At 45.6% G+C, this 61,474-nt stretch overlaps 6 protein-coding genes across 6 annotated transcripts; 1 reads left to right on the forward strand and 5 right to left on the reverse strand.

Moving 5' to 3' along the window:
* Nucleotides 1-29,989: 29,989 nt before the first annotated feature.
* On the reverse strand, nt 29,990-31,497 carry LOC121596810. The gene is made up of 2 exons (XM_041922076.1): nt 30,339-31,497; nt 29,990-30,262 (listed from the first exon to the last, which is right to left on the reverse strand). Exons 1-2 carry the CDS (start codon nt 31,414-31,416, stop codon nt 30,069-30,071), a joined length of 1,272 nt encoding a protein of 423 aa, XP_041778010.1. The 5' UTR covers nt 31,417-31,497; the 3' UTR covers nt 29,990-30,068.
* A 493-nt stretch (nt 31,498-31,990) lies between these two features.
* Nucleotides 31,991-33,909, reverse strand: LOC121596809. Its single transcript, XM_041922075.1, has 2 exons — nt 32,465-33,909; nt 31,991-32,405 (listed from the first exon to the last, which is right to left on the reverse strand). Exons 1-2 carry the CDS (start codon nt 33,576-33,578, stop codon nt 32,212-32,214), a joined length of 1,308 nt encoding a protein of 435 aa, XP_041778009.1. The 5' UTR covers nt 33,579-33,909; the 3' UTR covers nt 31,991-32,211.
* Nucleotides 33,910-34,652: 743 nt separating this feature from the next.
* On the reverse strand, nt 34,653-48,753 carry LOC121597669 (CCR4-NOT transcription complex subunit 1). The gene is made up of 12 exons (XM_041923624.1): nt 48,203-48,753; nt 46,117-46,323; nt 45,684-45,864; nt 40,882-45,557; nt 40,682-40,792; nt 38,939-39,568; nt 38,516-38,866; nt 37,878-38,435; nt 36,784-37,025; nt 36,486-36,696; nt 35,485-35,633; nt 34,653-35,401 (listed from the first exon to the last, which is right to left on the reverse strand). Exons 1-12 carry the CDS (start codon nt 48,302-48,304, stop codon nt 35,308-35,310), a joined length of 7,512 nt encoding a protein of 2,503 aa, XP_041779558.1. The 5' UTR covers nt 48,305-48,753; the 3' UTR covers nt 34,653-35,307.
* Nucleotides 48,754-49,802: 1,049 nt separating this feature from the next.
* Nucleotides 49,803-52,304, reverse strand: LOC121597671 (exocyst complex component 3). Its single transcript, XM_041923626.1, has 2 exons — nt 51,204-52,304; nt 49,803-51,132 (listed from the first exon to the last, which is right to left on the reverse strand). Exons 1-2 carry the CDS (start codon nt 52,173-52,175, stop codon nt 49,891-49,893), a joined length of 2,214 nt encoding a protein of 737 aa, XP_041779560.1. The 5' UTR covers nt 52,176-52,304; the 3' UTR covers nt 49,803-49,890.
* A 1,862-nt stretch (nt 52,305-54,166) lies between these two features.
* Nucleotides 54,167-56,226, forward strand: LOC121597672 (glia maturation factor gamma). Its single transcript, XM_041923628.1, has 3 exons — nt 54,167-54,475; nt 54,580-54,673; nt 54,842-56,226. Exons 1-3 carry the CDS (start codon nt 54,473-54,475, stop codon nt 55,159-55,161), a joined length of 417 nt encoding a protein of 138 aa, XP_041779562.1. The 5' UTR covers nt 54,167-54,472; the 3' UTR covers nt 55,162-56,226.
* LOC121597670 (probable ATP-dependent DNA helicase HFM1) lies at nt 55,934-59,895 on the reverse strand. Its single transcript, XM_041923625.1, has 2 exons — nt 59,849-59,895; nt 55,934-59,755 (listed from the first exon to the last, which is right to left on the reverse strand). Exon 2 carries the CDS (start codon nt 59,732-59,734, stop codon nt 56,357-56,359), a length of 3,378 nt encoding a protein of 1,125 aa, XP_041779559.1. The 5' UTR covers nt 59,735-59,755; nt 59,849-59,895; the 3' UTR covers nt 55,934-56,356.
* Between the last annotated feature and the right edge of the window lie 1,579 nt (nt 59,896-61,474).

Below are 61,474 nucleotides of genomic sequence, written 5' to 3' on the forward strand. Positions count from 1 at the left end.
ACAGACGAAGCGCAGTCGAACGAAAACAGTCAAATTTAGTCGTTTGATGATAGTCGTTTCATCAGAGATATGGCGAACTCCTTTGTCCTCTAGGGCGAATTTTAATGTTGGCCACCGTTCATAGGTTGCAAATGTGAGTGCAAAATAATTAAAAAAAGAGTAGTAAGAAAGATAAAAGAAATAATATTAAAAGCAATAATCTAATCTAAAAATTATAAAAAAGTTAACATTTTGGACAATTGCAATAAATATTAAAAATAGAAGAAAAACTTTTAAATGTGAAGATGTTATAGTAAATGTAAAAAACATGAAAAAAAAAAACAGACCACGTAAAAAAATGCTTAAATGTTAAAAAAGCAACAAAATAGAAAAAAGTAACAAATAAACATGTAACTGTGAAGGTGCAAAAAGAAATGTAAAAAAAAACAAAACAAATATTAAATGCATACGAAAAAACAAGGTAAAATATGTAAAAGAGTTACAAAACATCAGAAAATCCCAACACATACAAAACCTTACGTACACCCAAAAAGCGAGTGAAAGCGTTTGAGAGAGAGAGAGAAAAAAATGAAATAAAAAAGTGGGAGCAATTTTCGCAGAAAAAGAGGGCACCGAGAAAGATGATTAGGAAATAAAAATGAGACAACGATATATTGTAGTAGGGCGGAAAAAGAAGGGCAGCTATGATGTGTGTGGAGCGTGAATGGCTCCAACAGTTAGGAGGAGAAAAAGGGCACAAAAAACAAGCAAGATGGTGGTTGTGTTAGAGGAAGATTGCAACCCTCTCCTACGGGCACTTTGCCCTACTTTGCTTGCCTCTCATCTTTCCCTTCTCCAAAGGGAGGATGGACCTCACTTTTCACCCTACCTCTCTGTCCCTTCCCCCCCAAGCATTATCACACTCTTCACGCGCATCGCGTCCCCCGTTTGTGCTTTGTGGGGGCTGATTAGATCGTACGTGTGCGATGGGCGGGCGGATGAGCAAGAAAGCTGCTGCTGTTGGTGTGTTAGTTGCTATCTCTTTAGATGGCCGTTTTCTCTTTTCCAGTGTGTGTGTGTGTGTGTGTGTGTTGTTTACTGAGAGGTTTCAAACATTTTCAAACTCCAAAAGGACCACCACTTCGTTACTCTCACATCATCCGTCCTCTATCCCATCTAAAAACCCTCTTCTTGGTCATGCAAAGCGAGAAGCGACGTGTGCAAGAAAAACGGTCGATGTGTATCTCTATCACACTGGCCTACTTCTCTCCAGTGCGGGGAACAGTAGTCACACTAATACACCAACCACTGACACTCACACACACACACGCCCATGGCATTACTACAGGTTCTATGTCTATGTGTGTTTCTTTGTGGGTGTGCTTTGCTTGCTTAAGCGAGGTGGATGGAGTTTGAAAGTTTGTTGCGAGAATTAGAGGGGTATACACAACGATCGAACGAACGAACGAACGCGCTCCTCCGCCATTGCAAAGCTTTCTGCTGTTGTGTCGCCCTCCCCAAGGTGACTAGAGAACGGTGAGCTGTGGGGAGAAAATGTATTAAAACACAGCAAAAACAGCAGCAGCAGCTGCAGTACAGGCAAGAAAAAGGGTGACAAACGCAACGGGAAGGGAAGTGGAACAAAAGTGAGGGGTTTGTAGAAAAGATTGAGAAAAAACAGCCATCGTTTTTGATGGCCTACGATGGCTTAGATTGGTATCGTCGTGATACGTTGAGTAAAAGCTTCGTTATATAACGAAGCTTTAAAACAGCCCTTGTATAGTAACAGTAGTAGGCATTGGAATGGGCACAGAAGTTTCTCTTGGGAGTAGCGGGATGTTGTTTAAGTATGTTTTGGTTTAAATATAATAAAAGAAAGCGTTGGTTATAGGATATTTAAAAAAATTAAATTCATCTTCGACACTTTTTATGAGTTATATTAACGACAACGGTTTAACAAAAGTAATATAAATCCACACTGCCAATGATCGAAAAACTTCCCCACAAGAAGTAAGACACAGGAATATGGCACAGGACAGAGATAGCGCAGCAAAAAACGGCATTAGATGTGCAGGGGAGGAAGCCCTCCATTACCAGGTGGGGTCAAAAGGGGAGGGGGTCAAAAGGGGGATACTGATTCAATCATGCGCATTGAGGTCGACTCCAAACCCTTCCCACTTTCCCTAACTTCCCCCTGTCATTAGTTGGGGGATCTTTTTTACTTCTCCCTCTTCAAAAGACTCTGGGATATCTAACGTGGTGCTAGCTTGTTTTTCTCTCTTTCTCTCTCTCCCCCCCCCTCTCTCTCTCTCTCTCTCTCTCTCTATCTCTCTCTCTCTCTATCTATCTCTCTCTCTTGTTCTACTCTTTGTCTAACACGTCGTTTCGCTAACTAACGTTACTTTGCTAAAGTCCTTTTTGTTCGTTTTTTTGTATGTGCTAAGGGATTGGTATTATATCAGTGCCTTCACCTGTGTCCGCAGGAGCAGCAGCCAGCCTACCCATGCTTACTGTCGTTTTCTTTTGTTTTATTTAGCAAGTTCTCTTTTTCCTGTCTCTTTTTATACCACAGAGGGGAAGTTAAGCGGATCATATCGTTTTGGGTCAAACGAGTAACAAAGCCAGAAGTAGGAGTTGTAAAATAAAAATTGTCTAATGCATCCGTATGGCCCTTTTGTACGTGTGAAAGTAACACTTTCGAGATAAATGACAAGTTTACCATTGAAAACCTTTCCCAAACCATGTAACGTGTACATTGCTTGGCGTGGAAGAGCCGCACGTATGATTGATGACTGCTAGGGATGATGATGTGTTGAAAAATAGTCAATTTTGCAGTGCGGAAAGATATATTTTTAATAAACCTTTTGAGCACAACATCTTGAGCAGTTAACGAAGCACGTCACAATGAGGCAACACATGATCTAACAGACCATGGGAAGAAAGTTTGAATGTGACAGTCTGTAGGAATTAAGGACCTTATATATAACAGGGAAAATAAGGCATCAAAAATACATTATGTAAGGTAGTAAAAGGAAGATATTTCAGCAAAGGTTTATAGTCGGCACAAGCATGAAGCATGTGCTTTCTTTTCTTTAACCTATTTTGAAAAGCGACAAAAATGCATTACGGCAAATAAAGTTGTGCTATATATTAAGCTTAAATTTTACAATAATTCATTTGTATAAATACTATGAGATCATCTCAATTCATTCTTCAACGACTTCAAAATAACAGGCCAAAAATAAGGTTCCAAATAGACTCTTATCATATTATCATCATATGCGAATTATTTTTTTTATGTTTTTTAATAAACAAAATAGTTCCAACAAACAAATTTGCTTGTTTACTACTGGCTACTACAAAAGGAGCTGCTGTGACCGGTTGTTGTGATGAGGCAAGAAGGAAAAGCATATTGGCACAGAGAGCAATGCGGAAATAGAATGACATTCGAGAGTGATGGAATGTTTTAAATTTATCGCTTGGAATGTTTGTACTTTTTCGGGTACGAGAAGCACGTACACACAAGACAACAACCACCGTGGATGAAGAAGATTTAACGTAGAATGAAATGTGCGCTTATATCACACAGCTTTCGCGTAGGATAAAATGAACCATTGCAAGCTTAGGAGAAAATGAAAAATTCCTCTTCTAACGACCTGTGGTAAGGGCTTTATTTGTGTCATCTGGAATTTGTCCTTAAATTATGCATTTTTTTCAGTATTTTATAGTTGCTAATCATTATACTGGGAATTCCTACTGCAAGGAACACTAACTTCTGAAGACGAAGAAATACAAAAAATAAAGCACATAATTTGAATATGATAAAGTATTTTATATATTTGTTTTCGATGAAAATGATTATTTAGCAACTGTATTGTTTACATTGGACAAACAAATTGTTGCAAATTACCGCTGGAAATCATATCTATTGATCTTCTTCTTCTTTGGCTCAACAACCGATGCCGGTCAAGGCCTACCAACGCACTTGTGGGGTTGGCTTTCAGTGACTTATTGATTTCCCCCCATAGCAGGATAGTCAGTCCTACGTATGGCGGCACGGTCTATTTGGGGCTTGAACCCATGACGGGCATGTTATTAAGTCGTACGAGTTGACGACTGTACCATGAGACCGGCTCTATTGATATTCATCCTATTTTAGCAGAGATTATGGGTATGCATGCACTGTGCTATATTCATACGAGTAGAATAAAAGCTTTGAATGGAATTAGATATTCCTCATAATTTCACATTGATTTGAACTATACAGGCTTCAAAATCTGACATTGAATAAGGCAAGACCCTAAAAAAGTATTCACTTTGTTCGAATTAAATAACGTTCGTGCTGTTATCTGAACATCAAAAGCTCTAAATCTGCACTATATTAATCCCTTTTCTGATGATCTAATCGTAATGCTTCGCATAATGACGCTAAACAAAGAGACTGAAAGAGAGATTCAATTACATACCGCCCGTAGTAACGTAGGAACGTAGTGGCTATTTAGTATGCATTAACATTCGCACTAGCTGTTGGTATCTACCGCTGGTGCAAAGTGCCAAGTAGTAGTAGTAGTAGTAGTGGTAGTCCACACCTGCCAATTCCTAGCATTACCCTTTACCCTTTTAAGGTTGTGTGCGTTGCTTTGCTTCATTAGTGCTAAAAACAAAGCCACCGATAGAAACAGGAGGGTAGAAGCAGCAGTAGTAGTTTAGCAGTTATTTTTTTCCTCTGTTCATCACGCTCAAGGTGAAGCACACGAGTTAGTGCCGCTCACTGCGGACCCGTTTTGCAGTGGTGTTTACATATTATTTTTAAATTGCACGTCGGGTGCGTCGCCAGTGTATCTCCCGGCTGCCCTGCACCAACATCGATCGGTTAGCGATGATGATGATGATGATGGCGAAGGAGGAGATGCAGGTAGTGTGTATAGCCTCTTGATGCCCGATGGATCAAGCTATCCATTTTAACCTTTTAACATCACCGTGGGATTTACGTACGATTCAGCAACGGAGCTAATGCCAGCAACCTGATGATCGCATGGCCGAGGCGATGGACGAGGCCAGCAGCGCGCCTTTGATTTACGATTGTCATTGCAACGATGCACGACGAAGCCAGCGCCCAGAGATGCATACGGAGGTATTGCAAACAAGTGAAGTACCCTGGTTTGGTGTGCCCCCTTTGCTTCCTCTGTTCCCCGATATTCATCAACTCAATATGGGCAGCTATGGATGGGATTGCGCAATTCAAGTTACGTCGATCTTGCCTGGCATCTGTGGCGATCCCAAGTCATGTCACATGGTTGTTGGCTGCAAGATTGACATGGGAGTGAGAGGGTGAAGCAGGGGGAGGTCGGAGCTTTGCTTCCTGCCGCACAATGTGTCTCGTTTAGATTGTGTGTATTTTATTAGTATTTTATACAATGTGTGTGTCTTATGCCACATAGTGTGCAGTTTAATTGTAAGAGACAAATCACGTAATGGAACGGTTGGGGATGCAGAGAAGAAAAGGTCAAATTGAATGACTTGTGTTTAATGGGATGACTGATTTGGTTAATTTGTTGACTCTAATTATTTTAAAACAAACAGGAAGACGAGGTTTAATTTGATAAAAACAAAACTCTTGTAAAACATTGAATTTGGAAATAAAGTTGAAATATTATTTCATATTTTATTTTTTGGATTTTAGTACTTTATTTTTAAAATATTTACAGGAATTATTTACAGGAAGTCAACTATAGTTAACTCAACGATATGAGCACATGTTACAACTCCTTCAAATTTCATGCAAACATTTTATTAGCTCTCGATTGGCCATACGTAGGACGCTTTGAACCAGATGATAGAGTTGTATAAAGAGCGCATAAGCCACAAAAGAGTCCTCTCCTGGTCAAAGTGAGTGCTTTGAACTTACTCATTGATTTCATACTCATAGTCCTTTTAAAGTATGTATTATATGAAGTGTGAAGTATTATATATAGTTATTTCGCGTGTTTTTTTTTGCTTATTGTTGCGAATAAAGAAATTTTATACAATCGCTAACAATAATAAGAATAACACTGGTGCCGTCCGGAATCGGAGTCATTCGGAGTTGTGCGGAGTTGTCCGGAAACTGAGTCGTTCGGAGTCGTCCAGAGTCGTCCGGAGTTTGTTGTAGTCGTCTGTTAAATCGGTTGTTTAAAGGAGTCAGTTAAATTCGTCCGGAGTCATCCGAAGTCTGTCGTAGTCGGACTCCGAACGACTCCGGACGACTCCGGACGATTCCGCACTGCTCCAGAAGATTCCGAACGACTCCGGATAATGCAGGATGGACCTCCGCAGGATGGAGACGACTCTGCATTTTTGTCATGTTCCCTCACCACTAGTGCGGAGTGTACGGAGCGTCCAGAACCATATGGAGCACTCTCCTCCTTACAGTTAGAGCTCTTAGCTTGCTCCGTGAGAGAGCTACCTCACTATCAAGAGTGCCAAGAGCTGTATTTTCTGTTTTTTTTTAAAGATAAACAACAATTAAATGTAACAAAAAAGTAAAATCTACAGTCCCTTATGAATTGTTCTTTCTACATCTGATTCGACTAACCTGTTGGCTTCTTAGTTAATGCTTTTTTAATGCAGATATTTCACCATATTTTTAATCCATAATTTCGCAACAACGCTTAAAACGTAACATGCCTGTACAGCTAATCAAAATCAAACATGAATTTCTAACATTCGGCCCTGTTCTGGACACGGCACCGGTCAAAATTCTACTCCCCCCCCCTCGTGAACGCGAAACGTCAAAGCAGCGTTGTTTGTTGGTGCTTCCCTTGGGAGGGGCATGGAAAATCCCACCACTAGTACCACAATTCTCCACTGGGTAACCCCCTAATTTTCACCCCCATCCCACCTCCACCACCCATCCATCCATGGTAAAACATTGAAATGAGTGCGAGTTTGCGGATGCGTCAGCGCACGGAAACAGTGCAGGAAACAACGCCAGCAGCCAGTGTGTGCGTGTGTGGCAGTGGCCACTGTCCATGGTGGAGGAGGAAACACGCGGAAAGGAGGAAACGGAGAAATGAATTAATTCATTTGATGACAACATTTACCTTCCCTCTGTGTGTTCGTTTTTTTCTTCTTTCAGATGTGTCGTTGCTGCTACTGCTATTGCCACAACTTCCATTTGCATCTTTCCTCCCTCCCTCCCAAAGAACATACACACACACGATCAGGTCATATGCTAATGTCAAGCGACTGCGTCCATGCATGCTTTTGCTTTGCGTGTCAGCAGCGTCTCGTGTCCGTCCTTCCCGGCAAAGGTTCGTGTTTGCATCGTTCCAGCCATGCGATTGCAATTACCACTCAGCGAAATGAGCAGTTTAAAGCTTTTTCGGTTCGTCATTTGCACGCGCACCGACCCTCAGTGGGCAGCCGCTGTGGCGACCACCCGAACGGGAAGGCGCTGTGACCGTACGTGTGTGAGTGGCATTGGAGTTATTTGTACAAATAGCATGGGGAAAAAAAATAGAATCATGGCCGGGGCATTTCGTCTCTTGCCTAGCGAGGAGGGCTAGAGCTTCAACTCATCCTTTCACATGTGGATGTGGAAAAAAGGATTTGCTTTGCGCCAGGACATATGTCAGCAAGTGTGTGCTGTTCCGGTGCGCTGTTACGCCACGCTGGTGCGCCTGCCAGCGACATAGCTAAACGCAACTGGACGCGGTTGTCCATTTTCATCCCAACACCCCTGCATTTTATTTAGATTTTGACACATTATTTGCGGGACCAGAGTATGCGGCGCTAGGTGCTGATGATGGTCCGCAAATCCCACCACCCTCCTGACTCCCTTTCACTCGACTCGGGAAAAACAGGCGACATTAGGCTGCAGTGGGGCGTGAAATGATGCAAATTCGAACGGGGGGCTCGCACCAACCTCGGCAGCAGCAACATGCGGGGAAAAGGCTAGGTCCTAGAGGTGGGAAGGTGTAGGGAAATGAGGTCATTGACATTGTGCGCTGCGGGCTGTCGATTGTGGTGTTGTGATGTTGTGGAAAGTGTAGGAAAGTGTAGGCCACACACAGTGGAGTTGGGCAGTGCATCGATCGCAGTGCGGGGTAATTTGTGGAAATAATTCCGATTGGGGAAAACTAATGGGCAGCATCTGTGTTCTTCACGGTTGGGTGATAATACGATTTCAATTGCACGAATTTTGCAATGCAAACAAACAAATTATTTGAAAAATTGAACATTGTGATAGTGGTTGAACTTAAATTGGATGTAGAATTATTACTTTTGTAGGATGTATATCATGCATGAGGTATAAAATGTGATATTTTTGATGAAACGACCGACAGTTTAAGAAGCTCAATTACCCTTTAGCAACTGCTACGATACGGATTAAGGAAGATTTGTCGGAATATAGTTGTATTTGAATTAAAAGTATAGGTGATCCTCTTGAAATTAGATGATATGCGATCGTATTTTATTGCCTTTCTTAAATTGAACTAGCTTTCTTTAAATCCACAGGCAACTTTATGCAACCGAATCTAGCATGAAGAGAAAATAAAACTATAAAAAAGCAAATACAGCGAACTCAACAGAAATAAAAAAGGTAGAGCTGTAAATTAAAAATTGACATCAAACAACAATATCACCTTTTGCTTTGGCGTTTTAGAAGTGGTAAAAAAAACAACACCATCAGGCAAATCCCCCTTTCCTTAAAACCCATCCCGAGCGCTGTCTATCTGTCTGTTTGGTGCCGCTGCGAAGTAAAATAAATAACTTTTATTTAGAAACTTTCACATCAACACACGCAACCCCGCCTCGGGGAAAAGGGGATGGTCCCGGGGGTGGCTAAGGGTCGCGCCCGCAACCCGCGTCACCGCGAACAACCCGCGCAACCAAAACCGCAACCAAAAGACGCAGGCAAACCTTCGTTTTTTTTTCGTTTTGTCGTTGTTGTTTCTGGCCTTTCCTCTCCTTCCTTTCGAGGGGGGGGAGAATTGGGGGAAGACCTGGCCACCGCAGGTTTGGTTCGGGTTTTAGGTGAACTTACATGATGGAATGGGAGCCACGGAAGGGGCATAGTCCGATCCTTAGGTTACAACAGCCAAATTGTATGTAAAAGCGCGGGAAGAAAATCAATACACAAGAAGGTGAAAATGTTACGACTCTTTCACGAGGCACGTGTGTTTGCGTGTGTGTTTGTGTGAGAGAGTGTGGCGTAATCATCCCTGATCGCATCGGATACCTCTGGGATGTGGGGGAAAAGATATAGGTTGAATGGAACACACCAACAAAAAAAAAAAAAAAGAAAGAAAACCACAGCCTAAGTCCGAAACGAGTCGGTTATGTGAGGGTTTAAAAGTTTGACGTTTGGTTTTCCTCTGGAACTGTTCAAGTTCGGCGATTGATGTTGATGAAATTTATGAAAAAAATATATTGCGTTGCTGCTCCAAGCAGCAGAAACCCGCAGTAATAGATGGAAATGCGGTTAGAAAACATAGAGGTTCGCGTTGATTTTTGCCTAAATTAGTGTCAATATTGGTTAAAATTTTCTGTACGCACGCTCCAATAATCCGAATGACTTTCCAATTAGATTGCAAAAGGAGTTCAATCTGATTATTTTAAGACAGAAACTTTGTGTGCAGGTCGACAAAATAGGATTTAAACAGTACCATTTCGCTATGTTGGAAGTGGATAATATCCCTCAATATTCATGCAGTTGTTCGATCCAGAATTTATTTCCATGCTGCGCTAAGATCGTGGAATACAGGTACCGGGTATAATCGCTTGATAAATTTGTCATTTCAACGTTAAGATTATGTCTACTGGAGGATTGAAAAATTGAGTTTCTTCACCACCAACAATTAAATCTTCATTGTTCCATAGATGCGCCAAAAGTATCTTATTACAGGGGTTTTTTTTCCTATGGTTCATTGATTCCAATTATTATTTGGTAGCTTCCCAAGAATGGTTGGATACTTCCAATATTTTGAATATTTTTCCTGACGGTGAATGTCAATGCGATTATGGAAAAAACTCGTAGGATCGATTCAAAAATATCTAGAAAATGGTCAATAAATTATGAAAAGAACTCAACACGACACGGGAACCAACCAAAAAACTATGGGAAACCCTATGCTAACATTGAGTAATGTAAATATTAAATACGATCTCAATCAGGTATACAATATCATGCAGCAGAACTGGAGCATTGCTGAGAACCTGTTCAGAATAATTATAACCTTGAGCGTACTCCACATCTTGCCGACAAGAAGTCTCCAACAATCGGCTTCTCGGCTTACATTGCCATCATTGGAAGAACGAATGAGAACGTGTGTGAGGTTTCTAAGCCTTATTGATCAGTTGCGATCAGATCGATGAAATACCTGCTTGCTGGAAGCTCTGACGGTGGTGACACCTCTGAGGTGGTAAAGGAGTACCTCGGAGGAATTTTACTTTGCACTACGACATAGGCAATATCCTGGAGTCCGTTTTTTTTAAATTGGGATTATCGTATAGTGGCAGTAGTGCAGGTCTGCGAAAATGACATGTTGAGTGAACAGCAAAAACCCTGGGTATTGTGAGTAGTAAGACGTACGATTGTCATGAAGATGCCAACGAAATTTACACTTAGGATCGAGAAAACAAGATAGTATGACCTGCCGGACATCTAGGATCAAAGAAAGATTATTTGAAGTTAATGATCGATCTACTAAAAAATCTGTGCCAACTCCCCGCAAGAAGTGCTCATCTGAGTGCATGAAAAGGAAGAAGTAGGCTAACTAGGCTGTACTATTTCAGTAAAGAAAGGTATTGAGGTATTATCTTACGCCGGTCTACGTCTCATGTGAAGAGTCTCTCATAGTTAAGCCGCTCGTTCTAGATTGTCGAGAATTGTCAGTTTCTAGAGATCCTTGGCCGTTGTAAATTGTGTATTGATATTATTAATTGTAATTTCCTGTTTAAGATTAATTAAAACTTTTAATCATTTGAGAACTAAAATGGTTCTACGTTCAATTGTGATTGCATCAACTCTTTCAATATCCTCCAGTATCGAAGTTAGATTTTGTTGAGTCTCCGTATAAAGCTTAGGAATTGCTAAAGCTACATTACTCGTCTGAACATATGCTTAGTTCGTATTCTTATGCTAACATTATCAACAATATTTTAGATTAATTTTAAACAATTATTCAAGAAGACGCGGCCGATATCGGTTGTTGCTTTCGCCTTATCTATTACACCGCCGTTCCATATTATTCAATCGCATTCGCGATTCGATTGAACCGAACTGACAGTACAAACCTAAATTTTAAAATGCAGCCTCATAAATTACCTCCACGAGCGCGCGCGTCAAAGCTCGCACCGAATAAGAGGTTACGGGGCCGATAGGGTGAAAGATAGAAAGAAATGGAAAAATAATAGAAAAAGAGCAAAGAACAAAGGTTGGAGCATAAACACAAATGGACATGTGGCATGTGGTGAGAGGACGGAAGTGCCCTGCTAGTAGTTTGAAGCATGTACGGGGTATCATGTGGAAGGCGTACCAGATATAGAATGTCCGCACAACCACCATCGTGAGAGCGCCTGTGATAGGCGATGGTCAGCCATGTGCATTTGCAATTGATTGGATGCAAACTGGGGCACCAGAGAGCGCCCCGGAGTGTAGCACCGTATTCAATCTAACATTTGCTGGCCTCCATTTGTGTAGAACTGATGTGGCCGACTGCATGTTCCACATACAGTCGGCCACATGCATGCGGTATAGCATAAGCGAACTGCTACATTAGATGCAGATGTGGAGTATCATATGTTTTTGTATTAGTTGATTACTTTATGTTAGTAATGTAATGACACTTAAGCTTGTGTTGTAGTGTTTTAACTATAAAATCTCTAAAATCTAGTAAACGAAATTGTGTGGTATAACATCGAACGATCAATATGGGAAAGCGACCATTTGGAATGATCAGTGCTTGGAGCGAGAGAGGAAGAGAGAAGGAGAAAGAGAAACATACCCTTTCCAAGCGACTGACTAACCGGGGTCACCCCGTAGGAGTCACACAAAGAAGATGGAGCAACAAGGAAGGGAGAGGGTTCGATGCAGGAGGGCAAGCGCGCGCGCGCGCACACGGACCCGATGGCAAACGGTATGAAAGCTTCTCACTAACCTACTTTCGTTTGGGCATGAAAATGAGCCGTTGTTGACCCACAAGCCAGCCGCCCGCTCGCTCGTCTGTACACGGCCGCGGTCCATGATTGGAAGCCACAACAAACGGCGAGAACACACCAGCTCACGCCACTGCTGTTTGTACGGGGCATGAGAAATTGGGGTTGAAAGTTAGTATTTTATTTAAAAAATAATAAATAAAAATGAATAGAATTTGCTTCAAACACTAGAGTCGCCGGACCAATAATTTTGACTGCTAACGCTTAAATTCAACTAGGTATTGGTCATAAGTGAATAGTATGACATGAGAGGACAATGTTTTTAGTAAGCTTTATTTTGTATTCCAAAAATGTTAAACAAAAGTTCAGCTTTCCCGCTTTCGTGTCAGGTTGTTCAAACCACCAGAAAACAATATTTTGTATTGTTTTCATTCTCGTTCTTTCGCCAGTTTTTTAACTAATGATCACGACAACTCATTCATGAAATAAAACTTCCGGAATTATAAACAATACAAGTTGTACAGCTTAAGATCCACAGTAGATGAGATAGATCCACAAGGGTGCACACGATTGAAAATTTATTTTATTCGTGAATTTAAGCAATTTTGCCAATAAAACAATAAAATGCCAAAAATGTTCTCAAATGTGTTGTTTAACTTTAAGTAAGGATGCTGAATTCTTGATTTTTTTTCGAAAATTACCTTTTTAATGCATTTAAGAGAAGTATCCGTCTTACCCGAAGTGTCCGTCTTTACCTAACTTCCCCTAAACGCTTAATATTTATGCTTTCATATACTACAGGCGTCCCCCGAGTTACGACCCCCTCGAGTTGCGACGATTCGCAGATACGACGATTTTGATTTTGACAGTGAAAAGTTGTCATCGAGAAGAAATTGATGTATATTTTTGAATTTCTGAGCTGATAACCGTTACACACACATTTCCAAAGATTCCTCTACTACCCGTTATTGAATATCTATATCGTGTAAACGACTTTTTGTGTAAAATTAATACATTATCGAACATTGTTCCAAATAAAAAAACACGATATGATAAATTTCGACTCTTCAACTTCGGTTATAAACTTTACATTGACAGATATTCGACATACGACTTTTTCGACTTACGCCTTGCGTTGGGACTTTTTTTCGGTCCCAAATACAGTTGTATCTCGGGGGACACCTGTATAATTAAACGCTATACAGTCTGTTACCGAGATACGCGATTTATGCGTTCCGGAGGAAACGGCGTAAGTCTAATTTCGTGTTTTTCGGTTTGTTTACTCGTTATTTTCGATTAAATTAAGTACTTTTATACACTTTATCATTTATTGGATACGACTTGTGCAGAAAATAAGATATTTCTTGTTTTTTAGTGGAATTTTTAACACAAATGCAATTTTTAAAGCATTTGGACAATTCTTGAGACAAATTGTACTGATTTGACATTTGATCTGTCAAATTTAGAAAACCATGTATCTCCAAATGTTCGTAATTCGAGAGCCGCGTATCTCGGGAACAAACTGTAAGTAATTTACAGTGTACATAGTGTGAACATTACCAGTCAAAAAGTGACTGATTCGGAGCTTGTAGTGTTTAAAGAAGTTAAAATACAGTTTCCTACACTTAAATACCTTTAAAGTGATATAAACATTAAAATATTACTTTTATCACACACTCACGCATCCCATAATTGCCCTAATTAGACTAAAGGTGTGAATTAAATATAAAAAAAAACCACACTCCTCTTTCCATTCCTTTGTCCTTCTCGTTATACCTTCAAACCCAACGATTATATGCAGCAACACCAACAAACAGCAAACAGACAAAACCGTAACTGAAATGAATGTCGGAGCCTTTTGAAATTAGTTATGAAATAGCATCCCTTTACTCTAGCAGTCGGCGGCCACCACACCTCGCAAGACGGTGTGAATTTCACTTTCCATTTCCCGTACGGCAGCGGCCCCACTTTCGCGTTTCGGTGGCAGCAGTCGTGGCTTTTGGATGGTTTTTGCTTGCATGTTTTTTTTTGGCTTTTTGCTATTATTGTTTTTCGTTTCAATTTCAGCTAGACGTAATGTTTGTGTTTTTTTTCTTCTTTCTTTCGGTTGTTACAAATTCACCTTCTCCACCACCACCTCATTTTGGCGCAAAACAGTAAACGAACCGTAGTGCATGCGAGACATGTTGACATACCCGGTTGCCCGGTGCGATACTACCACTGCTTGTTTTGTGTCTGTTTTGTCTTGAGCGGATCATTTTCCACCGTGTTTTACCGAAATGTCGACCCTCTCAACATAAGGTTGTTATCGTTCCGGTGGCGTAGGGTTTTGGCCGCTTCTACGCAACATTAGCTCTGTCTGTTTTGCGGCGACGATGGATAGCGGGATGTGTTGGGAAGTTTTGTGCAATAGTATGTATTACTTGTGTGCGCTTTTTATGACCTTCTTGCACAACTGGTGTCATATGCGCTGTACTTATGAGTAAATAAATTCCTATACTAATGCTAAAAATAAGCGCAAAGAGCAGGTCAGACTGCTGTAATCATTTGGCTTACAATTTGGCTTACTTCTTTATGTACCGCTCTGCAAAACCATCAATCGTATCCTTTCACCACACCCCCCTGAAATGAAACTAAGTAACAGTGAACAGGTGAACTACTCCTACTAGTAGTAGCGGGCTTTAAACTCAATCGTTACTTGCTCTGCTGCATAAACAGTGTACAATGTCACTGCAGTGCAACATGATTACCGGTGCCGTTACATAGTGTTACATTCACCCGCGGGGCACGAACTGTTCGTCAAATTGGAAACAAAAAGAAAGGTTGGTCGTTTGGGTTATGGAAAAGGAGAAAATAAATAAAAAAAAGTAACAACAGCAAACAAAACAAGCGACGCTACAGCTGACACACTTCCACTGGGGGTGAGCGGTGGGAATGGGTGTGTTGTGGCATGGGAAAGGTTTATGTGCTTTACCAATTTTTCTGTGATCTATCATGAAGTTGGTATTTCATCTACAAGATTTTCAATTTATGTTTTCAATTTGCTGTATTTAAAAGCTCAGCAGTATCGAACAAGATGGCCAATAATTACGAAGTAATATTAAATAAGTAAAGGGTGATAAGTGCCGGTGATTTTTGTTCAGAATTTGTGAGTAAAAAACCAAACTAGTAGTACCGCCGACGCAAAAATGAACTTTAATTAAGTTAAAAATGAGATGACTGAATATAGTTATAACTATAAAACTAAAAATAAACACGAATGAACTAAAGTTGTTGCCCTGTAAAGGATAAGTAATGACTTTGAAATGAACTTTAAATCATTAATTCCTCTAAGAATACCTAACGTTGTCCACGAATGGTCAACGCAAACTTTATGACCGAAAGACCCACATTCTACAATAATGTTCGTAGAGTTTTACGTGAAGAGCCAAATTGTTAAAACAAGAGCAAAAAAAGAACTACTAAGAGCCGCCATCTCGATATCAAAAAGCCGCACTTTGCCGATCGCTGGTTTAAGGACATTAGTTCCAAAGCAGAGGAACCCACTGGGGAACAGCAAAGAGGCACATCGGCACAATTGTTGTGTTTTGATCGTACAGACGGGAAAAACTAAGAGAGTTCCGGACATCCTTTTGAAGAATGCAATATCATAATATCACAATATCAAGATGAAGTATGTCGATCCCATTCCAAAATGAACTGAGTGATGAGGTTCTGTTGATCTCTTGAATCTGAAACAACCATTTGAGTTATCAGTGATCTAAAGAGATTAACAATCGTCTCAATAGATATTTGTAATCGCAAACTTCCTTATGACTTTACGCATGCTTTACCACTTCAAGGATGGTCTAGAATAGCATAAGCGTAGAGAGTGCCTACACATGCCATCTAATATAAGGTATGTAACCTAACGAACACGTTACGATCAGTACATTAATTTACTTATAAACGTTTTGAGTTAAATTTTAATTATGTTAAGCCTGTCTTATGATACAGTCGTCATCTCTTTCGACTTAACAACAAATCCGCCATGGGGTCAAGCCCCGAATGGACCGTACCTCCATACGTAGGACTGACTATTCTATTCTGCTATGGGGGGTAATCCATAAGTCACTGAAAGCCAAGCCCACTAGTGGTACACGCAGGCCTTGGCCGATAGAGGTTGTTGTGCCAACGAGGAAGAATAACAACAAGAAGAAGAGTTAAATTCCTACTACTTGTTCTTGAGTTGGCGAACAATCGTTTCTAGGTGCTGAGGCTCCTGGTGAATCCTTTAGGACAATAAAAAAAGACAAGTAATTACTCTTAAGTACATAAGAGCTGAAAGCTTAAAATCACATACGTCGTATAGATCCAAACCCATTATTATAATATTGTTATGAAGTGCTGTATAACAGGATTGTATACCATTTTATATTGAATATCACACTACACTGATTCGGTTCTAACGCAACCCAATAACCAGCAACTTAGTGCTGTAAAAATCCTATCAACATGCTTTAGACATTTGCAAGGAACGGCAAAACTTGATTGGAAAAAAGAGCAAAGAACTCCTAGGTTTATGGCTACCTCCTTCAAAACCTGATCCTAAACACTAACCATAAAACGGATACCATCCGTGCTGCATCCCACGCCTCCCTGGCAAGAGTCCGTTCCGCAGCACACCGTTTGAGAACGGGTGACCTACATACATCGGTGCCGTCCAATCCTGCCGTGTCCGGGGAACGTACGTACGTACGTACCCGTCGCGTATCATTAGCCTCACACTGCTGCTGCTGCTGCTGCTGCATGCGGCTAATAATTTATCCATTGCCAACGGATTCAATCAAAACGGCCGGATTGGTGCTGGCTTGTGGGCTTTCGGTGAATGTGAACCGAGTACCGGACAAACGACTGCACCCGAACAGACCGCAACCTACGCATCCGGGCCTCAGGCCACTCAAGAGGGGCCACACAGGCGATTTCGTAAATAAATTACAACTATCGAACGGCCAGCTAAGCCCCATTACTGCCCATCGGTGTTTGTGAGCTGTGGTTTTGGGTGTACGGAGGAATATTTTAGACCATTTTCTTGCTGCAGTGGAAGTTCGTTTTGAAGGTTGTTTTTCGTTCGATGTAAATTATTGATGTTTTCCTAGTTTTTGAGACCTTAAGAACAAGATTTCATTTCATGTTTTGTTACGATTTATTTTACTATTTTTGAACCATTATGAATTTAATAAACTTTGCTCTTTGTGCTCTTCAACTAGAATCACAAGAGGAACGTCTTCTACTGTCTTGCATGCATTGGAAGAAGCGAAAGCGATGCAAACCGACCTACATAGCACGTAACCGTGCATAATTCCAAAAGCCCATCAAAACGCCCCAACGATTAAGAATTGATGACTGAACAAAATATTTATTTATAAACATGAGAACATATCAGTGAGTCGTGCATTGCTGTCCGAGAGCAGCTATCTTCAACTACAAACCCCACACCGAACTGAACCGAACGTAGATGATTTAATGTAAGCAACGTACGGATCTTCACATGAGTATCCGGGATGTACGTTTATAAATAGTTGTTTTATTCTGGTTCAATATTTGTAAATAATGAAAATGGCTTGCTCAGACTAATGGAGCTAATGCTTTATGCAACGTTAGCTATGAATGGAGTGCTTTGTAACGGAAAATTGTAGGCAAATATACGTTTTTAAGCGTGCCAGAGCACTTTCATTATGATTATTAATTCTACAAAAGATCTCTTAAGAAGAGGATAAATGGGAAAGTTAGCTAATTAACAGGAAGGTGGAAAAATTATACTGTGGACTCTTGCTTTTAGATTATTTCATTGAAAACTATTGCAAAATTAGTTGGAATATGTTTTGCTCAATTGGGAATCGATCGAATGATTGATCGATGAAAAATGTTACCAAAATTTAACAACTTCTATGTGGAAATTAAAAGTACAATTTAATTTGGAATACATTATCTGTAAAATAGAGAAAATTTGTATTTTTTTTTTCTTCAAATTGCTCGAACAATAAAACAACATAAAATAGCAGGATCTGTCATACATTTGGCATTGTAATAACCATCCACATTCTGTAATTATCATACACATAAAACCACTGATAATCTTTCAACTAGAATTTTTACCGAAAAAGGTATGCTAGATGCGTTCTTTGTTTTTCTTTTGGTATTTTCTATTATTCTATTATCGAATTGAAAAGCGAATGACAGAGTTATGAAGCTTGTAATTTTTAATTAATATTGCTAATACAGAGGTTTTCATATCAGTTTCGAATGTAAACAATCTTATTTACCGCGTGCAAGATGTTAATCCACATCAATCTGACATTTCATTTCCATCATCATAATTTTTAATTTGATCAGCATGATTATCAACACGTCTCTTGCTGGATTGAGTTTGACAGTTCTTTGCGATTTGTTGAAAATCATGTGTAAAAACTGTATTTTCATGTGGGAGCAAATACACCATTTGACAGCTGTTGACAAACATCTTGGCTTCGGTGAATAGTTATATGCACAATCGATAGTGACTTGAAAAACCTCTGTATAGAGCCTTTACAGGGTTTTCAAAGTCAGTTTCGAATGTAAACATAGCTACTCACCGCATGCAAAATGTTGTTCCACATCGATCTGACATTTCATTTTCATCAAAATAATTTTAAATTTCTACAGCATGATTTTCAACACGTCACGTCAGCTGGATCGAGTTTGACAGTTCTTTGTTATGTGTTTAAAATCATGTGTTGAAACTGAAATTTCATTTTTGAAACACATATACCATTTGATAGCTGTTGAAATATATCTTGGATGCGGTGAATAACAACGTTTACATTCGAAACTGACCTGAAAAACCCTGTTTTTAGGTCTTGAAGAATGCAGTCTCTAATTTTTTTCCGTAAGTCATCAATTTTTGGCTCACTAAATCGGTCGCTTGGTGTTTAATATCGATATATACATAAAAATATTATCTCTTTGTTCTCCAGAAGTTCATCTGCTCTCCGGTTGCTATCCATCAATTAAACAATGAAGCAATACCCCTGCTGTGACTCATCAATGGAACATACAAAAAAAAAATCTTCCCACCCATCATATTGCACACCATATTCACGATAGTCTCCAGAAACTACGACGCAGTAGCGGAGTTTGGAATATAAAACCCGACGCAATAAACTCACGCGCGTTCTTTGTCTTGTACGCATCGCATCTTGGCCCGGCGTGCGTTCCGAGATAAGCGCAGGAAAGACGCAATTTTTTTACGATATTCTTCCCCCAATTTCAATCGGTGCTGCAGGTTCAACAAACAAAGTTAGTGCCCCGGATTGCACTGCACGACGTCATTCCGGTTGCATTGCGTAAAAGAAAACGTTCCCCTAACCAACAACGACCCATGCGGGGTGCGTACGTTGCGAGGGAAAGTCGGCTGGAATGAAATGCTTACTTTGATTGGGCGCTTTGGTAAGATTGTTCACCTTCTTCCCCTCGCACAGTTTGCTTTGTTACGACACTGGCGACTCGTTTCGTGTTTTGCGTATCAAACACGCTCGGCACGTGCGATTGGCTTGCGGGCAAGAAAGGAATTCGCCACCGTTCTTAGCCGCTAGTTCGTAGCCACGAGTATGACCTACTGAACTAGTTCTCCTGTTCATTGTTCGGGAGCAAGTGGTTCTGGGGACAGAACGGGAGAACTTAGCCGTAGGGATTAACACAAAGAAAGTGCCATTCAACTTTGCCAAGGGGACACACACAACGATTACGTTCGCTAGAACGGGATTGCGAAGTTCTTTTCTTTGTTTGGAAAGCAGCAAAGTAAGGGTTAAAATACGCGCTGTCTTTTTGTTTTTATTATTTCCTTTTACTTTTTTCCTTGGTGTGGGTATTGAATTTATTGCTCTTTTTTTAATATCGGTGTCAATATATGTGCATCTTATTAAAAATATATTTTTTTTTGAAAATTGATTTTAAAATTCAAAGATTGATTTAACAGAAATTAAAATATTCAATGATATACTCTTGCTAGCACGAATAGTACTCTATATTTTTATTAAAGTTTACTTAACTTCATTTAGTTTAATGAATTATTCCCCTAACATCTCCCTTGATCCAGTGTCGCCAAAATGGAAGATTAATAAAATGTTTTCTTTAAATGCGTTGATCGTTAAATTAAAATCAAAGTAATGGGACCATGTATTGAATTGTCTTGTCATAGCTAGTAACGGTTCGTTGTATCCATATAAGGTACGCCTGTTCTCGCCGACAAGTAAGTTACGAGAGCGATGAGGTCTCGGTGGCGCGTAGATATTGATCTTCTCTAGTAAATAAGGGACGTCTAATTCGTTTTTTTAATAATTTGCGTTACAAATACACATTGGTTAACCTTAACACGGTGTTCGAGCGTCTGTAGGCCAAACAGAAGGCAACGCGAGCGATAATGTGGCATTGTTGTAAGTGTTCTGAATTGGTCGAATTTTAAAGTAAGTCTTGTAAACTCCCATTGTATTGCCTCTATTCTATTAATCATCGTAGTGCAATTCGGGAACCAAAGAATTGAGCAATACTCCACGCACGAGCGCACAAGACCAGTAAACAACAACTTAAGACATCATTACATTCACGGAATTATCGAAAGATAAAACCTAGCATCTTGTATGCCTTGTTAACAGTGTTGTCAATATGTTAACGGAAATTTTAACTAGAATCTAGTATAACACCTAGATCACAGACTTCCTGACGATGATCTAACACACTGCCTAGCATCGAATAATTATACTTGATCGTTTTTTTAGTCTATGAAACGTAATAATGAAACATTTATCAAAAATTATGTGATAATTGTACTAAGAAATTACAAAGAAACATTCTGTAACAAGTGTCGTGATATGAACAATATTACGTTTTGCATTTGTTACTTCCTGGCTACGTACTTGGACGGCTTGGAACTGAATCGGAGTAGATACTGTATTGGTTCCTGGGCTGGGATGAGCTTTCTACCCTTTCGCCCTTCCTATCCCCGGGCATTTTGACCCTTAACTAAGACAGGTCTAGGTGCAGTTGTCGAATCGAAATAATGTAGGGTAACCAGTAATAGGACATGTAAAGGTTCCATTCAGCAACAAGTTCCAGGATCGGTATGGATTCGGGAAAAGAATCCAAAAACGGTACAGGATATGTTCCACAATTTATATGGGTCAAATATAAATTCCAACATTAGATTGGGTGTATTATACGTTCCAAGATTATCATCGTTATAAAATAAGCTTCAGGATCGATATGGGTTCAGGATCAGTTCCAGAACCAATATGGCTGCAGTGTCAATACTACAATCAGTATGATTTCGGAATCCGTTTCTCAAGATACTCTCCTTGAAATTTAAAGGGGACTAAGGAATATTATTGCGTAGCCTGAGTAACTGAGCCTAATTAACTGGTTAATACAAACTACAGGCGACACTCAAGATACGACCCACTCGAGTTACGATAACTGTCGATAATAGGATTATCTAACTGGCCAAACTTGAATATTTACAAAGAAATTTTTATAATAAATTTAAGATGTAAGATTTTTATAATAAATTTAATACATTCCTGAAAATTGTTTCATTTTAACTGAGGTATCAACAAGGTATCATAGATTTTGACACTGCAACTTATATACTACAATATCTATTAACAAAAATGCGACTTTTTTTATTTACACTTTGTTTTGGGACATTTTTTTTTCGATCCAAAATACAGTACAGGGTGTCGCCTGTAGTCGATAATTGGATTTTAGAATACAGCAGATACAATGATTGATTTAATCGGATAATGAGGAGTGTTGAATTCTGTTGTATCCGTTAGCTCAATTTTAGAAAAAAAATATTAAAAAAAAATTGTCGCAACAAAAATACATCAACTTTCTTATCCTGCTTTAAATATCTAACGTATGTAAACTTGTGGCAGGAAATATTATAGGCTAAACAAAATATAGATCCTAAGAAGGTGAAAAATTGAAGGGGGAATTTTAAGTTTACAAAAGAATAATGGACTCTCATTTTCGTTCCAATTGCTACTCCCTTCCTTTGTTAGCCAATCATTCAAACAATGCACGGCGCGTACTTGCACACAATCAAACCCTGTTACTGTTCTGCCACATTCTCAGAAACAGCATGACAATAGCGTCACACATTCTACCGTCCCGATTGTACCCGTCGGGATCAAACGAACGCTATGTTTACGGTTACTGTATCTAACTTGCAGTAACAAAGACAAGGCGCCTTTTATGAAGCGACTGTTGTAATTTCCATCATTTTAGCACAAAGGAAAGAACCATCCCCAGGAGAATCGTTACAACACAACCACGCAAGTGGAAATAAACTGACTCATGCTCAATAATGTAAGAGATAAAACACTGGAAGAGCGGGCCTATACGGGGTAGGGAGAGGCATGTTGGGGTGTGGCGAGAGGGGAGAGGGGAGGCAGCACACTAGTGCTAAATCTCAATTGTCAGTGCGCACAACACATGTACGTGTGTTATATGACCTAGTTTGACTTTGGATAATGTTTTATGCTCGCGATGCGCTGATAGATATCATTCTAGGTGGAGCAGCCACAACCACAATTGTGAAGCAGCGCTTCGGAAGTGTACAGTGAGGTGAATGAGTGTAATGGATTTTTTTTCCGAATGTATTGGAATTCTTTTTGACTTTCTAATATGATTAGTTGTCAGAATGTATACAGATAAATCATTTGGCAATATTATTTCGAGCAAAACTCGCAGTAGTTGGCGCTAAATTTAGACTTCAACTCACTTATTTTTGTATTGAAGGCACCAATTTTTGACAGCGTGTCACAATTTTTGTCTCGAAGGCCTCAATTTTTGATAGTGAGTCAATCGCTTTATTTACAAAATTTAATTGTGATTTCTGAAACTGTGTGTTTTGAAATTATTAAAATTAAGTTTAGTAGTGAATAATCGAGTGAAAAAAGTTGGCATGTATTTTCAGGTGTAAAAAATGGTTTTATAATTTAAAAAATCCTTTAAAAAAAACAATCAAATTACATGGTTTTTGAAATGTTTACGTGACTTCAAATTGCAATTGTCAAAAATATGCTCAAATACCTTGTAAAATTATCATGATTCCTACAAGAGTAAAAAAATGATGACTTACAGACAAAAATAGGTCAAAAGCTGATGTGCACTGTCAAAAATTGATGCCTTAGAGCCAGCAACGACTGTGCGTAATAAGACATAAACTTACGTGACCCACTGTCACGGGCAGAACATATTCTATGGTCACGACACGATATAACGCGGCCACCTTCCCCGCAGTGTGTGCCCTCGACACAAAACACGTACCAGAACAGTTATCTGGCACCGATGCAAGCGCCGATTTTGGGGTGGTGTGTGTTGCAACGGTTGGTTGCATTTCGGGGGTGGAATTAAAACTGCAACCATTGTCATCCCGCATTGGGTTGAATTGACCGCATTGCCCAAAAAAACTGTTGACAAAGCTCCCCGCTTCGTGCTGAGTTGAGTGTTTCTCCAATTAACCTTCGTGTGAACGTGTGAAATGTTTGGGGTTAGTTAGTTGTTCCCTTTTTGGTGTCGCAGATGGCTTCATTTGTTTCATTATGCGCAGATGGTGCATCAACATAAGAAAAGATGTAAAAAGATTGACTTCTGTTTCTAAAAACGCATAGCTGTTATTTTGTACATAAACGTTGATTAAAAAGAGCTTTTATTTGAAACACTTCTTGTGCAACAGAAAGACGAATAAAAATAAAATCTATTTGAAAAATAAATTTTACTCCCACGGATATTTTTGGCGTAAGAATGAAATAGAACAGTATTACAGGGTTTCGCGGTCAATTTCAAATATGAACCGTAATACAGTTATCCTACAATATACGCTACGACTGGAGCCAATCGCGTATCTCGAATAATCACGTACATCGAATTTCAAAGTTTTAAAATTATAAAATTATAAGTTTTAGCCACTAAATTAGTTATTGGATCTGATTTAAATTCAATATTACAATTTTGTACCTTTTGAAATGGGTTTTGAAATTCAAACAAAGTGGAATTTATTCTGCATTTGACTATTGATGTGTCAAATAAGCACAATTTGCTCGAAAAACTGTAAAATTTATAAAATCGCGTATATTGAGCATGACGTATATCGAGGAATAATACACCATACTCGATATACGCGATTTTATAAATGTATAAAGTTTCATTGTAAGAAAAATATTGATGAACTACTACTGATTTAGGCATATAGGATTTTGCGAGTCAATTTCCAATGTCAACAACATTTTGCATTGGTTGCGAAATGTTTTTCAATCGCTGTCAAATATTTTATTTGTAACACACACACATTTTTCAATTTTTCCACCACACCACAAGCTGGACTGAGTTTGACTCTTCTTTGTAATGTGTTGAAAATCATGTGAAAGAATTAAAAATGTATAGTGATGCAAATACAACACGTGACAGCTGTTGACAAACATCTTGCAAGCAGTGAATTAAGCTGTTCACATTGAGAGTGGACCCTTTACTCCATGTTGAATACAACAATTTAGTAGTTTTCAGGTATTTAAGATTTTATTAAATTTAATTAAATTATTTCTGACGCATTCAAGGTACACGGTCGACTATTCGTGTAGGAGTTTGACAGCAATTTACGACAAATTGAAAAGCGTGCTGAAGATTTGAAAAATAATTGTGATCAAACATAAAAATATGAATAAAACACGTGACAATTGTTGAAAAAAATGTTGCGAGCGTTCAATAATATTCCCCAAACCCAGTGCAATAACATAAAAAAAACATATTTGCGTAAATTGGCAAGCAAAAATATCGCGCAATCGTCAAACGACAATGTGCTATAAAAAATTCAAACTGACGTGTTGAAAATCATCGTTGTGGAACAACTAAATAGTTATCGCATTTGAAATAGGGTAACTGTACCAGTTTTCGGCAGGCTAGTGCAGCAGTTTCACAAAAATTGCTCACACGAAAACGTTTTTTTTATTATTTTTCATGAAAGTGATGTTATTCTGGTTGATAAACTATCATAGTATGTTACACTCTTTTTTATTTGCCGGTTCAAAGCCCTTTTTCATAAATATTCGTGAAAATGCAAACATTGATTTTGCTCCTATTTTCGGCAGTTTGTTCCTATTTTCGGCAGGCTGTGTTCTTATTTTCGGCAGCGCGAATACGGGTCAGAAAATGTTTTTATCAATGTAAATATGTACAAAAAAATGTTTAAAGCAACTTAACACTCTTACTTTCCTAAGATTGGTGTTAAAAAGCACTTTAATTATTAATTAAATGTTGCTTATTTTGGCCCGTTTTGACAGCCATTTTGATGCGACGTTTAAACAGGGCAGCCATTGATAATTTGATGGTTATACGGTGCGAACTGGCTTATAAATATTGATTTTTCTCATAAGTTAGTGCATTTTATGTCGTAAAATTGGTGATATTTGGTACAAGAAAGGTCATATTATGAGTCGACATACGCTTTATAGTGTTCTGATCAAGTTTAAAAGGAATATTCAGCCAAATCCAAGGTGTGTTATTGTTCCGAGTTTCGGCAGCAGCCCACAACATTGAGCTGTCAAAAATGAACATTTACTGTGTACCTATTTTCGGCAGCATTTAAAGTGAAAAGTAACTTATTTATCGTGATTTTAAAATTCTGAACAAGATAGAATAAATTAAATAAGCGTAAAATCTTTATTATACACCACTTTTTCATTGTTTTACTGTTCTGGTTCTCTTAATCACAAAACCTGCCGAACTATTGGCTGACAGCAAATCTGCCGAAAAAAAGCACAATTTATTTCATATTTTGAAAAATACGCGATGAAATGATGTGAAACTTCGTATGTGAATAACAAATAAGTACACTTTCACTACAAAATTGTTCTTTGTGAAAATTTCTACTGCGTTTGTGCAGAATTTCACGTTTTTAGCTACCCTGCCGAAAATAGGTACACTGCCGAAAACTGGTACAGTTACCCTAGAATATGTTGCACAGCATCTAGCGAGTGGTAAATATTGCTTTTAAACTGGACCCGAAAACCCCTGTAAGAACGAAATAAAAGAACATAAAGTGGAACTTAGCAACCGGGGACCTCCGCCCGCGTTATTACAGTGGTGCCACATTTTATGATATTTGTTACACAAACGACACACCTGCCTGCCAGCCAAAAATGCCAAAAAGCTAAAGGGTGTTTTCCTTTGTATTGCTGTGGCTTGGTCACCAGCACCATCCAACAACCGGACAGAAAAGCATAAATTTTCATTTAAGTAATATGCAGCAAATTTTAGCACACGCGTTGCTGTGCTCTTCTCTCTCTCTCTCTCTCTCTCTCTCTCTCTCTCTCTCTCTGTGTTGTACTTTCAAGTTGCGTTTTCACCCAGCTGCTGAAAAGAAACTCCGTTTTGCGCGATATAAATATTCATGCGACATGCATGAATATTTATGCCACCGAGACGTTGCCGCGAGAGCGCGCGCATTGTACGTAAAGGTGAGCTTACCAGAATTAAAGCTCGTCAAAAATACGTACCAACAGTTAGTTGGCGGTTAAACCATAAACACAGTAAAACCAATGCATTGGTACATTACAAACCACGCACACGCACATAACGATCAATACCAGGTGCTTGTGTAGCTGCAGCAGTTTGCGCAAAACCACTACCGCCGTTACTGCAAAACAAAACGGCGGTCACGAATAACGGTTTTGCGGTAAGTAAGTAAAGCAGTAAAGCTGCGCTGCTGGTCGTCCGTCGGATGTCGCAACAGCAATCTCGCGCGCTGGCTGTCCTGCAAAAGCTTCTCCCCGGCACACCCAGGCACCACCATGTACATCCAGTAGCACGACAAAAAGGTCCTGCCGCGCAAGACCAGAAGAGGCGGCGAAGTAAAAATCGATAAATCCTTTCCAAAAATAGGCCGCCTCGGGGATGCTCTCGGTAACGGTGGGGGGGTGATATGGGCGGGCGCGGCGGGTAAGGATGGGTTGGTTTTTCTTGTTTCCCTGGTAACGCAACGGTATGCAACGGATCATCACGGGTTGCGTGTGTACCTCCGCTGTGTTACTTTGAGGCGTGCGGCGCTCGCGCTGCGGAAGACTTGTGCGCCCCTTCCACTCGCTTCGCTTTGGTGGAACGGTGGTTTCCGCAAGGCGTAAGGAATTGGATGGAATCCGCGAGTTTAGTTTGTGGGGGAAAGGACTGGTTTTTTTTTATGAACAGTATATGAAGTATTTTTCAAAAATTAAAACCGTTAAAATGCTGCATTTTTGGTTATTAATATTAATTAGCCTATACGACAACGATAAATTGGATGTTTTATATTTTTTAAACAGTGCGAGAGCGTAAAGTGCCTTTTTTGTACAAGTTAAATTTGTAGATTGTTATAAATACCTGAAACAGTTATACTCGACGTAAACGCACCTCCTTATTTCGTTACATTCATAACTACAAAAAAAAAATTCAAAATTTTGGACCAAATGAAGTAAAACGTAGCTCCATTTACATTGCGACAAAGCTTTCACCTTTTTTTCGGGCTTACCTTTATGCACGCACCACCACCACTTGGTATCACACAACCGTATCCATCCAGGCCCCAATCGATCGAAGTAGGTGCGGTTCGCTTCAGAGCAGGGCGAGCAAAGAAACCCCCCACAGCCAGTAGTAGTGGGGGATGGTTAAGGTTTAGGCAGTTTGAACACTCACGTACCCACACACACACATATGCATACGCATACATGCAAGGAAGAGTCCTTCTTTTGTCCTTATTCATACGCAAAAGAAGGTTTGGCGAAGGAAAGGAAACTTTTTAGCATACAGTGTGTGGCATGGCATTGCGGAGCTTTCGATGGAGCCGCCTGGTGTTGGGAGTTTTTTTTTTGTTTTTTTTTTTTGTTAGGAAATCATCATTTGAGGCGTAAATATTTGACAAAAATTCCTTCGTTCTTGCGCCTTGCGCTAGGCTTAAAAATAAAGGTATAAATAAAGAAAGGAATTTTCGCGCCTAAATATTAAATGCCACACAAAAAAAGGTACTCTTTCCCGAATCTTTTACCAAGGTGATTGTGAATGAAAGATAACTTAAAGAGGTTGTGTAAGAGTGCTCTAGCAATTTTTTGCTATATTGACGATAATTGTTCCTTTTTGGTCTTTACATACATTTTAGATTATACTTCCTGAATCATTTCCTTCTTTATTAATTATTGCGAGACAGTTATAACTATTTGTACTTAAATTTGTAAATTTTTCACATTCAATATTAACCGGGCGCCCGAAAGCTCCTTTCGAACTCAGTAAAATTCTACAAACAAAATCTTTATTTATCCATCTTCCTGTTATATGAATTCCTCAACTTTTACTTTATTTCGAGATTATTTCTTTGTCTCTAAATGTATTGTTTCATTTCCGAAATTTTAAGTGTTTGTCGCACGATTTTATATTGATATTGATTGTTTTACATGTTTTTATTAAATTGTTTTAATGGTTTTTACGTTTTTTTCGACAAATTTTGGTTTCCTCACCTGAGAAACAATCAAAGCCAAAGACGAATCCAAACTCATTGAGAAATATAAAACAAAATTGAAATCCCTGCATTTGAACTAGTGATGGGTAAAATAGGCCAACATCCGGAGTTGACTCCGATCCAACTCTGATAATTTCGGAATCTACTCCGGAAGGTAGGTCCGTCCAGTATTATCCGGAGTCGTTCGGAATTGTCCGGAATCGCCCGGAGTCGGAATCGTACGGAGACGTCCGGAGTCGTTCGGAGTCCTTTGTTTCGAAGGCCGACTCTGATCAACTCCCGACGACTCCGGGTGACTCCGGACGATTCCGAATGATTGCGAATGATTCCGAATGATTCTGAATGATTCCTAACGACTCTGGACGACTCCGTACGACTCCGAAAGACTCCAGACGACTCCGAACGACTCCAGACGACTCCGACTCCGGACGACTCCAAACGACTCCAAACGATTCCGAGCGACTCCGGACGACTCCAGACGACTCCGACTCCGGACGACTCCGAACGACTCCGGATGACTCCGACTCCGGGCGACTCCGGGCGATTCTGGACGACTCTGGGAGATTTCGAACTCCGGGCAACTTCGGAAGATTCCGAACGACTCCGGATATTGCAGCGCGGACCATCCTTCCGGACTCGTTTCCGTATTTATCGGAGTCAGATCGGAGTCGGCTCCGGATTTTAGCCAACTTTACCCATCACTACTCCGGATAACTCTGCCTCCGGACGGAACTAGTGGTTCAGATTTTGCCGGAGTTGGAATCGGAAAAACAATAGTCGACGTCGGATCGGACTCATGGGAGCCCTCCAAAGAGCACATCACTAATTTGAACAGCCCATCTGAATGGAGCCCAGTATGAATAGCTTAAGACATGTAGCATGAAGTAAGGACGCTTCTTCTCTTCTACGGACGTTTCTACGCCTTTTAGGATAGCAATTAGTAACGCAAATGTACCAGCTAAACTGCTTATTTGTGTTTTTTATGGCTATTTCTGGCCATTTCTAGCTAAACAACACTAATTCAACCCGACGTTATCGTTACAATTTACAGTGACATACGGACCGGCACGCGCCGCGCGCTTTGGCAGCATATTTATGACACGTGTGCGCGATAAAACATATCATTTTGGCAAACATGCTACAAAAAAGGTAAACAATTGATAAACCTAATTGCAACCGAACTGGGTTTTGGTTTAGATGATACATAAGATGTGTTATCCAGATAGTAAAGAGACACGATCATAATTTCGTTACATTTGAAAAAAGTAAATACTTTTCTTCTTTGTTTCCTTCGCCTGACTATGGCATATCTACATTTTCCTACACTACCCACCAACTTGGGTTATTGTACTTTATTTTGAACGTGCAACGTGAACTTCCGCTTCCCTTCCTACCGAACATAGCCACGTGCGTGCAGATCGTGTAGGATCGGCACGACGGCCTGCCGGAACACCGCCCCATTGTACTGCCTGTCCCGCAGGATCTCCCCGTGGCCCTCCTTGAAGAACGCATCGAAACTAAGGTCCAGATCCTTCGTCCGTTCCATCGTCATGATCGGCAGAAAGGTGATCGCACAGACGAGTCCTACAAAAAGACAAGAAAAGAGCGCCATTTTAAGGGTCATTGTGTACAAACAATGCAACTCCCCATTGCAACTTACCGAAAAACTCATTGCGAGTAAACTCCTCCCTCACATCGTCCAACGTCGGTACCCTGTCGTACCCATTCTTGCGCAATGCGTCAGCCAACACGCGATGGTACTCTTGCAGCAGCTCCGCACGCCTCGCTATACGCACGTCCCGGTGCGGACAGTTGTACAGCGTGTAGACGAGATCCAGACCCGGGCTGCCATAGTTGGAGATCTGGTAGTCCACGAAGATGATTTCCTCCACCGTCTTATCGTCCGGCCCGTACCGGAACATCATGTTGTTGCTCCACAGATCGCCATGGTTCAGCACCTCGTAACGGGCCCCCGGTTGCCGTGGCTTCACACACCCAGCAATGCGCTCCTTAAACACGGGCAGCAAACCTTCCAGCTGGCGCAACACACCGCCATCCAGCTCGGGCCAACCGCCCGCAACGGAAATGAACTTCTCCAGCCCCTTCTGTAGCGCCTGCAGTATGCGCGAGTCTTCCGGCTGCTCTCGCGGATTGTGCAGCCCGTACGCGTACCGGCTGGCGAGACGGCGCTGATGCTCTGCGCTTTGTTTCGCGTACAGCATCGAGGCGGCATGGAAGCGGGCAATCTTGCGCATCACCAGCGTCATGTGGTCGTAGTCCAGGCCACCCTTCGTCCGGTCGCACATGCGAAAGCCGAGCGCTTTCAGATCCTCGAACACGATCGTGCGCACCGGTTCGCTGGTGGCGTAGTAACACTTCGCCCCAAACTGTTCCCCTCCACCGACCAGGCGGGTGAGCTCGGGTAGGAGGTGTTGGAACGTTTCCGACTCCTTGCGGAACGCGTCGAGCACGTCGAGCGTTGCGCCGCGGTCACCGATGTCCGGCATGCACTTCGCTAGCAGGCGCTTCTCGGACGCTCCGCCATCGTACTCGACCCGGATCCAGAACACATCGCTCAGGTAGTTATCGCCGGCGGCTGTTGCAGGGCCCGCCGTGAACCGATCGATCGTTACCGGGCGCTGCAGATCGTGCTCGAGGGAGCGCTGGATCAGCGATTCCGTGAGGTAGCTGGGTAGCTGGTGCTGCTGCTGCTTCGGTGCTCCTGCCGTGGTGGACATCGCGGAAGTACTGTGCGGAGCGTTCGGTGTGCGATCGCCGAAGAGCGTACGATTCGCCGGTAAGTGCGGATTTAACTGTCCCGCGCAAGTGATTTACGCAAAACGTGCGCCACACATCAAGCGGCATGATAAGCAGCTTTTTGTTTTCTTCTTTAGCCACGGTGACACAGTGATATTGCGGTGAGGCATATCATCATCATCATCAGGGGGGTTTGGGATTTTGCCGAGAAGCGCCAAAGCTTCGCAACGTTTAATTACACGAGCGCTTAGAGAGAGTGGGGTAAAAAAGCCATTACAATGGTCCAGCAGCAGCAGCAGCAGCATTAAGAAACACAACACGAACCCCAGCTAGCCTTTAAAAGGGCAAATATTTGCCCATGAGTTACATGTGGGCAGGAATGCGTGCAATGCGGATTTGCAAACAAATAGTTAGAATAGCCGTTCGCAGCCGCGTTTGGTCTGCTCTCTTCGTGCCATAAATACTTATTAGTGTGTAGTTCACGTATGTGATATTAGGAATTCAATTGTACGGTTCACATTAACTGGGAAGAATAAAGAGAGCTGCCAGCGGAAGCCAATTTAGCAAAGAATGATTTGCATGATTCTTTTTTTTACAAAAAGCAACCGATAATAAACCTGGATGCACGCAAACTTCTCTGTAAATGAACGCGTATCTATTCAAACTGCGAACAAAGCTGTCAAGTGTGCGCACTATTATTAGGGTATTATTGATGCTTTTTCGGTGTGTTAATAGCAATTAAAACCTAAAATTCATAACAATTCCCCTAATGTGGTTTAATCCAGCAGGCCCTTGGCATGGAAGCGCTCCAAAATGGGAATGACCGATTGGCGGTACTGCTTGCCCTGGTACTGAATGTTGCGTATCTTTACCGCCTGTTCCCCATCGACGAGATTCCCCATCGTGAGCTTCACCTCGTCCGTGCGTTCCATTAAGATGATCGGCAACATCGACAGTCCACTGACAAGCCCTGCAAATAATAACAATAATTTAATAGCAAACAGTAACAATTTCCATACGCTAACATACCAATAAACTCATGCCGCTCGTACTCCTTCAGCACGTCGTCAAAGGTAGGGAAGGACTGCTTGTAGCCTCCATTCGACAGTCCCTCACACAGCGACTCGTGGTACAGACGGAGCAGCCGATCGGTACTGCTTTCCCGCACCTCAAACTGCGGACAGTTGTGCAGACAGTACACCAGATCGAGCCCGGGACTGCCGTAGCTGCCCAGCTGATAGTCGACAAACAGCACGTCACGCACCGTCCCCTCGTCCGCTGCATCCTCATACCGGAACATCATATTGTTCGTCCAAAGGTCACCGTGATTCAGCACACGGAACGTGACCTCCGGCTGGTCGGGCCGCTCCGTCAGCAGGCACTGTGCGCATCGCTTCGCGTACGTCAATTGGAGCGCTTTCAGCTTCGTCCAAATTTCACGCTTCAGCTCCGGCCAGCCGGCCGACACTTCCAAAAACGTGTCCAGCCCGTTGGCAAACATTTTCAGCGCCGGGTTGTTGCTTTGATTGTCCCTAGGCTGGACCATTCCGTGCGAGTACTGGTAGGTGAAGAGCTGGCGCTCCATCGGTCCCCTCGCAACGTACACCATGGAGGCGGCATGGAACAGACCAATCTTGCGCATGATCAGCTCACAGTGGGCAAGGTCCAGCCCGCCCCGGGTACGATCCGGCATCCGGTAGCCGAGCGCTTTCAGATCCTGAAACACAACCGTGTCGGCCGGATCGCGCGTTGCGTACGCGCAGTGCGCACCAAACTTGATCCTTGTTGCGCGCGAAACGATCTCACTGAAGATGGGCAACAGGTTGCGGCACGTGTACACCTCCTTCATGAACGCACCGATTCGCTCGCCAAACTCCTTGACCGGCGGATCCTTCGACATGATTTTCGCCACGAGCGGGATTACCTTCGACCCATTGTAGTGGACGACGATCCGGTACACGTCGCTGCTGTAGTTGTCGCCCGGTTCGGTGGCAATCGTTGCGGTGAAACTGTCCACTTCGATCGATTCATCGGGGAGATTTTCGTCCAGAATGTAATGCAGCAGCGCTGCGTCCAGGAAGTCCGGTAATGGCTTTTCGGCAACGGCATCTGGACGACAGGCAGCTTCACTTTCGGACGACATGTTGACTTTCACACTGATTCACTTCAACTGCCCTTTGCTTCACGATTATGCAACGGCAGAGAGTGGCACAACAAAGCGCGACCCTCACGCTTTCTTATCAATTTGTGTTCCACTATGTCTTGCACTTGACTCGCAAAAACCACTGCCCTGTCGCTTATCCGACCAATCGAGCCCATTGACATTATAACCAACGATAAAACAGAAGTTATCGAGCGCTTGGTATCTTGGTAGCGTTTCGGGGAAAAGATAATTTTACACAAACCCTTATGAGAATGGAAGAGAAAACGCAAACAACGCGAGAGCTAACGACCAAAGGTATGTAGTGATACGCGCGATTAGATTATGGACTTGGGTGAGTTTTACCGGCACGTTCTCTCTCTCTCTCTCTCTCTTTCTTTCTTTCTGTAGTACATTTTACAGGGTTTTCGAGGATTATATAGACATGTTCAGCGAGTTGTAGATTCGTTCAGGCATATAATAGACTCTTTCAGCGAGATATAGAATTGTTCGGAAGTAGGCGTTGACATGTTCGGTTATACTGTAGTGCTGTCACTTTCGTACCCCTTGGACTGCAGCTTGAATCGTTCTCATCAGGAGGTAAACAAACGGTTTTCGAAAAAATATGCTTTTTTCAACTAGTTCATGTATTAAACAGCTTGAGGAATGATTATTAGCTATTTTAAGGATATTTAAGAATGAAAAATTGAATGATGCGGCACAGGGTGTAAACAAAACAAATGACAACACTACAGAATCGCTGAACATGTCAACGCCTACTTCCGAACAATTCTATATCTCGCTGAAAGAGTCTATTATATGCCTGAACGATTCTACAATTCGCTGAACATGTCTATATAATCCTCGAAAACCCTGTACTACAATATTCTTTCTGTGATACGTTTTCTTCTCTAATATTTGCTATTTTTAACAGATTGTCGACAGACAATAGGTGAAGAAAGAAGCATATCACAACAAAGAGAAAATTGTGTTGGGTATGTGCAAACAAGTCTCAAGCTTTGCACAGAGACCCGATCTGCTAAGACAACGTGACACCCATGGCAAACACCACGTTCGTTAGATTTCAAATTCGAATCCCTTATTTATTACATTTATTACGAACAATTTTATATCTATATCTAGTGCATCGAGTAAAATGTATCGCACCGATCTAGAACATCCTTTTACCAGTACTATTTTGCAACTCTGTACATCGCTACTTACATTATTACTCACAACAACAAAAAAGACGTGTAGATTCGCACACCGACCAAAAGTAACGTTAAGCTGTTCCTCTGGAGGAAACGGCAATATCCCGTCACCTTCAGCGGCCACTCCAAAGGTAACGGGAGAAAATTGTAACCGTGGCTGGGGACGAATCGTTTCGGTTTTCGATTACTTACACGTATTTCCTAAACCTGTTCTCGCTCGCAAAATGTACAGTTCAGCTCAAATGCACTAAGATAGTTTCGCGTTTGACGTTTGATGCTTGGCTGTTCTCCATCTAATCCATCAATTTCCCTACATTAAAGAGGACGTGCGCTGCTTGTTGTGACGATGGAATCGCGTATGTACAGATGGTGTTTGTTTGCCTAATTCTGTTCAGTTTTATCGTCAACCGACCACCAACGATTTTTTTGTAATTCTTTTTCTTCTGGCTGACGTTTCGGGTGTTTGACATTATCGATGCTGTGTTGCCACAAAGCTGGACCTGATGTTGGCAATCATATGTTTAGCTGCACTCGGTGATATCCGGCTCGACGTTTTGAATTTGCTGCTGGCTCTTGCTCGTGACCATGCACGATTTTGCCACCGATTCGAAAAGTCTGCAACAAATACAATGCGCAATGAGTTAGTGTTATGTGCTTAATAACTGTTCACGGTTGTAATTTGCGCTCCCAACACTCACCGTTCAATTTCTGGCGCACAGTGCACGAAATCGTGATCCCAGAACTTGTAGATCGGATTCTTGATCAGCTCGATGAACGTGATCAGCAGACCCCACGGATGCGGACGATTGACGATCAAGCGCTCGAGCAAAACGCGGGTGATTTGTTCCTGCAACAGAGAAAGAATATTGTATTGCTTCCAAACTAGTGAGGGGAAAAATGAAGTTTTCGTCGGAATCGATTCCGGCTGGCTCCGAAGTTTTCTGGAATCGATTCCGGATAGTTGGAAGTCCGGAATCAGTTTTTGGAATCGACTCCGGAATTGAAATTGATTCCAGAATTGGATTCGGGCCGAGAATTGGAATCGGCTCCGGAATCGGAACTGGTTCCGGAATCGGAATCGGATTCGGATCCGTAATCGTAATTGGCTCCAAAATCAGAATATGCTTCGAAACGGAGTCGGTTTCGGGATCTCCATAAGAATAAGCGTTTGGGTTCAATGATGCTACGTATTGATATTCGCAAAGGATCAAAGTTTACTTGTTAACGATCCATTCTTTTGGAGCCTTACAGACTGATTTCGCTTCTTAAATTACTTATTTTTATTAAAGAGCTGATTCTCATCCCTCATTCCATTTTTGGAGTCAATAATGATTCCGTTACTCCCAGATTCCCAGGTCGATTCCGATCCCGGAATAGATTCCGGAGTTAACTCCGGAATCGGCTCCGGAGTCAACTTCATAATCGGCTCCGGAGTCAACTCCGGAATCGCCTCATGAATCGACACTGGAATCGGCTACGGAGTTAACTCAAATGTCGAATCTGGAATCGACTTCGGAGTCAACTCCGGAATCGGCTCTGGAATCGGCTCCGGAATCGGCTCCGGAATCGGCTCCGGAATCGAAATCATTTCCAGCATCGGAATCGGCTCTGGAATTGATTCCAGCATCGATATCGATTAGGCCCGATTACGAGCTCCCACCATTATTCCAAACCACATCTTACACCCCACAACACCTACCTGAATGGCTTCCGAGTTTGCCTCTGCGAACAGGTACAGTATGCAGCAGCTGAAGTAGTGCGTGTGACTGTTCGGATAGCGCAGCTGGTTGGCGATCGCGTTTAGGAACAGGTAGCGTCCCTCCGTGTCCAGATCGACCGCCAGGTTTTGGAAGATATCCATGTGCGCGCTGTGTATGATCGTGGACATTGTTGGGCCCAAATTTTTCGATCTAAAAACACGGACAAAACGGATTGTTATTAGTACGGCAAGCAAGTAGAAAAAACAAAACCTTTTTCTCGTTTCTGCGATTATTTACCGAATGTGAGCAATTGCTTGGGTGCCAACGTACAGCACGAGCGCGTTCATCAGCGGAATATTGTAGCGCGAGCCGACCTCGTTCGAGATCTGCAGATTGGAGCGCAACTCCGACAGGAAGGTGACCGGTGCGCGGGCCTTCAGGTACGAGTCGAGATCCTTTTTGAAGCTTACCGGCTGAATGGAGGACGCGTAGTTGATGGAAATCCGTGGCGATCCTCCAATGTCATTTAGCATATCGACCTGATGTAAAAGGAAAGTTTTTTTTCAGCATTTAAATTCATCCATTTCTAGGACCCTTGACAACCAGTGTTGCAAAATGTCAGTGTCAATATCATAAAAAAAATCTGACTAAAACAAAATCCATTTCAGCGTCACATACTCATTTGTGATGATCAGTGATGGTAATCAAAACGATTGTTGTGATCAATACATGCTTCGTGACGATCAATTTTGCGACCACCGCTTGGTCAGTCACTATGTCATGGCCCTCTTTAACTGTGATCAGTTCTGTAAAATGTCACAGACAACATAGTCATGACAAATTTCGGTTGAAACAAAATCATGTCAGCGTCACGAGCAGTCAAAACAGACAGAGCGAACAAGAATGCTCATTTTGTTGCTTGGAACCACACGCCAAGTATATTCCAAGAATGTCGTGATCATCACCGACTTAAAATGTCGTGACCAAGTGAGTGACAAAGGGTTGGGTGCTAAACAAAATGTCACCAAGCATGTGATTGATCCGCCAACTGTTTGAGTCTCACCGCTGATCATCTCAGTTTTGTACGTGAGCTGATTTGAGCTCCGTTTCATTCATGAGTGTTGGTGACTGAAACAGTGGCATTAGGCAGCACTGTTCACAGCCAGAAAAAGTCATGATGATTATGTTTGCGACGACATTAAGCTCAGCTTGTCAGTCAGAGTTTTGCGTTTAACTCAAGCACTCGCATGTCTTGTTTGGTTTGCCATGGCGCACTTTCATTGAGTATCAGCAATGAGATTCAAGCTACCACGGATGTTTTTTTTGGTTGGTGAACATCCCATGATACTCATGACATTTTGCAACACTGATTGACAACCACTCTACTCTACCTTCAGATTCGGCGTGAACGGATCGGGCAGGCGCATGTTGCGCGGGTACGGCGACAGGATCAGGTTGCGCATCTGGATGCAGTTCGACGGGATGACGTCGCAGAACGCGAAATGGTAGTCGCACAAAAACTCGGGAAAATCGTGCAGCAGCACCAACAGCACGCGCAGCGTACCCTTGTACAGATGCTGCACCGGCTTGGCCAGCTCGGCATTGCGCAGGAACGGGGCCAGATACTTGAACAGGTCGATCAGCAGCTGCGAGTACATGTTCCAGCCCTTCTGCTGCGGGATTTGGGCGAGCACGCGCCCGATGAAGACGCGGTGCGCGATCAGCTCGAGCCAGGAGTAGCAGAAGCCGGGCGCCGCGGACGGGCGCAGTATGTGGAACGTGTGGCAGAACGCCGTGATCACGCTGATGCTGATGTTCTCCAGGATCGGATCGTGCGTGGTCAGCTCGAGGAAGAGCATGGCGAAGATGCGATGATAGCCGACCTGCTGGAACGCGGTCGTGTGTACTTCCTGATCGTGCAGCAGTATGCCGATGATGATACCGAGAATCTAAAAAAGAGCAAAAGGAGGAAAGGTTAAAGTACGTTCAAATTAAACATTAGAGCAGCACAGTTGCGATCTCTCGGTACCTTATTCAGCAGATTCAGCTTCGTGTTGGTGCTGCCACTCTCGCCAGAGTGCTTTACCAGCAGCGCAATCAGCCGCACGTACGCGTCGATAAACTGGAAGATTTTCGTTTTCGCGTTCGGCTCGTTCATGTTGCGATACGTCAGATCGATGCAGTACTGCGTGGCGAAGCGGAAGAAGCGCGTCAGCGGCTCATCACCCTTCAGTATGCCGTGCGCGTTCATTTTGCCCACAAACACGCTGAAGCCCTTGAGCGGATCGCGGCACGTGTTGGGCGACAGTGCAATCGTGACCCAGTCCTTGAGCAGAAACTCGGCCCGCTCGAGAAAACCGGGCGAATCGTCAATGTCCGACTGGGAAAAGAGGGAAGAAAAAATCTTTATAGAAAGCCTGCTAAACACATGCATAGATTCAACAACACTTACCCGTGCCTGGGCTACACCCGCGTGGATGTACGAGGTCGGCCCAACGATGGCACGATCCATCAGGAACGAGTTCGGATCGTGGTTGGCGCGCAGCATCTCGATCAGATGCGTCAAACCTTCCGGTGCGCGCGGGTGCGCCGTCAGCCGGTGCAGCATCTCGATCGTGCCGGCCAGATCGTTCTCCGTGATGGCCGAATTGTGCCGCTCGTCGATGAAGAACGTCTGCAGCAGCTGCATCGCGAACACGACCGCCACGTAATTGTTCCCATTGTCCATCAGCTGCACCAGCATCATGTCGAACTGCTGCATGTTAACAAAGTTGGACGTAATCAGCAGATCGACCGCTTCCACGTTGTAGCGCAGCTCCTCCCGGCACTCTAGCATGTAGCGCGTGATCGCTTTGTTCGTCCACATCGGACCGAACAGCCGATGGTCCTGCATCAGGCGCATCACGCGCAGATGAATGTCCCGGTACAGCTTGACGTGCTCGATCTGGTCCGGGATGTTGATCAAACCCTCCAGCAGGCCCTCGACCGCCTTGTTCAGCAGCGTGCAGCCGGTCAGATTGTCGAGCGAACGGTGCGCGTGAATCAAACACTCCAACAGCTGCTCCATGTTGTTGGTGTGAAGCTAATGGTGGAATGCAAACCAGTAGATTACATTTAGTGATTGGAAAAATGAAGTTTTCGTCGGAATCGATTCTTGCCGGCTCCGAAATTTTCTGGAATCGTTTCCTGATAGTAGGTCTGGAATCAATTTCCGGAATCGATTACAGATAGTAAGTCTGGAATCAATTTCCGGAATCGATTCAGGAATCGACTCCGGAATTGTACTCGACTTTGGAAACAGAGTCAACTCCAGAATCACAATCGGCTCTAGAATTGGTCCCAGATTCGGTTTCGGAATCGGAATGGGTTTCAGACATCTCCATAAGAATAGGCGTTTGGGTCCAATGATCCTGCGTATTGATAGCCCAAAAGAATCAACATTTACTTGTAAATAATCAATTCCCATGGAGATTCCCGGACTGATTTCACTTTTGAAACTTCTTATTTCAATTCAAGAACTGATTCTCATTCCAGAGTCAATTCTAATTCTGGAGTTAATTTTGAATCAATTTCCGGAGCAAATTGCGATTCCTAGGATCGATTTTGATTCCAGAGCCGTAATTGGCTCTAATGATAACTCCGGACTTGGTTCCGGAAGCGGCTCCGGATACGTCTTCGGAATCTGAATCGATTCCAGCATCGGATTCGACTCCGGAATTGATTCCAGTATTAGAATCGACTTCGGAATTGATTCCGAACACGAAATAGAAATCGGGTAGGTCCGATTCCGATCTCCCACCACTAGTTTGGATCCAATGATGCTATGTATTGATAGCCCAAAAGAATCAAAATATGCTTGTAAATGATCCAGTCTCATGCAGATCCCCGGACTGATTTCGCTTCTGAAACTTCTTATTTCAATTCACGAACTGATTCTCATTCCGGAGCTAATTCCAATTTTAGAGTAAATTGTGATTCCGTTACCGGAGCAAATTGTGATTTCCAGGTCGAATCCAATTCCGGAGAACGATTCTGATTCTGAAGTTAACTGCGGAGTCAACTGCGGGTCGACTCCGGAATCGGCTTCGGAATTGGTTCCAAACATGGAATCGGATAGGTCCGATTCCAAGCTCCCACCACTAGATTAGATTCTTGCTACGGGCACTAACATGTAGCCCATATCTGGAGCACCTACCTGCAATATCGGCACGAGACGTGTCGTTTTGATGAACGTATCCATCTTGCTAGCCAGCTCATCGTAGATCGCGCCAATCTCGTCTGGTGTAGCAACAAATGGCAGCATCTCCTAAAATCGACAGCCCAAAATCCAATTAGTTACTTTTCACCTACTCTCTCTCCCTCTCTCTCTCCTTCTCCCTCTGATTCACCACTTACCGCCATCTTGGGGGCAAACTGGGCCGCATCGCGCTCCGTAATCGGCAGGAAGCCGGGAATGTTGCGCGAAAACTCCTCGTACACCGCCAGCTGGCTCGGCGACACGCCGCCCACATTCAGCTTGATGCGCTCGGGCATCCGTTCCGCATGGTACGACAGCACTGCCGCGTCCCAGTAGCGCCGGCCCTCCTGCCGCGCCAGCTTGCGCAGCTGAAAGTCCTCCGCCAGTATCTTGTCCATCTCGATCGCCACCTTCTCGATGGCCGTCTTCTGGATGAACGCCGTCACCAGCTCAATGTTGTCCATCGCCAGCTGCTGGGCGGCGTGCTCAATGATCGCTTCCTTCTGCGCGCTACCGACCGCCGCCGAGAACGCCACCTTGATGTTGTTCTGAATCGTCTGCACCATCTGGTCGCGGCACGTTATCATCGCCATGCCCGCCACCAGACTGCGCGCCATATTGTGGGCCGACCGGCGCATCCGCGTCTCGTCCGAGTCGAGCGCGAAATCCTTGCGCACGATCTGTTCGGTCGTTTTGGACGCAATCTTCACGCTGCGGTCCACGATCAGCGAGATCCACTCGGAGATGGTGCGCTCCAGGCAGCTCTTCACGATCACCTTCAGGTGCGTTTGGGTGTGCAGGATCGCCACCGTCGGATGGTACACGATGTGCTGCGCGTTCAGGCTCGGGTTCGCAATGTTAATGTCGGAGTAGTGGAAGCGTGGCTCCGGCGGCCCGGTCGCTGCCAGCGCCGGATCCATCGCCACGTTTGCCGGCGAGCTGGACGGTCCACTCGAGCCCATATCATCCGGGCCGGCCCCGGGCGGAAGCTGCGGCACGACGGCAACAACACCGCCGCCACCACCACCTCCACCACCACCGCCCACATTACCACCGACACCGAGTCCGGCCACTGCCGCACCACCCATCACCGCCGCGGCGGGCGTCTCCTTCGGTGGTTTCGGCTGCGACAGCTGATACTCGATGTTTTGCGCCCGCTCCGGGTCCTTCAGGTAGATGGCCGGCTTCAGATCACTGACGTCAATGTTGAGGTTCTTGCACAGCACCTCAATTTCGAACTTCAGGTTCAGCTTCAGGTCCGGCTCCTGGTGCAGCTCCGCCAGCACGTTCATGATCGACATCGTCCACGGGTTCGGTGGCTTGAACACCTTGCTCTTCGCGCACGATTCCAGCACCTTCGCCACGAACGGCACGACGTACAGCAGCTCCTGCTGGCCCTTGTTGTACGCCTCCACCAGCAGCGACTTCACGTCGATGTCCAGGTGCAGGATCGGCTTGTTGCGCCCAAGCGTCATCATGCCCAGCCAGTGGCCGAGATTCTTCAGCAGCGAGCGGTCGGAAAAGTTCGCAATGCCCTTGTCCGACCGCAGCAGCACGCGGATGTTGCGGAACGTTTCCTTCGTCACCAGTCGGTTGATTTCCGGTATCTTAAGCGCATCGAGAAAGTTCGAGTACAGCACGTGGAAGTTCACCTCGATCGAGGCGCGCTTCAGCACGAGATACTGCGCCAGCCAGGTGTAGTAATCCTTCTGCAGTATCTCCTTTATCTCCTCGCACTTCTGCTGCAGATTGATCTGGCTCAGGTTGTTGAAGATGAACGCCGTCTTGTCCTGGATGGCGTCCGGCGGCGCAATGATCTTCTCCTCCCGGTCCTGCGTCGCCACCAGCAGCGTGTCGATGTTGGTTGCGTTTGCAATCGATTTGACGCGCGGCGGCTGTCCACCGCCGGTGCTTCCACCAGTGCCACCACTGTTACCGCTTGAGCCGGCAACACCTGCACCCGCCCCACCGCCACCGCTAGCACCTGCTGCTCCACCGCCGGCAGCACCGGGAGGGATTAGCTGAGCGGAAAGATTAATCTTTCCAGGCGTACCCGCACCGGCCCCACCGGCAGCAGCAGCGGCGGCGGCGGCTGCGGCAGCTGCGGCTGCAGCCGCAGCCGAAGCGGACGATGACACACCGGCCAGCGTAAGATTGCTCGTGCCGGTGACGGAGTTGCTCCGATACAGCGGATTACCTACCGGTCCACCCCGACCGGCCGCCCCGCTCGGCATGAACTGCAAAATCGACGGTGGCAGCGGTCCCGGGCCGAGCGTTTTGTTCGGCGGCTCCTGGCCCTGCGACCCGTACTCGATGTAGTCGATCAGGTGCGCCGGGAACTCGCTAAAGTGCGCGATCGAGTGCACATACTCGCAGTACTTCGGGTACAGGTGCAGCTTGTTCTTGAACCGGTCCAGCGCGGTAATGCCGAAGTAGTACATCTTGGAGCCCTCCGGCTTTTTCAGCGCATCGAGCACGCAGCGCAGCGCCAGCCCGAGCGCCACGTACGTGGTGACGAGATTGCGCTCCACCATGCCGCCGAACAGCTGGGCCGTCGTCTGCAGCTCCTTGTCCGGGTACTGCGGGAAAAACTTGTACTCCTCGAACAGGTTGCGCAGCATGCACTGGTACACGTCGTTCTCGTGCCGGTTCGGCGAGTCCTTGTAGCGCTGCAGCATGTCCAGCACCTCGTCGATCGACAGCGTCGGATGCGGCGGCAGGTTGTAGATGCGCTGGAAGTAGCTGTTCGCCTCGTCCTCCACCTCCTTCGAGACGGGCAGCGGTGCGTCGGCCGTGAACGGGGCGAGCGCCTGGGTGGGAATGCCGGCGGCGCCGGCTGCCGCCGCCGCCCCGAGCTTATCGTTCGGCGTTTGCTGCAGCCGGCTGAGCGTGCCGGCCTGGGCAGCGGCGGCCGCACCGGGCGGCAGCGGCATCATCGGGAACGGGCTGCTCGAGGGCAGCAGGCGGGAGGGCGACGGCGGCGTCGCAATGATGTTGTTGAAGCTGAACGCGCTGTTGCCGCCGCCGGGGCCACCGATGCTAAGGCCGCCAATGTTCGCCGTCAGGCTGTTGAGCGAGTCCACCATCGGGGGCAGCAGCTGGCTGCCCATCGCATTGGCCCCGAACGCTTCCAGGCCGCGGTGCGACCGGAGCACACCGGGCGGCGGCGGCTGCTGCTGCTGCTGGGGTGCCTGCTGCTGCTGCTGCTGCTGTTGCTGCTGGGCGCGCGACTTCGAATTGAGCAGCATACCGTACTGCATCATGCTGTGGATCATGTCCGCCACCTCGGGCGTACAGCTCGCGATGCACGCCTGCAAACAGTTCAGTATGGTGATGAGCGTTTCGGGCGGCAGCTGGGAAGACTTCGGGATCTGCTCCTCGCTGTACTTGCCGCCCAGGATTTGCGGGCAGCGGCGCTGCAGAAACTTCAGTATCGTCTTCACGAACGGTTCGCCGTGGTCGCGTATCTTGTCCGCCAGCCACTTCTCCAGCTTGAGGTATTCGCGGCGCGACGCCAGGCAGGCCAGATCGATGATGAACATGTACGTGCGAATGTTGAGCAGATTGGACAGCGCCTTCAGGTCCTGCGCCACGTCGAGGATGCGGGACAGCCGCGACTGGTCGCCCTCCCCGACCATGTACCAGTCGGACATGGCGTGCAGGATGATCGGGCGCAGCGTCACGTTGAACGTGGAGTGGTTCCAGGCGTGGTGCAGTATCGTGCCCGCGTTCGGATGATTGCCGAGGAAGATCGGCACCAGATTGGTGAACAGCTCCTGCCGGGCCGTCGTCATCGGCGGGTTGATCTGCAGCAGCGCCAGAAACAGCACGTCCGGGCAGAGCGAACCGGGCACCTTGAAAATCTTCATCACCTTCTCGCTCAGGTTCGCATGGTCCGCGATGTACAGCAGCACGTCCACCAGGTGTAGCGACATCCAGCAGGCCACCTCCTTGCTGTCCGTCTCCGGCGGCGTCTTCAGCAGATCGAGCGACACGCTCGTGTAGATGTGGTCGGCGAACGAGTACAGGTCGGAGTTTTTCAGTATCAGCGAAATGATCGACAGCTGACCCTCGACGTTCGTCCACCGCTGATACAGACACTCCACCGGGAAGGTTTGGCCCATGTTGCTCGCCTGCATGCCCATCTTCACGATCGTCAGCAGCAGCGACAGCCCGGCCCGGTCCTTCAGCAGAAACTCCGGATGGTCCAGCGCTACGCACACCTCCTTCCAGTTAAGGGCAGGCACTACCTCCTTCAGCGCTTGCACCAGCACCTCCGGCTTCCAGGTGGTGACTTCCGACGCGGACGACCCCCCGTTGCCATCCTTGCCCTTCTGCCCGGACGGATCGCCACTGCCCTGCGGCCAGAAGGCGCTCGGCGTCGGCAGATTAATGCTACTCTCCGACAGCGACTCGTGCGTCAGGCACATGGACGACACAATCTTCGCCACATCCTGGGGCGTGATGTCGCGCCCGCCCACCTTCAGCAGATGGTTCCGGCAGTCGTCGAGCGTCGCGGTGAACGAGTAGCCCACCTCCACGACCAGATTGGTCCAGGACGTTTTCATGATCGACGATTGCAGGATGCTGTGCGTGTTGAGCTTCAATATTTCGGCCGAAATTTCCGAACTCTCCGCGTACAGCAGCGGCGCTAGGATGAGCGGCACGCGGTCGCGCGGAAAGTCGCGGCACAGCTGGCTCCGGAAGCGCTCGTACGTTTGGTCGGTAAGCCCGAGGGCGGTGTGCCGGCCGTACGAGATGAGGGACAGTATCTGCTGCAGAAACTCGGGCGATACGTCGTTAAGGCTGCCCTCTACGTTGCTGCTGCCCGAGTCTGGCGCGAAAGCGAATCGGAAATGGGAAGAAACGTAACGATTAGTATGAAAATGAAAGGACGAATTCTACACAACAGTGAAGCATGTTTTGCTTTCAATAGGAGTGCCAGTGCCTTTTCACTCACCAGAGTCGATGTAGCTCTCGATTAGCTCGGTGAGACAGTTCTTAAGGTGCGCTTCCGCAAACCGCACTATCTCCGGCTGTTCCGAGTGCAGCAAAGCGATCGAAAGCGCCGTTTCCTGGATCGGTGTACAGGAGAGCGTTTTCGAGATCTGTGCCAGCAGGTTCGACGTCGGCTTCAGGGACTGTGCGTGCATAGGTAGCAACAATCGGCCACAAAGCCAGCCATGCAGAACAACGCATTGAAGAGCGCAAGAGAGCGAATAGGGAGCGCCAGTGAGAGAGAGAGAGAGAGAGAGAGAGAGAGAGAGAGAAAGAGTTAAAAAAACACACAAATTATTATGGTTCAATATGTCACAGCCAAGCGCATTCGGACACACAGTAGGCGCGACCACCTCCATTTTGCTCCCCACAAACCATTACCAGCGGGAACTTACCTTTTGCTGCGGGAACGGATTGTCGACGGCGAAGCAAACGTTGGCGACCAGCTGCGGTTTATTTGTCAGGCTCGCGAGTTCCGTGGCCAGTAAGCGAGCCTGGCAATAACCCCTGGCGGCGGAATGTGTGGCGTCCCCGAAGTCGATCGAGGAGAACAGACAACGCAGCAAGTGACGGTCGGCCTCTAGTCCGAAGTCCTTCACCAGCTACAACACCAGTGGGGGTGAGGTGGAGGGGTTTTGGGAAGGCGAGAAAATTCCCAGGCACGTAACACAGCAGGCCCGCCGGAACCGATGGAGAAGAAGCAGGACGCATTCGACGAGAGCAAAAAAAAAAAAGACAAAAAAGGAAGAAAACGTATTGAAATAAGATTATCACAGTTTTTTTTAAATTTGCCCCTTCTAGACAAAAGAACGCTTCCACAGAGAGGCGGCGGCGTGTGCGGCCGAAGTAACTGGAACACTTTCGATAAAAATGACCGTGACACGGAGGGGAAAACAGGAAAAGAAGTAACACACAAAAGTTCTTGCAAACCTTTCTTCAACACCGTGAACGACCGAAGCTGTCGCCCTGCCTGGCTGCCTGGGCCCTCTGCGCGTTTCCGGGGAAAGACGGACCCCCGCCGCAGCAGAGGAATGGAACCGAACAGAAGTATTTGTGAGACGATTTCCTACCCGTGCCGTGTAACTACTTCACTCGTTGGTCCCCTTTTTTTTTGGTCACAACTCCAGCAAAAACGGCTTGCCCGGAGAATTTTCCATCGTTTTATGCGTTTTTCCTATTCCTTTTTCCTTGGCTTATTTCACCGTAAAACCCGTGCACCCTCGTAGGCAAAAGAAAACCCTGTGTACTGCACTCTCCAGATCCAAAGTCGCTTCTCTTTCACTTCCGATCAAACAACATGGCGGAGCATGGAATGACTGCTGGCAGCATCGGCTACGCTCAACAGCAACGCCGCCATCGGTGCTGGTGCTGGACGAGCAGCTGTCAGTGCGGTGCTGTAGCAGCAGCCGCAGCCGCAGCAGCTCGGGAAGAAGACGGGAAGGAAAAAGAAAACGGCAAACGTCACATCGGTTGCCCTGGGCGAAAGGGAGCAGCAGGCGCTTACGAAACACAAACAACTCACGGAAGCATATCAATTTGCCATTTTTATAGCTGCTCGTTTTGGGGATTGGATAAAGTAAATGGCCTTAAATGGTGGACAATTTAAAGGCAAACAATCCTTTTTTTTCTAGAGGGCTTTAATTTTAGTGGATTTTGACACGGAATTCACATACATTTTGAGCAGCTTTTATGGGGAATATTACGTACATTGACATTCCTCTGCATGTACAGCACGGTAACGTGTTCCAGCAGGGTCAGGAAAAAAGGCAAAATAGGATTAAAAAAAAAAAACATATCCACCTAGCATGCCTTTGAGCGGCAATATCCACAAGGCAGCTCATTTAAATACAAGTCCCTCCTACACACTCGAAGTGCAAACAAATGAATCATTCTCTACATTCAATGCCGTTCATTGGCTGGAAATTCAATCGTTGGGCGATATTAACAACACATCCAGCGAGCGCACAACGTATCAATTGTCGTAATATTTGTGCAATGAACGGTTGGTACAATAGAGAAGCACCTGCCGAGCAATAGCTCGTCCCCCGTAATACCCAGCAGAGCTCGGCTGGTCGTCAAATCATCCGTCCCTCTATTACGAACATCCTATAAATAGCTTTTTGCTTCCTCAACCACACAACCGCACTCGAGACCACTCCACAGTGTAGAATCGCGAGCAGAATTGCAGGCAAGATTCTGAGCAGGCGACGACACTTTTCCATTCCATGCCACCGAGTAGGTTCCTCTGCCCGAGCTTTACGTATTTTATAAACATTCCACAACAATGCGCGCGCCCCCGCCCTACTGCGCCGAGAGGGAGGATTTGCCCTGTTTCGACTTTCTCCCGAGCAATCGCTTATGTTTTTGCCACGGGTCTGGCCACGGTCGCTGTTCACAACCGCTCGCAGCCCGCACTTTCTTTTGCTGCTGCTCACGCGGGGGACGTTGGTCTCATCCCACCCAAAGGGGTTTTCCACCTACCTGCGCTAGCTGACGTGCTGTGGCCGGGGAGTTTTTCTTGTTCACGTTCGACACTAAGTGAGCGATCTGCGATAAGGCGTATGTGAAAGGCTCTTGGTTCATGCTTCCATCCAAATCGATTCCGAGCGCTTACAACACGGCGGTTGCAGCCCTCCCCAAGTGTGCCACGGCAGAAATTGGTAGGATGACGACGACGACGACGACGGCTGCGGGGATCTTTCGCGTGGCCGAGGACGGGACTCACTTGGACCGACGTTCGAGAGCGTAACACACGATTGCTGCCACACACCACACACCACACTTGCCTCGGTAGAAGCTGTGGTTCCTGTTTTCCTGTGCGTTTTGTTTGTTGACGACTGTGTGGTTTCCGTGCGTTTTTTTGTGTTGTTGTGTGCCGTGGGCTTTCTGGGGAGGCGATGTGTACGCGACAGCAAGGGGCCCTGGCACGCTGGCGAACGGATGATGCAAACAGACACTTTTTCTCCTCCGTTTCGATTTGTTGACGACGACGACGTGCGTGATTGAACTGGGCAGCACCAGCTATCGGGCGTTTGACAGCTCAGCTGACACAGTTTGACAGGGATGGCGGCGAGCGATTTTCTTGCTTTCAAGCAAGCGGTGGTGCTGGTTGCCATAATTTGTGCCATAAAATTATAAGGAGGGAATATTTCGTATTGTAATTCTCAGAAAATTAACATGAATTGTTTAGATTGTGTGTTAAATTGTGTTTCAGAAGTAAAACAATAATTTATTCCAGTGTAAATATTGTTCTAGGAACCATTAGGGCTTTGCTACGGTACTTGAACCCATTCTGATCTGAGAACCTGTCCCGAGCATAACTCGGGTCCAGAATCTCGTAGAGCCTATTCCGGTCGTGTGACTCAACCCATTTTTATTTCGGCCTTGGTACAGACCAAAACCCTTCATAAAATGAAGCCAAATCTCGCCTTTGAACTTTGAACTCATTCTGAACAAGTGATGGGAAAAGAGAAGATTTTGTTAGAATCGATTCCGGCTAGATCCGAAGGTTTCTGGAATCGATTCCAGATAGTAGGTCCGGAATCAGTTTCCGGAATCGGAAACGTCCCTGGAATTAGTTCCAGGATCGGCTCCGGTATTGTTTCCAGGATCGGTTTCAGAATCGAAATTGGCTCCGGCATCGGAATTGGATCCGAAATCAGAATCGGCTTCGAAACGGAGTCGGTTTCGGCATTTCCATAAGAATAGGCGTTTGGGTCCAATGATTGATCGGATTGATTTCGCTTCTGAAACTTATTTAAATTCAAGAACTTATTCTCGTTCTGGAGTGAACTCCATTTCTGGAGTCAATCATGATTCCGCTCATGGCGAATCCCAGGACAAATCTGACCTGGCTTCCGATCATGAAATCGATTCCGAAATCGACTCCAGAGTCGACTCTGGAATTGGCTCCGGAATCGACTCCGGAATCGGGAATTCATCAGGAGAGCATCGGAATCGGAATCGAGCAGGTCCGATTCCCAGCTCCCACCAGTATTCTTAACCTGTTCCGCTTAAAAAAAACCCAAAATTTATCTCGAACATCTCTTCATGTTCTTCCCATCGTCAGACACACCGTGAATAATGTTGGGGAGAATGTCTATATTGATAACATTACACTTAATAACATAAGAAATAATACGACAACATCTAATATCCATATTCGTCCCCTACCACAGCTTATCGGAAAACACAATCTCCTTGAAAATTGCGTCCTGCTTGTCGTGGCTGATGGTCGACTTGCGCGAAACCAGCGCATCCTGCACCTTCTCCTTCAGCTCGCTGCTCTTAAAATCATTGCGCAAATAGAACAACCGTACCAGATGGTCCTCCGTAATCGACGGGTACGACGACAGCACCGAGTGCAGATCGAGCACCAGCATCTCCGCGTCACAGTTCAACAAGCCGGCCAGATTGGAAATAACATCAATCGGTGAGTCACCCTTCGCCACGTTCGGGGCCACCTTTTCGAAGAACACCTTGATCTGCTTCGCCTCCTTGGCGATTTTCTTCGCCAGCACCTCACACTCGGCCCGGTTTTTGTTCAGCCGCTTCGAAAGCATCGCCCTGATGTACCGCTTGGCGACCATTTTCTGCGCCTCGCCGATCACGTACTCAAAGTTGGTCGTGCGCAAATGGTTGTAGTCCTGGAAGTAGTCCTCCAGCGTGACGCAGATCGTATCGACCGACACGGACGAGGTGGTCCACTTGGCGGTGAACAGCTCGTTGAAGTGTCCTTCCAGATCGAGGAACGCTTCCTCTAGCAGCACAAGGCCCGTTTCGTCCCGCAGCGTTTGGTACGTTTTGACGAGCTTTTCAAACTCTTCGTAGTGCTGCGTTTTTGATTTCGGCCAGTAGAGTTGCTTCAGCTGCTGCGCTATTTCAATCATCTGCTGACAGTTGTTCACGATCGTGATGATGTGCTGGGTGAAGAAGGGCGCTTGGCTGCGGTCCCGGAAATGGCGCTCCTTGTACTCGATCACGGCGTTGCGATAGATGTGACCGTACTTGGTCATCTGCTGGATGCTTAGTATGAGCGCGTTGAACGTCAGGTCCGAGTGGGTCGTGTTGGTGACCTGCAGATTTTGATCAATCATCTGGTAGATGATCATCGGGGCGGACGTGTGGTAGTACTGGTCGCTCGTTTCCATCTCGACACCGTTGATCCAGTCCGCCTTCTCCGTTTCCAGCGTCTTTGTCATCCACTCCTGGTAGTTCCGTTCCATCGTGCGCAGGTAGGCCGTTTCCATCTCGTGCAGGCGCTGCTTGCTTACCAGCGGCCCAACGTCGGACAGGTCTATCAGGAGGTCGGGATGTTGCATCAACTCCCGGCCGGGGTAGGTGTTCATGATCCAGGACAGTATCGTCACGTACTCGTTACCCTCCAGCCCTGTTTGTATGAGTTCTTCGAGCTAAAATACAAAGAAATAGTTTATGTTCGAGCCATCGAGCAGGAGCGACGTCATGCCGCAACCGTACTTACATATTTGGACATTGCGTTGTGGTACATTTTCACGTACTCGTTCAGTATGTTGTAGTGCGGAGGAAAGCAAGGCACGCAAAGCGACTTTACCACGCGCAAATCCTCCAGCAGGAACTGCCTGGTCAGTTCGAGATCGCGCACCAGCCACATCTTGTTGTCGGACCGTTCCTCCAGCTTCGATCCTTCGATGCGCTGCACCACCGCCTCGTTCAGCACATCCAGTGCCTTTTGGCGCCAGCGTTTCGGTCTCCCGGGCGCTATGAAGCCCGTATTTTTCTGCTGCTGCAGCGCGAACGCATCGGCCTTCTCCTCGCGCTCGATTATGCGCAGCGCCGTAACGATCACGGTCGGCTCCTTGCGCACCGTGTTGAGCGTACGCTGCAGCACGAGCCTTATTTTCTTCTCCAGCGTCACCGAAACGGTCTCCACCTTTTCGAAGTACCGCTTGAGCGTAATCTTATCGTGGGCGTTCTGTTTCGGCAGCTTGTGCAGCTCGTACAGCAGATCGTCGCGCGAGTTCTCCAGATCGGACAGACACTGGTGGGCGTGCAGCAGCTTATCCTCCTCGATCCACTGCATCGCCTTGTCCACGCTGGACTGGACGGTGAAGATGTGCTTCAGGTTTTCCATCGCCGTCATGTACTGGGAATGTTTGGCATTTTCGTCCCGCACGCTCTCGAGCGTATCGTACACGGCCGGCACGTCGGTGAGCATCGCGAACGCGTTCTTCATCCGGTCGCCGATCTCCTGTATCTGGTCCAGGGCGGTCTGCAGCTTCTTTACGCCTACCTTCACATCGTCCGTCTGGTTCTGCATGCACGATTTGAGCTGTGCGTCCATGGACAGGTTCTTGCGATAGATGCGCCGTCGATACTGGTCCACCTTCTCCATCTGGTTGGAGCGCTGAAACATGTTCTTCACCTCGTTCAGGGCCGCCTGGCGCGCTTCCTGATGAATCTGCTCGAGATCCATCGTGCAGGGTTGATAATGTTTTAGCGGAAAAGTGAACACGAAAGCACGTCCCACGGATCGATCAGTTGCTCCCACCCGTTCCAGGCGATGTGGTTTGTTGTTGTTGTTGTTGTTTGTTGTCAGGCAGATGACGTAAACAAGCTGGAGCACGCTCACAGAGTACCCCGCAAGCCAAAAACGGCGGTTTTTGCGAGCTCGCAAACACTCGAAATCGGTGCGATTTTTCCTCGCTGGCGATGCTTTTTGTAAGTAGTTGTGACGGTTTTTGACGTTTCGAGCGAGGGTTTTTGAGGGTTCAAAATAGCCGCCAATAAGCTCGCGCTGGTGTGCAATTGTGTTGGTGGGCAAAATTAAAAGGCCAAAAAAATAAATACACTCCACAACCGCCCGCCCTCATCGACTTCACGGAGTCCTACATTTCATGTGTGTGTCATATTACCATCTGCGCTCCGCCGTCTCACTTGCTCATACATATTCCGCTATTGCATCAGCTGATTCAGTGGTCGTTTTCTATGTACTGTCTTCATTTGCGGGTGACGTTGAGGGAATCGGGCAAAAGCTGGTATTGATCTTTTAATGGTGCTTTTATTAATGCATTTATTCCGTGTCGGTTCTAACGAGGCCATTCGCGTGCCATGCCAATTGATGGTTACGAAGCTATATCAAACAAGCGTTGGTGAAAGTGGAACTCATAGAAGTAAAAAAAAAATATTTGAACATTGTCGTGATCCTTGATATATTTTTTATTAATTATAACTTTTAATTTTATTAAATCTAACATATGCCTCCATCCTGGCTAAGGTTAATCACAAGACTGACAATTTCTTCCTCTTTTTTCAAAGCGTCCTATTTTGATACTTCCATACGAACGGATGCATCGTCTCTCGCTATTTCACCTGTTTTGCCTGGTTTTTATTTTTAATGTGCTGATACTTTTCCTTGATCCCTATTCTATCTTGACTGTTTGCATTTTTATCTACGTAATAAACCTATATTGGTATGTTCTATTTATCATCAAAATATTTGCTTACATTATTTGAATCTGTGATATATATTTATTTTCCCTACTGCGTGGTACTTTGTACCATGTGGCAGAATCTGAAGCTTATTAACTACGCAACAAATCGGACGTCCTGATAGCGCTAACAGGCGGTAACAACGTCGCTCTTAAGCACTTTGGATTTCATGCGAACGAGGCTTCCTCCGGATCATCTTGCTGAGCTATGCAAAACCAATAGGATGCAATAACTGCCACATATTGAACAGTGGCCGCATGTCCTGCGCAGGTGAGGGCTAAAGCAGGTGGAGCAGCACCTATCTCAGATCAGGAACAGATGAGGATGTAGGAAGACATGCCTGGGCCGAATGAACTGGACAATTATTGGCATTCTGACAATGCCAACACGACGTGGTTAACCGAGAGCAGTCCTAAAAAGAATATGAGGCGAACATGTAATTAAACTAATGCACACTTCTGCATAAGTTTTCAGCTGCCAGCACACACAACAACACTTACGGGACATATTGGCCATGGTTCTTCCCTGATCGGTAGCTTAACTGCTTTCCGTTGATCTTTATATCGGCGCATGAGGACGTGGGCACATGCGTGCATTCTTTTATAGTGTCGCAGTCTCGTTTTCTATTGCCACACTCCTAGCCCTACCTACCTAGTGGATGGTTGTTTACAAAACAGAAAATCACACATCAAGATTAACTCAATCTGTAACATTAACGAACGGTCACATCATACCTGACTCTTCCAAATTACCCACTGCAACTTCACGCACTTGTGACACAGCATCCCATGTTGTTAATCTGCAAGGTGAAGAAGAGAACGCCTTGTTCATCTAATGCTTAAAATCAAGCATTTTTTAAACAAACTTACTTGTTGCCGGATGTTTTTGCCTCTTGTGCATGTGCGCGAAAGAGACGGTACGACAAAGTGCAAGAAGTGTTTGGAACAAAGCGGGATAGGGGAGGACAGAAGCTCACCTCGAAACGAGCACTGTAAGCGAGTAAAGGACGGCTAGAGAAAATGAGCGAGATGCAGCTATTTTTAAACGTCAAAAACTCTCGCCTTGTCCAACGGGTCCAAGAACAAGAAGACAACCAATACAAAACGGCACCGAACAAAACACAAACAAAGAATCTAGGCGAGGCGCATTCAAACATCGCCGCCCTTACGTCGTACACTCTTCGGCAGCATAATCCCGCACTTGGTTTGTTCAAATTTCTCGCAACGAAACATATCGCTTTGGGTTTGTGCTGTGTTTGTGAGGAAAGGAAACGAAAACACGATGGTAAGTTTACATTCGCATTGAATGTAGGAGCGGCCGGTTCGCTTTTCAAACCCCACTTGGTGGGTAAGATAATTGTACCTAATCATCCGTTTCCGCTTGACTAGACCGAAGCGCAGATCTGTGATATTAGCCCCGAGGCAAAGGAGGAGATCAGCAAGTTTCGCTTCCGCCGCAACGCAACCAATACGGCATTGATTCGTAAGTACACTTCGCCACGCACGCCACACGGTGCTGTTATCTCGCGCTGTCGCGCGTTGCAGATGAATCATCATCTACACTACGTAACGGTGCCGGAAGGAGCAAAGGGGGAAGGGGGCAACTGTGCATGCTTTATTCTAACAATCTGTGGGTGCCGTGTTTTTGCAGTGAAAATCGACCGGGAGAAGCAGCTGGTTACCGTGGACGAGCTGCTGGATGACGTAGCGATCGAGGAGCTGCAGGAACAGCTGCCCAGCCACCAGCCGCGCTACATCATCTACAGCTACAAGATGGTGCACGACGATTCGCGAATATCCTACCCGATGTGCTTCATTTTCTACACGCCGCGCGACAGCCAGATGGAGCTGTGCATGCTGTACGCGAAAACGCGCATGGCGCTGCAGCGCGAGGCCGACCTGACGCGCTACTACGAAATCCGCGAGCTGGACGATATGACCGAGGACTGGCTGAGGGAGAAGCTGCGATAAGCGCCTTTACCGGAAGCACTTTACAAAAGACACAAACATACCTACACACACACATATACACGCATTGCAACGACAGTACAGTTGGCCCCAGTTAGGCGAATGAGAAAAGAATTTGCCAAAAAATAAGAAAGACAAACTAAATGCCAGAAGAAAGTGAAAGCAATAATCGAGGGCCGTAGCTCATGCCACTACCAACCTGTATTTCAAACTCCGCTGTTTGATAATCAGCTTTATTGGTGAAGCATATCCCAGCATTATTATATTAGTAGAACAGGGAGTTACGCATTTAGAGAGCTTATTGGACGAGGTTATTGGTTGAAATACCTCGGTGAACGCATACATACGATAAATAGTTGTATTACGTACCTTCCCCACAACAATAACAACAATAGCGATGCAGGATGAGCAGCAGCAGGAGCCGAAGCAAACCAAAAGGACCACTAAAGGGCTTTTGCTGAAAACTACAAGCAACCAACAATGCAGGAACTAAAAAGGGATAGATTTTGATCGTGCAACGACGATATTTTTGTGTGCGTGTGATAGAGAAGCTACTACATACCTATATAGCTGTATAGAAGTTCTTCCTTTTTATTCTATTCTATTAGCCGAAGTAACTGTATTCCCACAGTAGCAGAGTGCATTTTCTTTCCATTTTCTTACGCCACGTGGCGTCTGTCTACACGACAAAAGACAAAAGTACAAGTACGCTACTGATAGTGTACGGGTTTGTGTGTGTTTTTGAGGGGGAGTAAACTTACTTAGTTTGATTTTGTTTTTCTGTTTTTGAGTTGTTGTAAGGCTGTAAAAGGAATTGTAACGATTTCGACTGAAAACGGTGTAGGAAGAAAGGGGAAAGGAAACGGTAGTGATCGTAGTAAAGATCGATAGAGATAGTTCTTTTTTTTTTTGCACTAGCATATCGCTTGTCTTACGGGGTTGAAAATAGCGTCTTCTTTTGTTGCATCCACAACAGGAAAAAGGCCACAGAGTAAATCCTTTAAAACCAGGCTTTGGATTTCATATTTTGACCGTAGCGTTTAGTTCACGTGTGTTCACTGCCGTGCAGCGTGTATTATCAATAAATTGCAAAGTTTTGATACTATTCAATGTGAACTACTTTGTTGCTACAGTAAGTAGGTAAAAGCATACCACTAAGAACGGTAGGAAAGTGATATTTACTAAATGTGCCCTCTGGTCACTCTTCATCTGAGACAAACACATCCACTGCCTTCCCCAGGTCAAAGTTCTTCCTTTTGCGCTCCTCCACCCTAACAGCCGGCTCAACCTGAATCTCTACCAAAACGTCCGGAGGCGTACAGCAATCGGCCCGAAAAATGGTGTACCTTTGCAAGCAATCTACTATATCATCTACCGGGCTGCAGAGTGTAAAGTTAAGGGTGCATCTGTCCGGTTGAAAAATGTACTCCAGCTCATCCGGTCGAATCGCTACAGGTGTAACGATACGCTTCGCTGCCTGTTGGAAGTGTTTCTGCTTACTGTTTCCCACCAGCGAAGAGTGTGATATGTTTAGCGGTGCGAAAGCATGCGGCTTCATGGGCGGTACCGCGGAAAAGGGTTTCAGGATGGAACGAAGAGGCTTTTGCAGTACGCGGCTATCGAGCATTGCGGAAATGTCGTTGCTCGTATCGGCTAGTTTAGTGGAATTGTTTGAAATCAATGCAGTATTGCCGACGGAGGTCCGAAACGCGACACTCTCATTGCAGCTTTCGTTCCACCTGCTCGTGTTCAATGGAATGCGGGATGCTCCTCCTGGCAAGAGAAGCTTGTTTGGCAAGTCTACGGACACCTCGTGCGCGTTCGTCTCATTCCAACGCAAGCGCGATAGCTCCAGCGCAGAAGGTAAGGCGATCTTTTCCCCGCCAATCGCTGACTCGTTCAGCGACGTGTTGGGGAAGAAGTTTGTTATGGCCGTCTGGCGGTGCTTCACCACGCTCGGTGGCTGTTCCACCAGCCACAGCGTATGGGAACAGTCCAGCCCACACCACTCGTGGCAGATCAGGTGAGCGGAGAGCGATTCGATCGGGGCGCTGCTGTCATCCCTTACCGGCAAGGGCCACGTGCAGCCCATCACCGGAATGCTTTCCACCGTACAGTTGTCCACGTGCAGCAGCACGCGGTTGGACGAATCGCCAACCAGCACGCAGAAGCTCACCGCTATCTCCGGATCGTAGTGCGTGTTGTTTTGTGCCACGGTGCAGGTAAAGCTCGACTGCCCGCTAGCAGCTCCCTCCACTTTGCTCAGTTTGATCGTAAACTCCGGCAAACCGCTGACAAAGTTGACGATATCATTGCCGACCGGTGGTGGCTTCTTCACGATGCATTCAATTTCCCGCGGATCCGAGTGGCGGATGGCCGCGAACGTCCGTTTGCCCCGCTCCGCCAGGTGGCGGGCAAGCCGTGGGCCAATCTGGCCCAGCTGCTTCGCCACGTACGGGCTATCCTCCCAAAGCTTCGTCTGGAAGCACTGCAGCAGTGTGGCCGCACTGACCAGTGCCCGGAAGCATCCACCCTCGAGCGGATGATCCCTCTTGGCGGTTAGTAGACCGATCACGAACCGCGCAATGCGGCCACCGACCGTCACCATCTTGGCCGCCTCCTGATGCAGCCCGTGATCGTTGATGGGCAAATTACCGAACACAGCCTGCACCAGACAGTACACCTTTGCGCCCGTCGTACAGATGCGCCTTGGCCAGCGGAACCGTACGCCACCGGTCACATCGTCCCCTCCGTCACAGAACGACGCCGAAATGGTGGGTCCATTCAGCGTGTTGAGGATCTTTTTCTCCCCCTGGCGGCAGGTAAACTCTCCAAACTCGTGGGCACGCGTGATCAGGACAAGCATTTCGTCCAACGTTTCCCGCCCTTTAAGGCCCTGCTGGAGCAGCTGCAGCGTGGGGAAGGAGAGCTGATTGCGGGCCATCAGCCGGCCACAAGCGGACGGAACGATCGCATTCGGACGCTGCCTCACGATCAGTTCGTTCGCTTCGAGTGATTCGATCGTGTCGCAGCACAGCTTCTCGATCTGGTCGTCGAGGAGCCGGCCGCCGGCTAGTTGGTAGTGCGCGGGGTTTGTCTGCGCGCGCACGTAGAAAAACGTCGACCGGATCCATTCCATCACGGCCGGCTGGTCGTAGATGATGCCGTGCGCTATCTCCGAGTTGAGCAGTTCCGGCAGCTTGCGGCGGAGTTGCGACTCGATGGGGGCCGTCTCGGTGACGACCCGCTGGTAGCGGGACGCGTTCCCATCGGTGGTTAGTATGACGGCGACACCGTCCTCGCTGAATTCGGCCCGCCCTGCCCGGCCAACCATCTGCAGCACGTAGTTGTCGGTGTACTCTTTGCCGGTGTGGTTGCACGTGGACTTCACGACGACCAGGTAGGCGGGCAGGTTGACGCCCATGCAGAGGGTGCTGGTACAGCACAGGACCGCCAGATGGCCGGCACGGAAGTGCGCTTCGATCTGATTGCGATCGTTGTGCAGCAAACCGGCATGATGGTAGGCGACACCCTTCGCCACACACTCCTGCAGCGTACGGTTGGCCAAATTGCCGGCCAGCTCGGCCAGTGCCGAGCCGGCCGGTGGACCAGCCCGTTTTATCGGCGATCGGTTGGCAAGAAATTTAGCCGTTGACTCGACGCTCCTGCGCGAAGTGCAGAAGACGAGCGTCGGTTTGTGGGCCGAGTATTGCTCGATGATTGCCGGCAGCTTGTAGTTGAGGTTCAGCTCGAACTTGTACGGATTCGAAGCGCTCGGGAAGGACAGCACGTGCCGTTCGATCCGGGTCGTGCGGTTCGTCTCGTCGAACGTGTACGGAACCACAGTTCTGCCATCGCTCGCAAGCCAGCGGGCAAAATCATCCACATTGGGAATGCAGGCGGACACGGCAATGAACCGAATCGACTGCAGCATCTCTCCACCGGGCGCGTCCACTCTCCGCAGCCTCGAATCGATATACTTCATGCGTGAGATGACGAGCTCCAGATTGGCGCCCCGATCGCTATCGTTCATGATTTGAATCTCGTCGATCAGGCACAGCCGGATCGGTCGCAGCACGCAGGCCACGCTCTGGTCGTCCCAGTGGCGCGTAAACACTTCCCACTTTTCCGGCGTGCTCAGGATGAGCCGATGGTGGCTGAGCTGGGCCACATCCTCGACCAGATTGTCCCCATCGAACTGGATGCAGCTGAGCCCGTGCGGTGCGAAGCGCCCCTTCCAGTCCTGAAACTTTTCCGCACACAGTGAACGCGTCGGTGCGAGGTAAACGATACGATACGGGGCGTCCTTTGCCTGTGTGGAGAGTTTCAGCATTGCGAGCTCGAGGATCACCGTTTTGCCTGAGCCGGTGGGAGCGTTGACCACTATTGAACTGTCCGTTTGCAGGACGGTAGTGGCAACGGCGCGCTGCACATTGTTGAATGCTTTTAGTTTTGGAAACGCGTCTCGCATCGACGGATCGAGATCGTTCAGTGTGAGCGTTTCTACCGGTTGCTTTGAAGGTCGTGCCTGTTCGGTGGGACTTTGGTGAGTTTTTGGTGAAGCTAATTGTGCCATGGTTTAATTGGAATATCTAATCTACAAGAGATAAAGGATTTCATTTAAAAAACGACTGAAAGTTGTACACAATTAAAAAGCAATAATTAAAATATCGATAAAAATGTAGATTACCCAAAACGCCTATTGGTCGCAAGTAGTGACAGTTGCACAATAAATGGCAATACACTCGCTCTGTGAAGCCCGTTGGTGCGTTGCTAGGCAACGGACGCTAAAGAACTGGGTCCGGTGGTGTGTGAAGTATACTTTCCTTCAGTGACTGGATGGCAAGCAGTAGACAGTGGTTTAGTAGTGTTGTGCGTGTTTTAAAGATGGCTTCTGTATCCTGTGTGTTTTTCTCTGCTGTAAGTATTAGTCATACATTTAGGCTATTTTAGTCAACTGTTTAGGCAATACATGGACATATTTGCAGTGGTAGAGGAACTATTTTAACGTACAGTCAGTCCAAAAAGTATTCGTCTAGCTGAATATTTTACAGAAAATGGCGAATTATGGCCGCAATACGTATGGAGCGATAAAAGTAATGATGGGGTTTGATAAAGGGACCATCGATACACATGTTTTGCTAAAAAATAAGCATTTAAATAGTGCAATAGCAACCAAAATACATAAAAAACAAAAAAAAGTCGTTTGATGGGCGCGCAAAAAGTATTCGTCCATCTAGCTTTTTTATTATTTACGCTGGACAAACACTACGTAGACGTGAATTAAATTTATTATTATCAATCTGCTGATGACTTCCTTCTAAATTAATGCGTTTCTGTTGTTTCAATTGGACTTCAAGCGGTCAGAGAGGCACTAAAAGCGGGGGAGTTTAATGATTGGAGCATGATGGCGAAAATCGTATATTTAACTTCTGCATAACCTATCCTTCTCATTTTTGAAGGTTACAAAAGGTGTGGGAGACCTCGTTCCTTCATTTGATCAGAGTTTGGCCATTTTTCTGACACTAATTGTGTTACAAACTGCCATGTAAGCAGCCATTCTTGACGGTTAATCTAACGAAAGAAGCGGTTTAATGTCCAAAAAATAAAATTTTACCAAGGAATCAATGCATTTTGTGATGGCCAATAAGATCAGGAAAAGAGATGTGTCACATTTGGTTGATGGGTCATGCTGCATTTCATCGTAGCTGGTCATGTAATTGCTTGAATGAGTGAGTTGTTACAAACATGTTTTGTTTGAATAATACCATACACAGAAGGTGGCCAAATCTGTTAAGGTGCATCAAATAATGCAGGAATTTATTTCAAATTAGGCTCTACTAACATTTTAAAACATGTTTAAATCGCCAAGGTCATACGGCCGACGTCTACCATAGCGAAAACAGTCTACTAAAATGCAACATCAAAATTTCGTGTAACGGTAGCATCATGGAGTCATGATACTAGGAAGGACTCAGTGAGGAAAGGTGAGCTAGAAAAATGATTCAAATTGATTGGAGACGAGATGGGGAAACATATTAAGGCAGGTTTTAAGTACTTTGAGTCCTAGTTCTGAAAAATTTTACTTAAAAATGTATCACATGTTTCAAGAACAGTCGAACTGGAGAACATACAGGGCATTGTCATTTGCCCGAAACGTCAAACCAGCTGAAACCAAACTGATGAAAATGATTTAGTGGACTCTCAATATGGTATCAGTTGCCATTTTTTCAATTGAACTTGGTCACGTAGTCCGGAAATGCAATATTTCTACCAGAGAATAATTGGAACAAGTCTTGTAGGATAAGTGGATCAA

Source organism: Anopheles merus, chromosome 3R (assembly GCF_017562075.2).
Source record: "Anopheles merus strain MAF chromosome 3R, AmerM5.1, whole genome shotgun sequence".
In the NCBI taxonomy this organism is placed as follows: domain Eukaryota; kingdom Metazoa; phylum Arthropoda; class Insecta; order Diptera; family Culicidae; genus Anopheles; species Anopheles merus.

Excerpts from the sequence above, each read along its gene's own strand:
- LOC121596810 (XM_041922076.1), bottom strand. The coding sequence starts at position 31,416 with ATGTCCACCACGGCAGGAGCACCGAAGCAGCAGCAGCACCAGCTACCC. Across the intron at positions 30,263-30,338 it reads TACTCGCAATGAGTTTTTCG|GACTCGTCTGTGCGATCACC; the intron begins GTAAGTTGCAAT and ends GTCTTTTTGTAG.
- LOC121596809 (XM_041922075.1), bottom strand. The coding sequence starts at position 33,578 with ATGTCGTCCGAAAGTGAAGCTGCCTGTCGTCCAGATGCCGTTGCCGAA. Across the intron at positions 32,406-32,464 it reads CGAGCGGCATGAGTTTATTG|GGCTTGTCAGTGGACTGTCG; the intron begins GTATGTTAGCGT and ends TATTATTTGCAG.
- LOC121597669 (XM_041923624.1), bottom strand. The coding sequence starts at position 48,304 with ATGAACCAAGAGCCTTTCACATACGCCTTATCGCAGATCGCTCACTTA. Across the intron at positions 45,558-45,683 it reads CGAGAGCTACATCGACTCTG|ACTCGGGCAGCAGCAACGTA; the intron begins GTGAGTGAAAAG and ends CTTTCGCGCCAG. Across the intron at positions 35,634-36,485 it reads CAAACTCGGAAGCCATTCAG|GAACAAATCACCCGCGTTTT; the intron begins GTAGGTGTTGTG and ends TCTCTGTTGCAG.
- LOC121597671 (XM_041923626.1), bottom strand. The coding sequence starts at position 52,175 with ATGGATCTCGAGCAGATTCATCAGGAAGCGCGCCAGGCGGCCCTGAAC. Across the intron at positions 51,133-51,203 it reads ACAACGCAATGTCCAAATAT|CTCGAAGAACTCATACAAAC; the intron begins GTAAGTACGGTT and ends TTTGTATTTTAG.
- LOC121597672 (XM_041923628.1), top strand. Across the intron at positions 54,674-54,841 it reads AACCAATACGGCATTGATTC|TGAAAATCGACCGGGAGAAG; the intron begins GTAAGTACACTT and ends GTGTTTTTGCAG.
- LOC121597670 (XM_041923625.1), bottom strand. The coding sequence starts at position 59,734 with ATGGCACAATTAGCTTCACCAAAAACTCACCAAAGTCCCACCGAACAG.